The 72,089-nt window shown below is 36.5% G+C and overlaps 4 protein-coding genes across 5 annotated transcripts; 3 read left to right on the plus strand and 1 right to left on the minus strand.

Annotated features, from left to right (window-relative positions):
* Nucleotides 1–8,243: 8,243 nt before the first annotated feature.
* Nucleotides 8,244–16,052, plus strand: LOC103428939 (WAT1-related protein At1g25270-like). The gene is made up of 7 exons (XM_029106420.2): nt 8,244–8,449; nt 8,877–8,939; nt 9,835–9,951; nt 10,361–10,625; nt 14,796–14,954; nt 15,119–15,270; nt 15,581–16,052. Exons 1-7 carry the CDS (start codon nt 8,244–8,246, stop codon nt 15,819–15,821), a joined length of 1,203 nt encoding a protein of 400 aa, XP_028962253.2. The 3' UTR covers nt 15,822–16,052.
* Nucleotides 16,053–42,133: 26,081 nt separating this feature from the next.
* Nucleotides 42,134–42,493, minus strand: LOC139198157 (uncharacterized mitochondrial protein AtMg00810-like). Its single transcript, XM_070826425.1, has one exon. It carries the CDS (start codon nt 42,491–42,493, stop codon nt 42,134–42,136), a length of 360 nt encoding a protein of 119 aa, XP_070682526.1.
* Nucleotides 42,494–52,232: 9,739 nt separating this feature from the next.
* Nucleotides 52,233–55,039, plus strand: LOC103441873 (WAT1-related protein At1g25270-like). Its single transcript, XM_008380583.3, has 7 exons — nt 52,233–52,647; nt 52,779–52,841; nt 53,315–53,431; nt 53,567–53,828; nt 53,953–54,111; nt 54,297–54,448; nt 54,708–55,039. The coding sequence occupies exons 1-7, from the start codon at nt 52,454–52,456 to the stop codon at nt 54,937–54,939; spliced, it is 1,179 nt and encodes a 392-aa protein (XP_008378805.1). The 5' UTR covers nt 52,233–52,453; the 3' UTR covers nt 54,940–55,039.
* Nucleotides 55,040–62,357: 7,318 nt separating this feature from the next.
* On the plus strand, nt 62,358–68,027 carry LOC103428919 (tubby-like F-box protein 8). Of its 2 annotated transcripts, none has more exons than XM_008367048.4 (6): nt 62,358–62,581; nt 62,746–62,827; nt 63,454–63,881; nt 64,090–64,177; nt 66,388–66,520; nt 67,106–68,027. In XM_008367048.4, exons 3-6 carry the CDS (start codon nt 63,534–63,536, stop codon nt 67,809–67,811), a joined length of 1,275 nt encoding a protein of 424 aa, XP_008365270.1. In that variant the 5' UTR covers nt 62,358–62,581; nt 62,746–62,827; nt 63,454–63,533; the 3' UTR covers nt 67,812–68,027. The 2 variants fall into 2 exon arrangements, with proteins under 2 accessions (XP_008365270.1, XP_008365271.1); XM_008367049.4 differs by having other exon boundaries at nt 62,371–62,581; nt 63,414–63,881.
* Nucleotides 68,028–72,089: the final 4,062 nt, after the last annotated feature.

Genomic DNA, 72,089 nt, shown 5'->3' on the forward strand with positions numbered 1-72,089 from the left:
ACACTTCTTCGTTGGGCAGGTCGTCTGCGATTTTCCAATCGGCTGGGATTGGATGGTCGGCAAGGAAGTCTGCTAGCGCTTGTCCTTTGACGGCTTTAGCTGGGACGTAGATGATCTCGTATTGATTGAGAAGTAATGCCCATTTAGCTAGTCGCCCTGTCAAAACTGGCTTAGACATGACGTATTTGACCGGGTCAGCTTTAGCAACCAAGTGGATGGTGTAAGCATGCATGTAATGTCTGAGCTTCTGGATGGCAAACATCAAGGACAGGCACATTTTTTCTATTGGGGAGTAGTTCAATTCAGCGCCGGTAAGCGTTCGGCTGAGGTAGTAGAGCGCTCCTTCTTTCTGGGCCTCGTTTTCCTGTGCCAAGAGTGCTCCAACTGAACTTTCCTGAGCAGCAATGTACAATATGAGCGGTTTCCCTGGTACAGGTGCCCCCAGGACAAGTGGACTTGATAAATACTTCTTTATGCTTTCAAAAGCGTTGTTGCATGCTTTGTCCCATACGAACGGAACATTTTTCTTCATGAGTCGACTGAACGGTTGACAACGCCCTGCAAGGTTGGAGATGAAGCGTCTGATGAAGGCTAGCCGACCTTGTAGACTTTTCAACTCGTGCAGGTTTCTTGGCTCGGGCATGCTTTGAATGGCCTTGATCTTTGATTGGTCTACTTCAATGCCCCGATGCTTGACAATGAAGCCAAGGAACTTTCCAGATGTGACGCCAAATGCACATTTTAACGGGTTCATCTTGAGGTTGTATTTTCGCAACCTTTCGAACACTACTCGTAAATCCTTCAAGTGATTGGATCTTTTCTTTGTCTTGACCACCACATCGTCCACATAACATTCTACGTTCTTGTGTAGCATGTCATTGAAGATCTTCTGCATCGCGCGTTGATATGTAGCTCCAGCATTCTTCAGACCAAAGGGCATCACCTTATAGCAGTAAATACCTTTCGGAGTGCGGAAGGCTGTTAGTTCCTCATCTTCAAGAGCCATGCGAATTTGATTGTATCCAGAAGAGCCGTCCATGAATGACAGTGCCTCATGGCCAGTGGTTGCGTCCACCATGATTTCGATGATTGGCAAGGGGAAGTCATCCTTTGGGCAAGCATTATTGAGGTCTCGGAAGTCCACGCAGACACGTATTTGTCTTGATTTTTTAAGGACTATGACGATGTTGGAGATCCACTTGGGGTATTGCACCTCTCGAATGAAGCCTGCTTCGATCAACTTGTCGATCTCGGCCTCGATTTGTGGGATGAGCTCGGATCGATAGCGTCTTTGAGTTTGCTTTATTGGTCGCGTTCCAGGCTTGACTGCAAGATGATGCACCGCAATGATAGGGTCGAGGCCGGGCATTTCCTTGTAGGTCCAAGCAAAGACGTCCTTGTACTCTAATAGCAGCTGGTAATACTTCTCTATCTCGTCCGCACCTAATAATGCACTCACGAAGATGGGCTTCGGTTCCTCACTTGTGCCTAAGTTGAGTTCTTTGAGATCGTCAACCGTGGCTTGCCCCCCATCTTCGAGTTGTGACGGTGCTGCAATGACATCTTCCTCGAGGCTTTCATCTTCTTCACCTTCTTGGATTGTGATGTGGAAGACGTCTTGGGCTTCTTCTTCGGTGTTAACCTCTCGAGCTAGTTGGCATGAAGATTGTCCAGTGTGAATGATGGTGCGCCTTTTCACTTTCAGTGATCCAACTGTGTTAACCTCCAAAATTGCTTGGCGCTTCATTCTTGAAGGAATGGAACTTCGAACGTCATCCTTTTCTGCCAGGCGATCGATCTCTTCTACTTCTGATGTCGTCTTTCTCCTTTTGGAAGGCTCTTTGGCTTCTCCAAGTCTTTCCATAACTGACTGTCGTGGAGGAAAGCTAGTCGTATTGCTTTGCTTTTTAGGTTTTGATAACCTTTTGAAAACAGAGCCTCGAGATACTGACGTGTTAAGCCTTTTAAAGACGGAAGTTTTGTTTTGACCGCCAATGAGTTTAGGTGCCGAAACTCTGGGCTTTGAACAATTCATTCTATCGAATACTGATGTCCGGGGGGCAGGTTGAGGCTCCTCTTTATCTTGTATAATGCTTACGCTGATGTGTTGAGCGCTAGCATTTTTTACCTTACTGGAGATCTTCACCGGTGCATTTGGTGTGAAGCCAAGTCCAACTTTGTTGTTGCTAACCCCATAACCATGCTTCTCCAACTTCTTCTGAGTTTTAGTGAGATCACGTTCGTTGTCTTTGACGGTGTTCAAATCATTCTTTCCCAAATTTGCAGAGGAGGTGAAGTTATACCCAGCTTTCGCCATAAGTTTGTAGGCGTTTGGATCAAAACCTTCTTCGGTCCTTTTGGTTGGGAGAAAGCTTGGTTCTATCCCCTTTGGCAGGCCTTTTATGAAGCCCTGTGATGGTTTTGCAACCTTAGTGTCGCCTAGCTGGGTCAGAGGCAAGACTGCATTTGTTTTGAGCAACTTTACATTATCTATGTGCCGCTGTGCATCGGCTTTGCTCGCTGCAGTTTCAAACGGGGATTGACCATTCTTTCTTCTCGACGTCGGGATGTACCGGAAGACGGGTATGCTTGGTCCATTTGAGGTCGTCCTACTTCCTCTGGTCGTTGCAGGTTTAGAAAGCTCATCGTCGTTTTTGCTTGAAGATGGCATAGCTTCTTCTTCTTGCTTCTTGGGCATAGCCTGCCACTCCTGTTTTTTAGGCGCTGCTTTGCTCATGGATTTAATCTCTTTTGGAAGAGTTTCGGGCACCGTGTCTTCATTTATGTAGAACTTGGCGTCTGCGAAATGTGATTCGGCTTCGGTGAATGGCTTGGTGTCGCCATAGATCACCTTCACTCGTTCTTGGTAAAATTTTAAACATTGGTGAAGGGTGGACGGTACCACTCCGTTCGCATGGATCCAAGGCCTTCCTAAGAGCAGACCGTAGGAAGTTCTTGCATCAATCACGTGGAACATCACGCTTGACTTGAGTTCACCAATGGTCATCTCCACTCGGATCATGCCCATCGCTCTTTGTCCTCCTTGGTTAAAACCTTGGATTAGTAGACGGCTTAGGGATAGTTCATCCACCTTGATGCCGATTGCGGTCATTGTTGACTTTGGCATGATATTTATGGCTGACCCGCCGTCCACAAGCATGCGGCTGACTTTATGCTCCCTTACGTACCCAGAGACGAAGAGAGGTCGGTTGTGAGGCTTGGATCCTAGCAACAAGTCTTCGTCGGCGAAGTGGATTGTGTCCTCGGTGGCACAGCATGTGGCACACTCGTGTGGCCGAGGCCTCAAGCCTTCGTCCTTGCTTTCTTGCGCTTCGTGGTCGTTTGGACTCGCTAAAACCGTTGCCAATGCCCTTCGTATCTTCTTTGGCAATTGTAGCGCTTCCTCGATGCTAAAGTGTATTGGCAAACCTTCTTCAGGTGTCGGAGTATTTTCTCCCTCAGCGGCGACAATTTTGCCCTTTGAGGGTTCTTCCATTTTTACTTCGACCACGTGACATGCGGTGATAGTGCAATGTTGGAAAGAGTCATCCGGGAAGTACTCGTGCAATGAGACGGGAATGCGTGGCTTTTGCTCCGCATGTTCCCCAGCATATATTGGCTTAGCAGCTCTTATGTTTCTCTTAGGCTTCCTATTGCCGCGACGGCAGTGCTTTCTCCCTTGTTCCCCCTTTTGCTTTATAGCTTGCGGTTTTGGTTTCCTCGTCCTCTTATAGGTCACCAATGTCCATCCTTTGTCATCGTCAGTAGGTGCGTCCTGGTTGCTTGCCCCCAGTGACGGTGGTGCAGAATGTGCAGTGTGGTTTGAGTATTGCCGAGCATGGTCAGGCATTTCTTGAAGAAACACGAGATCAAAGGATCCGAACACGACCGTAGTGGTGTGCGTCGCAGCTGTGTCTTCTAGGTCGAGCTCAATCCGTCCTTGTTGTGCCAACTTCATGATGAGTTCTTTTAGGATGAAACACTTGCCCACATGATGACCCACGATACGATGGTACTTGCAGTACTTGGGATCATTGATGCGATTCATTTCTTCAGGGCGTTTGCATTCGGGTAACTCATCACCTTCTTCTCCAGTAGGTCGTCCAGCATTGCGTCCATGTCGGAATCCGGAAAAGGGTATACCTTCTGCTCAAATTCCCTCAAGGTGTTTTTGTACCTATCTTGGGTGTGGGAAGGCTCACCTTTTTTTATCTCCCTTGCTTTATTGAAAGAGATTTTGACGGGCGCGGACGAGGTCTTGATAGGGGTGGTATTGGTGGTAAAAGCTTCCTTGGCGGGCTTTTTCCCATGATTGTCTGCTCTTGAAGTGAACACCTTATCCCTTTTGAAATTGGTGATTGGCTCCTTCTTTCCATGGTGGGCAAGGCTCAACTCCATGTCGTGGGCACGGGTGGCTAATTCTTCAAAAGTTCGTGGTTTGATACCTTGAAGGATGTATTGTAAACCCCATTGCATGCCCTGGATGCACATCTCGATTGAAGAAATCTCGGAGAGTCTGTCCTTACAGTCGAGGCTTAGATTACGCCATCGGTTGATGTAGTCCATGACTGGCTCGTCCTTCCACTGCTTTGTGCTTGTTAGCTCTAGCATGCTCACAGTGCGGCGGGTGCTGTAGAAGCGATTGAGGAATTCCCGCTCCAGTTGCTCCCAACTGTTGATGGACTCAGGCTCCAGATCCGTGTACCACTCAAAGGCGTTTCCTTTCAGCGAGCGCACAAACTGCTTGGCGAGGTAGTCCCCTTCGGTTCCTGCGTTGTTGCAAGTTTCAACGAAGTGGGCGACGTGCTGTTTCGGGTTTCCCTTTCCATCAAATTGCATGAACTTTGGTGGTTGATAACCCCTCGGCATCCTTAAGGCGTCGATCTTCTTTGAATAGGGCTTTGAATACAACCCGGAGGTATATGAGCTCCCTTCGTACTGTGCCTTGATGGTGTTGGTGATCATCTCTTGCAGCTGCTGGATAGAAAGGGATCCCATGAGTACCGTTGCTTGGTCTGGTTTCGGCTTCCCATCGATTTTCTTCACCGGGGGTTCTTCGTCTCCGCCAGCTCCTCCCTTTAGCGGATCATCCTCTGGGTCGGGTTTCTCACTGTCCTGCGCCTCCAGTCGGTTGACTAATGCCGCGATTTGCAAGTCTTTTTCTTCCACAGTTCGAGTTAGTCTTGCGATTGCTTCATTCATTTGAGCAAGTTGTTCCTCGACTGAAGTTGCTCCAGCGGTCATGACTTGCATGGCTGAACTGCCGCTTGAATCGTCATCGGAGAGCATGGATTCGGAGTATTCCCTTGGTCTTTCCTCCCTTGGTGCCCTTAGTGAGGCTAAAGTGATCACAGGCTCATGCCTAGGGTACTCTCGTTCCCCTGGCAGAGTTGATGCAGAGGTGAAAGAGGTGGCAGAAGTAGCTTTTGCTTTGCTTCGAGTCGTGACACCCAACGTGACACCACTTACGACGAAGGCGCCTTTGTTCTTTACGCCGGTTATGGGAACAGCTTGAGCCTTTCTTGACGTCATTGATTTTGGAAGTGTGCTTATATTCCTTGAACGGAGGAAGAGATGAGAGGTAGAGATGTCCCACTGGGCGTGCCAATTTGTGAACACGGAAAATTCCTGAAACGAAAGAGACAAGAACAACGTGCACAAACAAAATATTTGTATTTGATGATTTTGGGTTACAATCTCTCTCTATTTTGATCCTCTGATTCGATCTCCGTAAGGTGTGTATTTGTGGATATGTGATTGATCCAAGGGCCGTTGAGGCTTGATCTTGGATGAACTGTTGGAAGTTTCTTCAAGGGGCCGTGGGCTTGATCTTTGAAGGTGGATTTGAGCGGATCTTCAAGGGCTTTTGGGCTTGATCTTGAAGAACAGTGATGAACGGATCTTCAAGGGCTTTTGGGCTTGATCTTGAAGGACGGTTGGATGTGTGGATTTGTCGACGTTTGTTGATCCAAAGGGCCGTTGGGGCTTGATCTTGGAAGAACGATGAATGAAGAACGAAGAACGAAGAACACTTTCTTCAAGGGCCGTCGGGGCTTGATCTTGAAGGTGGATGATTGTTGATCCAAAGGGCCGTTGGGGCTTGATCTTGGATGAACGGATGATGAACGATGTTGCTTTCTTCAAGGGCCGTCGGGGCTTGATCTTGGAAGAACGATGAACGAAGAACGAAGAAGGCTTTCTTGATTCTTCGGGAAACTGGATGCTTGAGAGCTTCGGAGTTTCAGAGCTTCAGAGCTTCAAAGTGTCATATGAATTCCCTCCCCAAATGAATGAAATGGGCTTGTATTTATAGAATTTTCCAAGGCCTAATTTTGAATATAATATCCCAGATGAAATAAGTCGTTTCTGCCAGGTGTTGACACGTGTCCTATTTGATGACTTTTCCAACTCATTTCAATTTTCGTTTAGTCACACGCTACGTGTAAAATTTATGTAATACATGAGCGTTGACACTTTGATTTATCGGTCAACATTTATTTACCGAAATTTCGATGTCTACAGAAACTATTCAGATTTGGAATTTTCAAATTTGAATTCGAAAGTTTTATTGTTAGAATCGGAAACACCATTCAACTTGCACTTCTAGCTGGAACGTTTATTTGTCAGTTTAATATAAAGTAAGCAGTAGTTACTTTTCATATTTATGAAAACATGAGAGAACTTTAAAAACAATGTCTAGTTAACTTTAATTTTGGATTGAGGAAACTTTTAAGACTGTTATTAACGCTTTAAAAAATATATTTTGCAGAATATTTAGTCTTCATATTTATGAAAACATGAGAGAAAATATATATGGAGGAGTCTAGACTCTAGAATGACAATTTTAAAGTAACAATGACATCTCCCAATGTAACATCCCACATCGCCCAGGGCAGCGATCCTTAAATGTATATTCTCATCCCTACCTAGCACGAGGCCTTTTGGGAGCTCACTGGCTTTGGGTTCCGTAGGAACTCTGAAGTTAAGCGAGAAGGAGGCCAGAGCACTCCCAGGATGGGTGACCCACTGGGAAGTTGCTCGTGAGTTCCCAGAAACAAAACCGTGAAGGAATGGTAAGCCCAAAGCGGACAATATCGTTCTACGGTGGTGGAGCGGGCCCGGGAAGTGATCCACCCTGGGCCGGGATGTGACACCCAAACCTTGATTTTGGAACCTATCAATATTGTTAGTTGTTTGCCTATTATCAATTGATAATTTTTTAGTTTGAGTTCATTCCACTCGGACACATTTATTTTGGCCAATAAATTGCCAAGTAACGTGTATCATTTTTATTCAAATATTTACTAACAACAAATGAATGAAAAAATAAATAAATCCCTTTACGAATTTGTTTATCTCATAATCATTCTCTCATATCCTTATACCAAGCAATTAGGTAAACACAAACTATAAATACTAGCTTTCCACCTAGCTGTAACGGCCACCTCTCTCTCTCTCTCTCTCTCTCTCTCTCTCTCTCTCTCTCTCTCTCTCTCTCTCTCTCTCTCTCTCTCTCTCTCTCTCTCTCTCTCTCTCTCTCTCTCTCTGCGCATTGATCACATTATACTTTTTGAATTACTTTCAAGATAATGCTATGGAGGCTAAAATTTTAAACTAAATTTGCAAACCAAATGATGGGTCACCAATAAAAAACAAGCACGTCAATCCAAAACCATTTGCCTATTTAATTATCAAGATCAAGTTTCATTATTTCTTATATAACAAAGTATTCATTCATTTCTTTGAACCCAATTAGATGTCTTAAATATTTTCAATTTGGCTAATATTTTGCAAAGATGATCTATGATGTACAACTTGAAAAATAGACAGTTCGGATTGTTAAAATTCGATGTGGTGTGGACTCCACAACTAATCCCCATTTTTATAAAAATATAAGGATCCCTTCCCTTAAAGGTTTCCTCTCTCTCTCTCTCTCTCTCTCTCTCTCTCTATATATATATATATATATATATATACATACATACATACATACACACTATTGACAGTTGTAACAAATCCTAACCTTCTAACTGACTATTGACAGTTGTAACAAATATAACAGATTACAATACAAGCTAAGTTTTATCTGTTACATTTTGATCCTTAATAAGAAGCACCGAGAGCTCTAAAATATCTCAATTTCAATCAATTCCATAATTTATTTCTTTTACCACTCAAACCCTCTCTCTCTCTCTCTCTCTCTCTCTCTCTCTCTCTCTAAGTGTGTGTCATATTGGTGATCGATGGCGATGGGTACTGGTAGGATATGTAATGCTCTGCATGGGTTGAAGCCAGTGTTGTTAATGGTGGTGGTTCAGTTTGCATTTGCAGGAGTTAATATTCTCTACAAACTGGCCGCTAACGATGGAATGAACTTAAGGATTCTTGTTGCATATCGCTTCATTTTTGGAACCGCCTTCCTTCTTCCTATTGCTCTTTTCATTGAAAGGTGATCATTTGCAATTTTGCACCTCTCTCCTTTCTTCTTATACATAACATAACTTATTATTTTTTGTTTTTCCATAGAAATATTCAGTGCCATATAATACCTATGTTTTGTTATTTTGTGAATCTTTTTTCTCCTTACAGAAAAAATAAAAATCATATTATTGTCTAGTTATTAGTTCTCTCTCTATTCGTGTTCTCTCTCTCTCTCTCTCTCTCTCTGTGTGTAAAGTAGCTGCATAATCTTCTGATGTATTTACAGTAATGTTTGAGAACATTCAATAAGTTCATCATATATGCACGTACAAGAAGTTTCATTGACTTTAAACCCTGTGCAAATTCCAAAACAAAAAGGAGAAAAGAGAGATAGCAAGCAAACCCTATCCGCTACTTCTTGAAAACAGTTCATTGGTGTTTATTTTTGCATGCAGGAAGAACAGGCCAAAACTCACATGGATGGTACTCCTGCAAGGATTTTTGTCTGGCTTGTTCGGGTAAGAACCGTATCCATGTGCAATTGTCTTTCTTCCAAATCATGATATTCTCCTACGTTATAATTGGAAATAATATTTGTTTGGGGAGAAAGTAATTGTAATCGTACGTATAAGCTATATTTATATTTATTGGTACGTATATATTGGTTGTGCATGTTGTAGATATTAGTGCTTACAGGGGTGGTCCACTATAAATGGAAGGGGTGTGATATCTACACACCCCATTTTACTTCTCACAAACTCTTCTAATTTTCGATCGTCGGATCGGATGAATTGAAGAAGATCAATAGACAGAAATTAACAAGGGGTGTGTGGATAGCACACCCCTAAATGGAATTGCCAACTGTGTATCTCTGTAAATACGCATGTCCACAAAACTTATCTGGTATGTACATACACTACAGCATTGCCGTTCCATGCTAATAAAATAAAAATATGCGTTAATTGTTTATTTATGTCCTTATTTCAATGAAATGAGATGCCATGCGTGTTCTCCAAATAAATAGAAGAAAAAAAAGGCAAGTAATGTTATTCATACCATATTTTTATATCATATTTCTATACCACCTTACGTGGCATTTGATGTGGACTGCCACATCATTTGAAAATTTTGCAAAACCCAAGGAAAAGAAGGAGAAAGACTCATCGTATACCACAATCATCATTTAATTAACTAGTTTTTCTTAATTATTAGTTTATTAAGTAATGAACTAATTTAAAAAATCTGATTAATTCAAATGATATGGCTGTCCACATCAAATGTCACCTAAGATTGCATGAAAATATGTTACAAAAACATGGTATGATTAGCAAATATGCTAAAATCGTCTTTAATGACTATATATTTTTTCCATGTATTTAAATGACTATTAATTAATTAACATTAATATTGCAGTGGATCGTTATCACAAAATTTGTACATTGAAAGCTTAGCCTTAACATCGGCCACATTTGCTTCTGCCATATCCCAACTCATCCCAGCTATTACCTTCATCTTGGCCATCACCTTCAGGTAAATACATATATATTTTCCAGCTTTATTATTATTTTGAAAAAACATTATAGTATTAGTCTTTGAAGTTAAGTCTAATTGAAGCTTTGGCCTTCAATTTAAAAGTTTGTGGGTATTGTTATTATAATCGTCTGAATGTGGAGGTAACATATTAGGACATTTGTCTCAGTTAACAATTTTTAAAAGATAAATAAGGGATGAAGTTCTGACGAAGTTATCTAAAACAATCACCAAATACATTGACCTAAATGAATCGAGGAGAATGAGTAATGAAACTAAGAAAAGTAATATGAAAAGTCAAAAGTACAATCAAGGAGAATTGAAGGCAAAATTAAGCATGACTAGATGTAGATAATTGATGAAATTTAACATTTTTATTATTAACATTAATCATGATCATTTTTCTTAGGCTGGAGAAATTGAATTTGAGAAGCCTAACAGGGAAGGCGAAGGTGTTGGGAACATTAATGGGAATAGGTGGAGCAATGCTTCTGGCCTTTTATGAGGGTGTGGAAATCAAAATATGGTCCACGCATGTTGACCTTTTACATACAAGTCAGCAACAACACAGCCACTTGGCATCATTACCGCATAGAGATTCTGGTGATCGACTATTGGGTTGTCTACTGGCCTTCGGAAGCTGTATTTGTAACGCTATATGGCTCATTATCCTGGTGATTCTCTTACCAAAGTTTTTTTTTCTTGACGGCATCTTACTAAAGCTTCTAACCCACCATTTAATTTTGGCTATATTTTTAGGTAACCTTTAACTAATGAAGGCTTTTTTTTTTTTTTCTAAAACTTTTGAATTTTCCCTTTGAAACTAATATTTTATCACCTTTAATTAATCTATCTCACTGCCTAGTGATATTCCTCTTCACTTGTAAGTAAGAGATCTTAGGTTCGATTCCTGCCAAAGGCGAATTTGAACCATATTATTTCTAGTCAATTGTGAGGCTAATCTCACCCCGTCCCCTTAATATAGATAATATCGTTTATTCAAAATACTAATAATAATAATCCGTCTCATTTCTTTTTCTAGAGTTAAACCCAATGACTAGAATACAACTAAGCAAATTTTTATTTATGGCTTAGTGACTGATCATATTCTATAAATTTTTCATCCTAAAATGCCCCTCATTATTTTAAAACAAATTTGGTGGAATATATTGCAAATCTGGTAACGATTTCATAAATGGTGTTTAAATTTTTTTAATTGATTGGTATGTATAATCTCATCCTGTGGGATGATAGGTCCAGTTTTTTCCCTTTTTCTTCTATCAAATTTCAAATTTTATAATTGATTTTTTTTAAGACAATACTCCACGTTGCTGCTCTTTTTAACATGTTCTTGCTCTTTACATATGTTTGTGTTTGAAAATTAATTTACTTGTATTTTCTTACAGCTAGGTAAATTATTGTATAAGCAAATATAGATAATTTAATATACATTTAAAGGTAGGTGATTAGTATAAATATAATCGTAGGTAAATCAATTATATCAAAAGAATGTAGGTAAATTATTGAATTTTTAAAATATAGGTAAATTAATCTATATGTGGATATATTATATAGTATAATATATTAGTAGTTATAGATATTATTTATATTTGTAATACGTGGTTTTAAAACAGGAGCTCATTGCTCATGAGTGCTACTAAACTCACCTCATTGTCTTATTTTCTCACCCACTTTATAATTCTATTCACTATAAGAAGTTTAAAAATTAAAATGTTATTTCTTCACCCATTATTATTCCTAAAATATCCTCTATTTTTTTAACAAATGATATTATCTACACTAAGAGGGATGAGGTGAGCTAAGCCTTACAATGTGCTAGCAATAATGTGGTTCAAATTCGCATTTGACAAGAATCGAACATAGATCTCTCACTTACAAGTGAAGAGGAATACCACTAGACCGTAATACTAAGTGGTTCCTCTAATATATATCTTAACTAATTCTATTTTAGTTTTTCAGAATGTCACTACCCTAGCCATACCAATCCCCTCAAACCATCACCCACCACTGTCAGCAACCAAAACCTTTAAGACTTGATTGGCGGCATCTCCTTTGGGAAGAGAGAAAAACGGGAGAGGGAAGTAGAGAGAGAAACATGAGTGGGAGAAGAGAGAGAGGATGAAGCATGGGTGGGGAGCAGTCGGGTGGGGGTTATGGAGTGGTGGTGCGTGATGAGAAGGGAGATTTTATTGCGATGGTGACTGGGAAAAATGAAGGGATCGGTGTCCATTTTGAGCGGAGTTTGTGGCCATGAGGGAATTAGTTAAATTGGTAAGAAGTTGGGATAGCTCTCTTTGTTGGCATTGGTGGCTCAAGTAATTGTCCTATTTCAGGTTTTCCAATTTCTACAGAGAAAGAGATGGAGAGACGATTGGGGGGGAAAGGAACAAGGTGGGTGTAGGGGAAAGGTAGCTGGGTTTTTTCTAGGTTTTTTTATTTGTTTTTTTAGCCATAACAACATGAATTATAATGAAATAAATAAGGGTTTAAAAGTCATTTTCAAAAGGATAAATATGCCATTAATATTTTTATTAAAATGTGGGTGAAAAAATAGGACAATAGGATAAGTTTATCAACACTCTTGCTCATTGATCATAATTAAGGGTGAGTAATAATAATATTTATTAACATATTTAGGGCGTTATGGCATGAGTTGTAAATATTTTATAATAATAGGTCATTTAGGTGATTAAAATAAATATAATCGTAGGTAAATCATTTATATCAAAAGAATGTAGGTAAATTATTGAATTTTTAAAATATAGGTAAATTAGTCTATATGTAGATATATTACATAGTATAATATATTAGTAGTTATAGATATTATTTATATTTGTAATACCTGGTTTTAAAATAGGAGCTCATTGCTCATTTATCATAATTAAGGGTAAGTAATAATAACACTTATTGTTCGACCAAAAAAAAAAACACTTAATGACATATTTAGGGTATTGTGGCATGAGTTGTAAATATTTTATAATAGGGGCTTTTAGATCCAGGTCCAAAAACATAGAGTGTTTTTAGGAGTGACTTCGGTTATTTAATTATATGTTTTTATTTCTTTTATACTCCTTTTATATTTTCTAAAAATATTAAAAATCAATTAAAATCTTTTAATATTATGCATTTTTCAACTCCAAAATATCTAATTAATATCTTATAAACAAAAAAAATTAATATACTAACATAAATCTATCTGCAAAACATTCTACCCTAACTCAAGTAGCAAATATATGAATGTATATTATACCTATAAGTGAGATATGAAACCTAACTAAAAGGTAGAAAAAAATATAATATACCTACAAGTAAGACACATTAATATGTGACATGTTAACTATGAAAAAGAATCTGTCATATAGGTAGATAAATACAATTAACCTATGATATAGGTTGATTATAAAAATTAAAAAAAAATCTATAAATGGGTTAAAGCAGGAGGAAGAACAAGAAATAACAAAAAAATAAATAAAAAAAAGAGATAATTAGGAAGAAATTTGATTTTTACAATAAGTTTTTCTTTTAAGAGATAATTATTGATAATTAAATAATTAAATTTAAAGAATTGGATTTATTTTAATAAATTGGACTATTCCTACTATTGGCTCAAAAAATTGGAGTTATATCAAGTTTCCCCTTTATAATAATATGTCATTTATTTGCCTACATAGCCACATAGTAGACTATTTGAATTTTGAATTTTATTTGGATGTTTAACTCTAGGTGGATTTTTATCTACAAAAAAAAAAGAGTTACAAGGGTCTATCTTTTTGCCAATGAGAGTTGACTCAGTTGGTAAGGTGCTTACCTTGTGTGTCACCACACCAAGGTTCAAGTCTCACTGCTAGCAGTCCTTATTGGTGCATGATCTGTAAATTCCTATGTAAATTTATACTAGTGGCAATTACAGTTAGGTGTCACGCGTAAGTCCTTTCGGCTCGAGGTTGTGAGTATGTCTTGGCACTGGTGAACACAATATTATTAGGAGTCTGTTTGATATGCATGCGACGCACGCCAATCACGTTATTATACAAAGTTCCTAGATATTCAAGATACATTACTAATTGGGATTCAATTATATTTTCATTTTTTTCAAGAACAAGTTTGTTTGTCTCGATGAGATGGATCTCGCCTTCCAGTTTGGGAGAAATTTTTAGTTGTGACGAGAACACGGATGGTACACCACTTGTTTTTGTGTAAGTGGTGGAAAATTTTATTTTTTAAGTTACTAACTTTTTAACACACATATCACATCATTTATATAACGACACGTGGTGTATCACCATGTGTGACGATCACACTGAAAAATCTCTCCCAATTCAGAGATATCAGAATCACTTGTTTTGATTCCATGGTTTGAGGGGTCCAATCTAAGGAGCCTGATCTGCTCTAAGCCACACACTCCAAGCTTGTTGGCCATTTCGGCCACTCTGAGCACCATGTGGAGTCCCAAAAATCCTTGTCCCACAATGTTAGTCTCGTATGTACTAAAAATCATTATTAAATCTGTCAGTTCAATGAAAAGGAGAATTTATAAAGTCAAAGCTAATGTCTATGCAAGAGATTTGCAATTCAAGTAATTAAGAGCACTCATATTGTATCTTTTCTTCCATCAAATTTCTCCTCCTTCAACATCTCCTGTGAAAAAAAAAACAAAAAACAAAACTCATCTTCCTATAAATAAATTAATTAAGAAGAAGCTTTTCATTTATAAATACATTAGCATTTGTCTTCCTATTAATTTCCGTTTCATCTTTCCACAAGATGATAGTATTTACATTTTGGATTTATTTAGCTAATTATTTGTTTTGTGCAATTCATAGACTAAAATGAGTGTGACATACCCTTGCTATTATTCAAGCACTGCTTTAATGTCAGCAATGGGGTCAATCCAGGCCGTTGGTTTTGCCCTCTGCATGGAGAGGGGGTGGAGCCAATGGATGCTAGGGTGGAACATTAGGCTTCTAACAGCGGCATACTCGGTACGTCACACCCTTCTTTTACTAGCTATTTATTGTTTTAACATTTTCTTCATCTTTATCTAGAGTACTTGAATTTATAGTCAATTATTAATTAATTGAATCTATCTATATCTATCTATTAATAATTGGATCTATCTATATATGTTGGTGACTTTATGCTGTAGGGAATTATGGTCACTGGGCTATGTGCTACATTTATTTCTTTGTGCATAAGCATGAGAGGCCCTTTGTTTGTATCTGTTTTCAACCCTCTTATGTTGGTGCTCATTGCCATCGTTGGGTCTTTGGTATTAGATGAGAAGTTGCATCTTGGAAGGTATGTATGTACTCTTGACTGAAAAACTTGATTTTCGCATTCTAACATGGTCATCTTGCATTTTCTCGAATAATAACGGTTTTGTTAATTGATATAGCTCTAATTTATCATTGATTATTCTCTAAAATGTATATTGTTGAGAATGAATTATACATTAATGGAAAAAGGGACCTTGCATGATTTGGTCCCTCACCATTAATGTGGAACTTTGTCGTCGCATTCTCACTTATATTCTTAAATATACATGTCCTTGCTTGTCTTTGATTTTAATTATTTACGTGATGTTTGTTTAACTGGAAAATTATAACAGCGTTTTGGGAGCAGTGTTGATAGTGTGTGGCTTATATGCGGTGCTGTGGGGTAAGGGCAAAGAAATAGAGAAGATGAGTCATTTAGTACCGTCAACAAGCTTTCATCATCAGGATTCTGGCTCAATTGATATTGTGATAATGCCTCCAGATAACAATAAGGGCAACAGCAACAACATCGAGAGCCTTACAAATAACAATGCTTCAAAGGCTACTAGTTCTGCGGTCAGCATGATTCATTGATTCAAGGAGACGGGAAGAATAAAAGAGACATTTAAAAATCGAACTAGCAAAAACAAGTGATAAAGGCATTTATAATTTAGATTATCTTTGGACGACATTGTATATAAATATTCATATACATGTATGCAGTCCAACATTCTAGCGGATAGGATGTTGAGTTTCTACTCAAGCGTCCCGTGTTTGAAACTCTCCCATTCCTTAAATTAATGTAATAATTTCAGATTCTCCCCACTCTCCATTAAGTATCTTCAAATTAAAAGGCATAATTTGTATATTTTTTATTTATAGAAAACTTCATTTTAGTACTTAGAAAAGATCATGTTTTCAATAATACTGTATATAAGATGAAAAACTAAAAATAGTCTTTTGACTCGTGTCCACGTCACCTTATATATTACCTTTTTTTTTGTATGAATTTATTGTATTTTTAGTTTGTCTATATTTATTACCCTTAGGTAGAATTGATTTAGGGAATCAAACATAAAAAAAATTGAAAAGCATTAGCTTTGCAAATCATAACTAACGTATGAGGCGAGGCTTAATGAGTAATAATGCAAAAAGTATCGGACCTAATAAACTAAAATATAAAAATACAAACCGTACAAATTGACCCTACCTAATGAACTTAAACATTAAACATACAAACCGTACCGATCAATGTACCTAATTAATGAACTAAAACATAAAAATACAAACTATACCAAATTGATCATATTAAATCTATTGGACCTAATGACCTAAACGTTAGAAAATACAAACCGTATCGATTTGATTGTACTTAATCGATCGGACCTAAACTATAAAATGTACCTACTTGAAATCACAAATTGATTATATCGAAACTATCTAACGTAAACTAGTACAAAGTACCTCATTGTTATTTACAACACATAACCAAACGTATCGAACCAACCGACTGAACCAAACAATGCAAATCCCCACAAAGGCCTTTCAACAAACACATGGTATGCATTGTAAAGTAATCAAGTCTTTGGCAAGATAATTTTTGGACCTAAATTAGTGCATTTTCCACACAATATCATTATGAGAGCTTTCAAAAGTATGACAATGAAACTGGTTATACAATATTCCAAAGTTGAATACGTATCAAAACAAAATAAAAAAATAGGTACATGATGTCATTCTTTTAGACAATGATGATGGATGTTACGTTGATTGTTGATAATGAATTTACGGTTACATTTTTAAAACTTTGATGGTGGAGGTTACATTGTAGACAATAAATATGGCATTATTGTAAATAGTAATAAAATATATGATTTTGTTATAAGTGATATGTTATGGTGCATTATAATAAAGATCTATTTAGATATATAGAAAACCTTTCATGTTATATTTTAAAAATCATCTTATTTAAGCCCTTATCTTTAAAAGCTCATTTTTTATTATAAGCGATATTTTTACTTAAGCTACATTAGGGGGACGAGAGATGTTCGAACTCAGGACACAATGAGGTTTTTTTTTTTATTTTTTTTTTAACCAATGGGACACAATGAGCTAAAGAAGAAGACTTTGTCCACCATCACACTCCACCACTTGTTGTATCATTTCTCACAATGATCACAACCTTATTTATGAATAGTAAAAATTCACCAAGTATCATTTTCAAATAAAATAATCTAATTCAAATTGTAATAAAATTTTCAACACCGGATGAATGGAGTGTTGTATGGTACCATACATTAGAGATCTTAATTATCAGTTCCAGATACTTTCCTGATATGAGTTATGGGAATCCGTTTATTGAAATTTACAGAGGTTAACCTGTGTGGTGAGGTGAGAAAAACTTGTGTGGGGCTTAGCTTATCATTGGATTTTACTGAGTGGCACTACAATCCTCTCAAAACTCGTCACGTGGCAAGTCTTAAATATAATATTTTTTTATTCTCTTATATTTAACATTCTAATAATTATATTTTTTACCAATTAATATACACTATAAGATCAAATCTAATGGTTCATTTTTTTTCTTCTTTTTCTCTCTCATTTTTCTTCCCATTTTTTCTCTGCCGTCTTCTTCCCACAAATTCTCTGCCATCTTCTTCCCTCTCCTTTCTCTAAATACAAATGTGCAAACTATTATCGAGTTGATTTTTTTTTTTTTGCAATCTATTTGTATACTTAACTCTTTGAGTGGATTTCAGATTTTTACAGAGAACCTCTAAACTAAAAGAAGGACATCACTTACTACAAAGGTTATTTAGCTTATTATGCCATATAATAAGCTTAGAAAACTACTCAGCAGAAACCTATCATTTGAAAAAAAAAAATATCAAAGATTAAACTAATATATTAATAAAATACTCATAATAGATGTGTCAGGATACCCTAATTTTTATATAAAATATAAAGAAACCAAATACCGTCACTTGAACCCATAACCCCCAATTATAAGAAAGAATGAAAGAATTAACTCTAATATGCGATCAAATAAACTATTGATAAAGAATTAAAAAAAAACCTTAGAGATTTTTGGTTGCTTCCCATGATCTAAGAGTGGGATAAGGTTTTTTTTGGGGTGCATAATTTTTTTTTAATTTTTTTTTAACAAAAGCAAGAAGCAAAAGTGGGAAAGAGAAGAAAGTGAAGAGTCCTACGGCAAAAATATATAAGGGAAAATTTGGGAAGAAAAAAAATGCACCATTAGATTGATCTATGTATATTAATTAGTAGAAAAATAATTATGAGAATGTTAAATATAAAAGAATGGTAAAATATTGTATCTAAGACTTTCCACGTTGTGAGTTTTGAGTGGATTGTAGTGCCATTCAGCAAAATCTAGTGGCAAGCCAAGCCCCACACAAGTTTTTCTCGTGGTGAGGGCACAAAGTGATAGGTATGAGTATGTTAAATTCAAAATTCGAAACTTGTATATATAAACAAAAAGAGTAATGCTAGGTAGTAGGTAGACTAAATTTGCAAATTAAATGATATGTTACTAATAAGAAATAAGCACGCATCAACACTTAAGTAATAATCCAATCATCAACTTTCATGTCATTTAGTTTACAAAATTTAGTCTACACAAGTAGTCTCTCTAGCATTACCCAAGCAAAAAATTATTAAAAACTTCACCTCTTAATCATGGTTTATTATGAGAAATTTTATTTGAATCCAATAAACTTTCCGCCACTTAGTAGTGATATTCTTCTTCACTTGTAAATGAAAAGTCGTAGGGTTAATTCTTACCAAAGACAAATTTGAACCACATTATTGCTAGTTCATTAGTGTAGATAATTTTTTTTTTTTGTTGAAAAAAAATTAACATCTTTCCATGTCCAACTTCAAAAAAAAAAAAAAAAATCTATTTCACCTATGAATAAAACTGAAGAAAGGAAAAACAAAAATAAAATTTCTTTCTACATCCAATGGAATTCTCTTCATCCTAAAACCCAATGGCAATTTCAAATCAAACCCCTTTAGCATAAAGATCCACCTTTCACGGCAGCCGCGTTTGTCCTCCACATCACAATCTTTGACTTCGAACAATGTTCATACAACATGAAGGCTCCCTCTTCATCTCAATACCTTCCCTTCCGCCACCTCTGAAACCCATTGGTGTTAACTTTCGTAAAAATTGAATTCGATAAAACTGGAAAAATGGTTGAAAGAATTTGATGAAGCAGGCAAAAGGAATTTTTAGAAATCTTGCAGAGAGAGTTCGTTGCTCTCTCAGTGCATTGGATTCACACAAGTCTATGAGCTAACAAACCCCATGTGAGCAGCACATGCTTCACTTAAACCTTCTAACAAAAAAGACAGGTGGCACAATACAAGCCATTAAGATGTTTTAATCTTAGTTGTGCATGGCAGCCAAGTGTTCAAGCTATAACTAAGAGTTTTACAGAAATCTTGAAATCCAAGCAATCTTCATCAACAAGCTTATTCTCCAACAATTGGATGAAGTCATCAAATGCCAATTCATGACTAAATGGAAATTTATGAAGTAGAAACGCCTGTACCTTTTTCAATCATCTGAATTTGACTCCACCATATCCTATATTCAACTTTGCAACTAATTTCAGTGGCTTGAAGTAGGGTTGACAATTTCTTTTTGGAAATTTCGATATGTATGCTCTCCATGTCCCTTAAGAATTGATCAGTCCTCCACCCTTGCATTTAACTTAATTATAAATACTAAACTTCTAATGGAAAACAAAAAGAACTATCTAAAAGGTGGAGGAGGAGATGGAGAGGAGATGACGGCAACAAAAGACCCGGGCGGTGAATAAGCCGTTGGAAAGTAGGGGAGAAAAATCGATAAATGGAACGGAGTTATGACCATTCATGGTCCTACACATGTAATTAAGGGTAGGTTTGAAAAACCAAAAAAAAAAAAAAAAAAAAAAACCAAACAAAATAACGAATCAAAGTCGAAAACTAAAAACAATTGAATCGAATTAAAAAAACCAAACTAAACTACTTCCATTGGTTCAGTTTTGGTTTCAAGGGTTTGGAAACCGAACTAAACCTAACCGAACCGAAGTTTATAAAACGGCGTCGTTTTGCAATTCTACTCAGCCTCATGTATACAATTGTTTACGACGTGCATAATTTTCATGTAAGTATAAACGGTGTGATACCAATAATTCTACTCAACCCCTTGTGTACACGGTGGTGATACCAATAAATTTCATGTAAGTATTACTTTTTACTGAGATCTTAATATATCTATGATTTTTTATTACCCACGGCAAGTACTTGCATAAAATTTATGTATTTTGTTAATTGAAAGTTCCCGGTATGTGAATTCCTCACTTGATTAGTTATTAATTTTAGGGTTCTTTAGAGAAAGGCCCTTGAAATTCTTATTTTTCAAACAAAAACCTAATTAATATTAAACATTCAAATAAAATTCAAATTTTAAATAGACTACAATGTAGATAAATATATAACTAATTATTACAACATATTTACAACTTATGCCACAAAACCCTAATTATGTTAATAAATATTTGTGTGTATGAACACATTTTTTTAGAAAATAAGGGAGAGAGAGGGAGAGAGAGAACGTGGGGGGGGAGCGGGAGGTTTTTGTTTTTGGTTTTTTTTTTTTTATAAATATTGGAGGTATTTTAACATCACATGTAGGTGAAGCTTCAATAAAAAAAAGTAAAATTTGGACCTGTAAAATTACATTATTGTCCATCATTTTTTTTGTGATAGAAGACTAATTTGTCTTTTTACCCTCTTTTGGTTGACAAAGATGATTTTATTAATTAGTAGAGATTATTACAGACCCTAATTATGATTAGCAATTAACCCCATATCAAAATTTTACCTTTTTTCTTTCATAAATATTATTAACATATATATATATATATATTAATTTACCCATATTCATAAACAATTACAAGCATATTTTTCGTATGAAAAAAGAATCCTTTGTATAATCAGTTATTTTGCATCAAATAATATTGTTTGATAAAAAAAAAATAAGAATCAATTAATATTCTTTTATTTTGTAGGTAAATTATTTTACACAAATTATTACATACATTAGCCATTTTGATTTGTAATTATATATGTGTGTCAAAAATAATTTATCTATATTTATATGTAAAGTATAAGTAAATTAAATTTTTATAAGAATCAAACAATAGGTAAATTATATTGTAGGTACATTATGTTTTTAAAAAAAAAATTGAAATTTATAAACAAAAAGTAGTAGATATATTATCTTTTCAATCAAATTACATTCCTTTATTTTGTAGATAATTTTTTTTTAAAGCATTATTACATATACCGGGCACATTTTACTACTAATATATATATATATATATATGTGTGTGTGAAAATTTATATTAGTTTTAGTAGGAATTATATATTGTAGGTGACACACCCCGTCCCGAAGGAGGGCATGCTGGCCGTCACGTGAGAGTGACGTAACCATTTGCACAGTACGGAAGCTTTTAAATACAATTTATAAGTTGATACACCCGAAGGTGAGTCCTAATTTTGTCCAATCTGTCAGAACCCCGTGAATTCCTCGTAGCCACCACACCTCTGTAATCTTGAACCTGGAGGGGCGCAAAACCAAAATTGAGTGGGTCAGCAAAAACAATTCTTTTCAAATCCAACTTTTCTCAAAACATTGTAACCCCTCTCCGTAAAACTTGTATACTTTCCATAAAATGTAAAATATAATATATATACATATATATTCTCAAGACTTCAAGTCATTAACTCAACATTTTCATAACAATTATGCCATGCCACATCATCTCAACAGTAATAAGGTATGAATGCATCAACATAATCATATCAGGTGCAAGAAAGTAATCAACCGTAGGCCCTCTAATAGCCCTGTACGGTTGAACCTAGAGCTCAAAATCTATCACTCTCACACTCTGCCGGAGTCACTCCGCGTGACCTGTACGGCCTTCTGCACATAAGTTACGCTCTAGTGCTTCTCATAAATCATCTGTGCACATAATCTAAGGTCACCCACCAGTCGGAATCTCACTAACACTCTCGCGACTGGCCTGTCGTACCCACTCCGCATGGACTGTACGACTAGCATCTACTTGGATCCAAGACGAGCGTGCGATGCGGTGAATACTATAAGCACTAAACTATGGTGCAGGATTTGAGCTCAATATACATCAACATCATAATAACAGAAATAAATACTCACCTGTGCGTCCACCGCACCAATTCATACATATGCATCATAAATCAATTCTTACCTGTGCGTCCACCGCACCAATTCATAAATATGCATCATAAATCAATTCTTACCTGTGCGTCCACCGCACCAATTCATACATATGCATCATATATTAATTCATGCATGGCATTTCAACTCACATTTCTATATACTTTTCATATCAATTCTATGCATGGTATTTCACTTCCCGTTTTTCCACATAACTCATATGTATTTCATTTTAAACATATTTTCATTTCAATTCAATTTCTGGGAAACGTCAAGTATATATATATACGGAAAACAAAACTGCCCACTCACAGAATACATCGACGTGTCGTAGGTCCCTGAGCCTCCCTTAGTCATGCCCAACGTCCGTACAAGCCTCGCCTATACGAGAAATAACCGAATTAACGTTATTTAACGCATAACCTAATTCTTAGCTAATAACTCCTCAAATATTCCTCAAATTGGGTATATGAATATACCACCGTGACCTAGACAACCTCAGGATCATCACCATATTTTTAAAATAATTTTTGGACCCTTCACGCGCCCCCACGCGCCTGAAATGGCACGGACCTACGCGCCCCCACGCGCGGCCACGTGCCATGCACACTGACGGCACAGTAACGGCAGTTAGGGAATATTCCGTTCAATCCTAGCATATTCCGTTAAATAATTAACGGCGTCAGTCACGCCGTTAGCATATTCCGTCAAAACTGACGGAATATTCCCTGTCTTCTCCGGCGAGTCGCCGGTCGCCGGCGACTGTTCGCCGGTTTCTGGAAAAATTTCAAACTTGCTATTCTCCTTCGTTTTTCATCCATTTTTCACGTAATTTATACCAAATTGAAGTCCTAAACATCTACTATCGCGTTGGACTAGTTTTAAGGCCTAAAAACAACGAGATCATACCTTTCCAATAATTCCAAAATCCGGCCAAACTCGAACCAAGTGATCCCGACGTCCATTTTGTTCAAACGAGGCACTCCGAGCCTCCTCGTGACCTCCTTCAGCTCACTGTGAGCTTGTTTTAGCCTAAAACAAAGCCAATTCGAAGTTCATGAACAGTGCAATATCACGGGGTCCTTGAAAACTAGGGTTTTTGAAATGAAACTCACCTGAATTTAGTACCCACGTGATCGTGAAGTCCTCAGGATTCCAATGGTGGTCTCAAACTTGACGTTGGTGGAAGTTTTAGGGTGTTTTTGAAGTTGGTCCGTGAGTTCGAAGGAGAGAGAGACAGAGAGAGTGAGAAATCGTGAAGGAGGAGAGAGAGAGAGTGACAAGGTACGGGAATTGGGGAAGGTTTTGAGGGATGTGGGGATCCCACGTGTCCAACTCAATCCCAATTGTTAAATTTTCGCCCCTTAGTCCCGTTTAAGGGCATTTTCGTCTTTTCACGTCCTCGGAATTAAAATTCCGGGACGGGCTGTGACAGTAGGTACATTACGTTTGTACAAAAAAAAAAATAGGTAAATTAAAATTCATAAACAAAAAGTAGTAGATATATTGTTATTTTTTTAATCAACTTACATCCCTTTATTTTGTAGGTAAATAATTTTACATGCATTATTACATATATTGGGCACATTTGAGTAATATGTATGTGCAATTATACTTTATTATATCAAATGTAGATAAATTAATATTGAATCAAATAACATTTTTTTTATTTTGTAGATAAATTATTTTGCATGTATTATTACATATACTAGGAATATTTTATTACTAACACATATGTCCAAATAATTTACCTATGTTTTTATGTAAATTACTCCATAGTTCCCTTTCAGTTTCCATTTGGTAAGAAAATGACAAGATTAAATTAAAATTGTCTAATTTTATGCAAATTTAGAAAACAATTACGAAATCTAAAGGAAAGTATAACATTAATGTTTATTTATTATTTATTATTTTTTTTTCAGAAGCATTAACATACAATTTGTTATGATATATTAATATACAATGAATTTAAACATTAATACATTTTTTTTTCATTAATCCCTCCCTTCAAATCTGCATAGAATTAAATGTATACATTAAAATTGTAATTAGGGGTATTTTAGGCATCTGAAAAATGCAAAATGTGTAAAGTCAAATAGAATTAATGAATTTGCTTATGTGGAGCCTAGTCATTGGGTTTTATTCAAGTAAAAAAACTATGTCGGATTTTATGTAAAGAAACTTGAGTTTCAAGAGCTAAAATCATATTTTGCAATTAATTTTATAGCAAATTAAGATCCTTGTAGATGCTGTCCAATGAATAGCTTTGCTTTTTGAGTGATTAGAATTGCTGTAAGCTTCCATGGCAGATTCACCGCCAGTGTTATGTCCATAGGGTTTTCTCAACTTTTTCTGCCCTTGTCAAATTGTCCTCGACTACTGTTGGAGCGAGATTTCCCACAAGGAGAAATACCTCCACAGAGTTGTTGACTGCAATCCTCACGTTCGCCGAATCCTTCTTCGAAGTGTCCCAAAATAATCTTCCTCCGCAGCTTTGGCCTGGCGGGGTACCTGCAGAAGATACTCCGACACTCAAGTCAGTCGATTAGTTCCTATTCTCTGGATTCTTTCGGGTGTTCTTTTCGCACCTGGTTATTTGGATCCTCTCCTTATTTATAGGACCGCATGCTTGAGGATCAAGTCCCACCACCAGTCCTCATTCCCACTTCCTTAATGGTAATCCGTTATGTAACTGCATGCCCTGGGAACAAATACCAAGTCCCGTCTCCCTCTCCCACTTCTCCTCCGTAGTGGGGAATTATCTAGGCACGTTCCTTGCGTATACTTCTTGTGGGCTTTTGTCTTGCACACCTCTTTCTCCTAAGATGATTGGTATTGGCCCATGAGTCGAAGCCAGATTTTATTCTCCCACAATGTTCATAGGGTTTTCTCAACTTTTTCTGCCCTTGTCAAATTGTCCTCGACTACTGTTAGCCTTCAGTTCAATTCTCAAACAAACAAAAAGATAGTGATGGTAGGGGTTTCTTTGAGATGGGAACTTAAGGATTAGTACTGTTAGCACTCTAAGAAGTTAGAACAACAGAAATAAATAGAATTATACTATGAGGTTTAATTTGTTTGATCTTCGAACAAATTAATCAATACTATTGTTAATTTGTTAATAGTTAATTTGTTCTTTGATCGATATTATTGTTCTATTTTCATTTATGAATTAGTGAAGTGGACATCTTTCCACTGCTATAGAAATAAAGCTTATGTTTGCAAAACTATGTATATACTGATTACTCAGTTTATATATATATATATATATATATCTCTCTCTCTCTCTCTCTACACACACACACACATATACTGATTACTCAGTTTATATCTCTCTCTCTCTCTCTCTCTCTCTCTCTCTCTCTCTCTCTCTCTCTCTACACACACACACACACACATATGTAGTATGATAAATTCGAACCAAAAAGAAGAAGAAAAAAAAAAACCAAATCGAACAGTAAATTTGGTTCGGTTTTCAGTTTCAGCCAAAAACTAAACGGAACCCACCCCTACGTGTAATTTAAGAGAAGAAGATTAGTGCATGGTTTTGGTCCCAAGCGTACTAGTGGGCCGACAGTCGACAAAACAACACCATCAGGTGTTGAGGAAGCGCTACATTCTAGTTTCACATCCTAAAAGGAGCTCTCACAACTGAAAAATAATCAAACCAAATCCACAGATTCTCTCTTCCCCCCCCCCCCCCCCAACCCAAAAAAAAGCGCAGATTGCATGAAGTAGGTCACTTATATTTTATTCTCCCAAGTTTGTGAAAATCAACTAGTTGAAGGAAATTATTAGCTAATTTTAGTATTTGACCAATGTTCCAAAGCAGCATTAAGAGGGAAAATTGAAAGTGAAATACATTTTATCCAGTATTAAAGTAAAGTATTGTCCATGTTTTTGTGTCATGCGATGCAGGAAATTGTGGAAACTGGGCTCATAGTGACTCTGACGACATGGTTTGTACATTTACGTGGGTCATCGTTTGTATCAACTTTTAACCTATTGTCGCTTTTGCTAGTTGTACTTGTGTCTTTGTTGCAAGATGAGAAATTATATGTGGGAAGGTATATATGGTTTTTTATTAAATTTTGGAAATTGTTATTGGCACTTTAAAAATCTTATTTTGCACTCTAAATTTTCTATAATTAGAAAGAAAAATATACGTGTGAGAAGTGTAAAATGAGATTTTTAGAATGTTAATAACAATTCCCTAAATTTTTTGTTTTGTTTTGTAATCTCTTTTCTTTATTTTTTCCAGTCACATTTCCGGTCCGTGTAGTTGTTTTGTTACATTTCAATTTGTAGTTTCATTCCATTAGCTCTGTTGGTTCAATCCCTCAAATAAGGCAAAATATCTTTCTCTAATTTTGGTTTTTAGAATGAGAATATGAGCACGAATATGGATGGATCACGTTGGTTAACAAATTGGACAAAAGTTCAGGCGGTGAACTGCTCTAGCTAAGAGTAAAATTGGATGATGAAGAGTAGATTTTTTTTTTTTGGTAAATGCTAAATAATACCATCTGCTTGTGGCACGATAAAAAACAACTTATGCTGGGCTTAGAAAACTAATACCATGTAAAACTATAGGGTTATAATTGGATGATTTATAGGGTACAAAGAAGATTCCTTAGCCTATAATAAGAAAGCGAAGTAATTAATTAGGGGATATGCTATCCACACACCACTTTTTACTTCTTACATACCCTTTGTTAATTTCTGTCCATTAATCTTCTTCAATTCATCTGATCCGACGGCCGAAAATTAAAGGTGTGTGAAAAGTAAAAAATGGTGTGTGGATATCACACTCCTTAATTAGTTGATGGTGAGCCTTGGAACAACAGAAAGGTTGCTCCATTGTGACTGAAAGGTCACGAGTTCAAGTTGTGAAAATGGTCTCCTTGCAAAGAAAGGGTAAAGTGTGTACGATAAACGTTCTCCCCCTTCCCCCACCCCTTTTCAAAGTGGAAAACCTTGTTGGCTTGCAATGCCTATCTTGATTATATCTCTCTTGTCCCATCCATCCTTATTAGTAGGCAAAATTCGGTGGCTTTATACATGCCACCTCTTTTTTTGGTTCTTATGAAAAAGGTTTTTGTTAAGGGCGGGGTTGTTTTTGTGTCCATATTTTATGCCAAATAATTTGACAAAATAAGATACTTATATTAATTAACTTCCAATATCCACAAGCTATGAATCAATTTTATCGTTGGTCCATGGTAATATAGAATCTTTACGTCGCCAACTAACTACAACATTGACTTCACTTACATGTATAATTATATTTTCTAGAATTGTGATTTGCATGTATTTTATGGTTCTCTTATTAATTATATTTCATGGGTAACATAATATGTTCCGACTTTTTAGTGACTAATGGAATATTATTGCTGGTGTAAAACATTGGTCTACACTAAACAGTTTGATTCAAATCTGTTTTGGGAATTTTCTTATTTAAACTTTCAAGGGGACAAGGTGCAAGAGTCGCCTAGCTATCAAAACTTTTTCCCTCAAAGTTGTATTGTATTAGCAAGAACTAGGATCTTGATTTGTAGTAGCTTTTGTTGGAGCAATATTAGAAAATATGAAAAATAACACAAGAACTTCAATGATAATAATCATAAAGAAATTTCACAACATCAATTATATATGAGATTAATATAAACAACTAGAGATAAAGTTAGAAAAACTGACAAACTTGAAGATTGAGGCTTGCATAAATGCAATGTCCTAAAGATAGAATTCCGTCCTTTCAATAACCTTATTCCAGTCATCACGTTCCTCATAGCATTATGTTTTAGGTACGTACTTGTACAGAAGTAATTACTTAATTAATTAAACATACTTGTATATAAGTAATTACTTAATTAATTAAACAGCGGTTTCAGATTTGAATATGTAGATTTAGACTAATATGAAAATTCGGGTTAAAATTAATTCTCAGAATGAAGTTAGCCATTGGGACACGCACGGGAAGGGCAAAAGTTGTGGGTACATTAGTTTGTGTAGGAGGCACAATGATCTTCACTTTCTACAAAGGCCACGAGATTGTCATTTGGTTGACGGACGTAAACCTTTTACGTAAATATTCCCACCAAAACAGCCACGTCTTGCACAGAAACACTCGCACTCAGTTGCTGGGCTCCGTCTTAGCACTCTGCAGTAGCATCTCTTTTGCAATGTGGCTGATATTTCAGGTTATTAATATATTAATATATATAATAGTAACCAGCCATTCATTCATAAATTAATCCGTATGATTTGTTTAATATTGTGTTGTAATATTAACTTGGTGTATATACAATACAGAAGAAAATGACTAGGGATTACCCTTGCCAGTACTCAAGTACGGCCCTGATGTCTATCATGGCATCAATCCAGTCCACTGCTTTTGGCCTCTGCAAGGAGAGGGACTGGAGTGAGTGGAAGTTGGGCCGGGACATCAAACTTTTCACGGCAGTGTATTCGGTAATATGACTGACTAAGCTCTTTGCACCATCTGTATTTAACTTAGCATGCCTGATAGAATTTGTTTGTTTTGTGTTTTTGATTGAGTGTTTGAATCGGTTTCTTGGGAGAATTGAAAAACAAGAAAAGGAAAAATTGGAGATTGATTTCTGCTGTGTAATTATGCAGCAGACTTGATTGAATAAGTAGAGTGAACATTACACAAGAGTATGGTGCATTTCCATCACCCATACTTATCTAAAAAGGTGATTGACAAGAGGCTTTAACAACCATTAAGCCTTACTACTCCAGATTACATCCTAACCCTTCATTTGGGGTTAAGTGATTTAATCTGGAGTGTACACTTGTCACTCACACACTTACACAAACATTTAAAAAACAAAACTAGCCGTTGGAGACTAGAGCCCCTTCATTTTCTTTCTTCTTCTTCGATGCAGATGACATCCTTTTGCTCGGGAGTATCTTGCTGCCTTCGACTCCCCGACTCCAGGAGCTGGTTAGCTTCCAACACTCCCTTCTAAACTGCTTCTGGAAGTCAATCCGAGCAAACCCCTCAGGTAATTGAATCTCTCCTTCGGTAGTGCTTTTGTGAATATGTCTGCGATCTGATCTTCTGTGCTGCAATAGATTAGCTTGATTGTGTTGTCCTGCAATGTTTCTCTGATGAAATGATATCTTCTCTTGATGTGTTTTGTTCTCTGATGAAATACTGGGTTTTTAGTCATGGCAATTGCAGAGGTGTTGTCACACAGAAGTGGTGTGGCTTCAACTTGCAATTCGCCAAAATCTTTAAGTATGAACCTTAGCCAAATAGCTTGAGCTGTAGCTTCTGATGCACTCACATACTCTGCCTCGGCTGTGGACAGTGCAACACTTTGTTGCTTCACAGAGGCCCATGAAAATACCCCTGATCCGAAAGTGAAAGCATAGCCCGATGTGCTTCTACTATCATCCTCACTGCCACCCCAGTCACTGTCACAGAATCCAATTAGAATAGATGACTTTCCCATCTCATATTTGATACCATAATCAAGAGTTCCTTGTACATATCTTAGCACTCTTAGCTGTGCCCATATGTATCTTGCTAGGATTCTGCATAAACCTAGAAAGTAGGCTTGCTGAGAACATCAGATCCGGCCTTGTTGCAGTTAGATACAATAGACTGCCAACAATGCTTTTATATAGACTAGCATCTGCAGGTTCACTTCCATCCTCCTTCTTGAGCTTCTCATTTGCAATTAAGGGTGTAGAAATTGGTTTGCAGCCCTTCAAACCAAACTTCTCAAGCAAAGTTTCAGCATACTTCTTTTGATGAATAAAGATGCTACTTGTTTTTTGAATTACCCCAATGCCAAGAAAATGATGCAAGAGGCCTAGGTCAGTCATCTCATACCTCTTCATCATTTCTTCCTTGAACTCTTCCATCATTGCAGCATCATTTCCAGTGTAGACAACATCATCTACATAGATTGAGACAATGAGTGTCTTGTTGTTGCTTTCTGTCTTGGTGTAGAGTGTAGCTTCACTAGGACTTTTCTGAAATCCTTTCTCAATGAAATAGGAATTAATCTCACTGTACCAAGCTCTTGGAGCTTGTTTTAGGCCATAAAGAGCCTTCCTTAACTTGTACACTTTTTCTGGAAACTCTTGACTTGTGAACCCTTGAGGTTGTTCCACAAACACCTCCTCCTCTAGCACTCCATTTAGAAATGCAGATTTAACATCCAATTGATGCAGCTTCCAACCCTTCTTGGCTGCTAGTGCTATCAAAGTCCTTATGGTGTCTAACCTTGCTACTGGAGCAAAGGTTTCATTGAAGTCTACACCAGGTTTCTGTGAGTACCCTTTGGCCACTAACCTGGCCTTGTTCTTTTGCACAGAACCATCTAGATTTAGCTTCACTTTGTACACCCATTTTACTCCAATCACAGGCTTCTCACTTGGTCGATTTACAAGTTCCCAAGTGTCATTCTTTTCTATCATTTCAAGCTCTTCCTTCATTGCTTTCTTCCAAGCTTTATCTTTCTCAGCTTCTTCATACGTTTCTGGTTCTACTACACAGTAATTACATGTAGCATAAATCTCATCCAGATTTCTCAATCTTACTGGAGTTGAACTAGGAGTTGTTGTCTGTGATTGACTTGATTGTGGACTCATAGTAGCTTGCTGTGGAGTTCCTTGTATGTCACCATTATCTGTGACTTCTTCTTGAACTGAGGTCTCTATAGGCTCCCTTGTTTGCCTTTTGTTTAGGTCAATTTGTAGAGAGACACTGTCCTTTTCCTCTACCATTGTATCCCAGTTCCACATTGAGTCTTCATCAAAGATAACATCCCTTGATAGGATTATCTTTTGAGTCAACACATTATAAACTCTGTATCCTTTCTCACTAGTACCATAGCCTACAAAAACACCCTTGTTACTTGATTTCTCCAACTTGTGCCTTAGTTGATGAGGGATGAGATTGTAGCACACTGAGCCAAACACTCTCAGATGCTTCACAGAAGGCTTCCTTCCACTGAACACTTCAAATGGAGTCTTCTTCTCCAATGCCTTAGTAGGACACCTATTCAATAGATACACTGAGGTGTTCACAGCTTCACCCCAAAATTTATAAGGCATGTTCTTCTCATGCATCATAGACTTAGCCATTTCGACTATAGTCCTATTCTTCCTTTCTGCAATCCCATTCTGTTGTGGTGAATATGCCACAGTGAGTTGCTTCTCCAACCCTACATCTTCACAGAATACATTGAACTCATGTGAGGTGTACTCACCTCCCCTATCACTTCTTAGTCTTTTGATTTGGTATCCACTTTGTAATTCCACCAATGCCTTAAACTTCTTGAATATTGTGAATACCTCAGACTTGAACCTCATGAAATACACCCAACACATCCGTGAATAATCATCAATGAAGGTTAGGAAATACCTGTTTCCACTGATTGTTGTTGTTCTCATTGGTCCACACACATCTGAGTGAATCAATTCGAGTGGCTTTGTTGCCCTCCAAGCCTTTCCAGCTTCAAATGAATCTCTGTGATGCTTGCCAAACACACACCCTTCACAGATTTCATTGCATTGATCCATTTTTGGTATACCTTGCACCATTTCATCCTTTTGCAGATTTTGTAAGCTTGTCATGTTTAAATGACCAAGTCTCTTGTGCCATAGTTTCATAGAACTTGTCACACTTGCTTTCTTTGCCACTTCTTCTAAGTACTTCAGTACAAGTGGAAAGCTTCTGTTTTTCACTTCCACTTTGGTCACCAAGTTTGATAGGGATCTGTCATCATAGATTTCAACCACAGTTCCCCCAAAGAGTAGGAAATAGCCATGCTCCATCATTTGACCCACACTAAGTAGATTCTCATCCAATCCAGGCACTAGCATCACCTCCCTTATACATCTTCTTCCTTTCTTGGTGTTGATAACCAGAGTTCTTCTTCCAGTGGCTTTGACAATGTTTCCATCTCCCATTTTCACTTTTCCAGTGAAGTTGGTGTCGATGTCAATAAGTAAAGACTCATGTGCAGTCATGTGGTTGCTGCAGCCACTGTCAATGTACCACACTTCATTGTTTCTCTCCATTTTTGCATTGAAAGCACAAAACACATTTGCTTCTTCTTCCACCTGATTTGCACAGTTTACTTGTTGCACATTCTTTGATCTGCAATCCTTCATAATGTGCCCAAACCTGTTGCATTTGTGGCATCTAGGCTTGTCCTTGAACCAACACTCTCCAAGGTGGAATTTATCACAGTGCTTGCATTGTTGCTTGGTTCTTGGACCTACATTTGTATTGCTGCCTTGGTTAGGTTTTGAGTTGTGATACCCTTTTCCTTCCCATTTCTTGCTTTTGCCCTTCCACTGTGGTTTCTGATTGCTTGCACTGGCTTGACTACTAGATCCAACATTGAGTGTTTGAAAGGCTTTCTCAGGTGTAGAGTCAGCATGCCTCTCGAGCCTTTGATCAAAAGCTCTTAAGGATGCCATCACTTCTTGTACACTGAGAGTTTCAGTGTCTTTGGTTTCTTCTATAACACTCACTATTGAATCATAGGGTTTAGTCAAACTAATCAACAGTTTTTGGACAATTCTTTCATTAGGCAGTTCCTCACCATATGTTTTCATCTTGTTTACAACATCAAACAGCCTAGTGAAGTAGTCTTTTAGCAGCTCATTTTCCCTCATTCTTGTATACTCAAAATCTCTTCTAAGGGACTGAAGTTTTACCTTTCTAACTTTGGTGTCTCCTCTGTATTCTTGCTGTAAAACTTCCCAAGCTCCCTTTGCAGTCTCTTCATTTGCTATCCTCGGAAAAATGGTGTCTGAGACAGCACCTTGAATGATTCCAAGTGCTCTAGCATCCTCCATCCGATTCTGCTTCAGTGTTTTGAGTTGTGTTTCTGTGAGATCCTCCTCTAGAGCATCGATCTCCATCTCAGGTAGTTCATACCCATGTTGAACCATATCCCATAGATCATAGGATTTGAAAATGGTTGTCATTCTTATTCTCCAAAAATCATAATTTTCCCCATCAAAGACTGGAGCTTTTAGCTCACTGCTACTGCTGGATCCTTTCATTTCCAGAATTGTTTGTTGATTGTTGTTATAGAAGACACTACGTTGGTGCTCCCAAAGATCTTATCTTGCACAGATTACGCCCCAAAAGTTGTAAGATCAGTAACAAAGCTCTGAGGCCATGATAGAATTTGTTTGTTTTGTGTTTTTGATTGAGTGTTTGAATCGGTTTCTTGGGAGAATTGAAAAACAAGAAAAGGAAAAATTGGAGATTGATTTCTGCTGTGTAATTATGCAGCAGACTTGATTGAATAAGTAGAGTGAACATTACACAAGAGTATGGTGCATTTCCATCACCCATACTTATCTAAAAAGGTGATTGACAAGAGGCTTTAACAACCATTAAGCCTTACTACTCCATATTACATCCTAACCCTTCATTTGGGGTTAAGTGATTTAATCTGGAGTGTACACTTGTCACTCACACACTTACACAAACATTTAAAAAACAAAACTAGCCGTTGGAGACTAGAGCCCCTTCATTTTCTTTCTTCTTCTTCGATGCAGATGACATCCTTTTGCTCGGAAGTATCTTGCTGCCTTCGACTCCCCGACTCCAGGAGCTGGTTAGCTTCCAACAATGCCCTGCCTTATCTGTATTTAGCCATAAGCAATTTTCTGCTGCGAATCCTTGTGAGCTACAGTTTCTCCATATCCTGCCTTATCTCTGTATTTAGCTTAGCATCCTCAGTTTGTCAAGACTATAGGTTGAGCTGTTCCAAACCTGTGTTTTATATGATGTAGGGAGTCATTACTTCGGGATTGGTCCTTACTCTGACCGCATGGTGTGTGCGCATGCGAGGGCCTTTGTTTGTGGCTATTTTCAACCCTCTTGGCCTTCTGCTGGTGGGCTTAGCTGCGACGTTGTTGTTAGATGAGAAGTTACACTTAGGAAAGTAATTTACTTTGTTCTTTTTTCTGGTTAAATTGTAAGGGAGAAAAAAAAAACAGAAAACTGCATGAGAAATATTTCTAATATCTCTATATTTTGTTATGCCCTGCAGCATATTAGGAGAGTTTTTAATCATCTGTGGGTTATATATGGTTTTGTGGAGTAAAAGAGAGGAACTGAAGACGATGACAGAACAGCCACCATCACTACTTGAAGAGTCCCATTCAGAGAGGTTCTGTTAAGAGAGGTTATGTTAGTTTTCTGTTAAGAGAGATTCTGTGGCAACTCTTGGACAAAAGTTTGTAATGCTCATTCAGTTGAGCTTAACGCGGATGATAAACAACTCTTTCTCCTCTACAATCCTTCATTTCTTTTCTTCTGTTGTTCATCTGCTTTTCTAAAGCTTCCACCTCTACTCCTCCTATTCAATTCAAGACACGTGTTCTCTAAAGCTTCCACCTCTAGTCCTCCTAAACCCTTGGTGGCCGAACCGAAAAGTATAAAACGAATACCGAACAGATTCCTTTTCGGGACTGCATTTCTAAAACCAAACTGAATTAAAATTTGGTATTCCCGATTCCAGTATTCTCGAATTTGTTTTGAATTTTTCAGTACGATTTTGTAAACTGCGGTGGTAGCGATGGCTGATTCATCGGTGGCTAATTCGTCGCGGTGGTGATGATGGCGGAAAGGAGGGTCGAGAGGGAGGTGAGTTAAAGGAGAGGAGATAAAAGGGTAAGTCGAGCCGGTGGCGGTGAAATGGTATAAGGTTGGCGGCTTGGGTTTAATAGTTCTTAATTACGACAAATAAGGATGTTGCATTATAGTATCTCATTGGTTGAGACCATTGATTTCTTGGAATGAGATTTGGGGTTCGAGTCTCTCCAGCCTAATTTTTTAGGTAAGTTATGTTGCATTATATTTAATATAATAAATTTATCGGTTTGGTTCGATTAAATCTTTTTTTTTAACAAACAAATAAATTTATCGATTTGGTTCGTATTAAATTTTTTTTTTTGAACAAACAATATTATTATATTAAGTAGAGTGTAGCCTTAGACTCATACTGAGTTAGCAATAATGTAATTCAAATTCGTCTTTGACGAGAATCGAACTAAGATTTCTCACTTACAAATGACGAGAATCGTATTAAATCTTAAACTCACAAATTCTTTACCGAATTCGAAATCGAACTGGTCGGTTCAGGATTTTCGGAACTTTTTTTCTAGCCCCTAGTCCTTTGACATCGATATGGGTTTATTAATTGTTCAATAAGATTTTCTAGTATGGTTGAAGCAAATTTTGTAAACTTCATCAGTTTCATGTTAATCAAAAGACAACTTTATTTACTTGGAGAAGTCAACATGATGAATTGTTGGATGAACAAGCTCCAATGACTCAGTCTTCCTATAAATGAGTTTATACTCCCTGATCCGTTATAAATATCTCATTACTCTTTTTCATGCTAACCTATGTGCAAATCTATATAGGGTTGGATTGGAATCTTCTTAGTAAACTGCAACAGAATGAAATGTTTGATCTTGTACAAGTTTGTGCATTAATGAAATGGTAATGCACAAGGCTTGTCTTGCATCTCATTATTTCTATGCCAATTTGAGGTCATTGCTTCTTGCTTAACTTTTCTTCTTTTTCTCTTTTTTTTTCCTTTCCTTTTTTTTTTTTGTCAAAGTTTTTTTCCTTTCCTTTTAATTTATTATTATTTATGGGAGGAGGAGAATTCAAAACTATTATAATAATTTAGAGGAGCGGGGAGTTTCGAACCCGAGACGTATGGGTGGAAACTCAACACTATATCCACTAGGATATTCAACCACATGCAAACAAATTTATTATTGCTAAAGGAAGGGAGAAAGTTCGAAACTATTACAATAATTTAAAGAGGAGGGTTTCGAACCAGAAATACATAGGTGAAAATCCAACACTTTATTTACTACGATATTGGGTCACATACAAAAAAATTGGTAATTCTTTTTCTCTTTATTTTCTTTCTAACTAGCCATGAATGCCACGCCCAATGCCGCGGGATCAAAAACCGTACTTGATGTGTATTACATACAAAAGGTAATACTTGATATGTATTACATACTATTCACATTCAAAGGTTAATACTTGATGTGTATTTCATACTACTTACATACAAAAGATTTGCTAGATAGTCTTATTAAAAATCGTATGAAATCTACAAACAATCAGATTGAGATACATAAGCTTAATCTATGCCTTTACAAAAATTACAGATTAAATTAAATAAAACAAAATTTAATCACAAATTTCATCTGGGTAATTATCAAAATCTAAACAAAAGCTAACCACGTTGATTGGTTATATCATTTGGTATTAATAACTACGTACAATGACAACATAACAATCTTTTGCTTATAAGTTTTAATTTCAAAACACAAACAATTCTGAATTGTCCAAGACCAAGTATAAGCTCAAAATTGTCACAATTTGCCCTACATAAGACCCCAATGCTTTCCCTATTTATGGGTCGCGGGGATGCTGATTAGTATACATGTGATATAGGATTTTAATGATGGTTGTATATATTTGTGTAACTAGAGTTGTAAACACAATCTGCATAAACACAAGTTTACGTACAAATTAAACAATAGCTAGTAACAATGTTTGTAAAAGATATCAGAGTTGGATCAGCAACTAATTACTAATCAACACTGATATCGCCTTCAATGTGCCGTTAAGTTTAACAACCTACTTGTGCTGTGAACTATTTGAAGAAAATGTCAATAATTCCTGCAAAAACCCCAATTTACCCATAAATAAATTTTCAATTTACATTTCTAATTAAACCCCAGATATGTAATTAATTAGCATGTGAAAGATGATGGCTTTACCTTGACCTAGCAGAGATAGAGGCTTGGTGTTTTGATTTGAGGAGGAAAAGGGATTTCATCCACCCAACTTCAATGCCCACTACAAAACGAAAAGATAAAAAATTTAGTCATAAAAAATCCACCAAAAAATATAAAATTAAATGAGATAGTAAACATTACCCATAAAAAATTGAACTTCAAACTGAATTTCAAAATCAACGTTGATGAAAAAAGATCAAAAAAACAAAACAAAAAAAAAATTCAATTGAGAAAGAAGTATGCAAATATCAAGAAAAGAATTGCAAAAAAGGGTATTCGCTGGAAAACATAGACTTCGATTAGAAGCTAATCTAATTTGAGGGTGTAGAGTAATCACCTTCGCGGAAATGCCAGAAATTGGCCCCAAAAAAACTCTGATTTTTGTCTTAAAAAACCACCACAAGCTAGGCTTATGGAACTCTTCGATTGATGGGTACGTTCGAGCATGCAAAGCTTGAATGTTGTTGTTGGGACTATCCTGAGTTGAATAGTTGTGGTTACGGGCCAGCCGCCATTGGAACACATCATAAAATGTTGAATTTTGGGTTTTTCATTCGAAGGTGAGTCGAAGATGAGAAGAACAGTGAGAGGGAAGAGAGAAGGAAGAAAGAAAAAAAAAACAAATATATATTTTCTAAGACAGTGGCAGGAGAAGTAATAACACAAATTTGGTAGGGGCAAAACAAGAAGCACACTATGATTATGAACAGTGACATGGTTTGTTTTGGGTTTTAGTATATATTGAATTTGTGATTTCCATATGTTATCATGATGATATATGTATATTCCTACTGGAGTCACTTAATACTATAGTCTAATGTTATTCCTCTTCATTTGTAAGTAAGAGATTTTAGGTTCAATTCTCGCCAAAGACGAGTTTGAACCACATTATTTCTAGCCCATTGTAAGACTAAGCTCACCTCCTCCCCCCTTAATGCAGATGATATTGTTTGTTAAAAAAATGTATATTCCTATTAGATGATTTTTTTTTTAATCAAACCTATTAGATGATGTTATGTACTAAATTAGCTATCATGATGTTATTATTTCTCTTTCTATTGAGGGCCCTCATGCGAATTTATTTGTGGAACACATTAACGGCCTAGTATCCTAATGGTTACTTCAATAATCCAAACTTTTTATGTCCGCCATTTAATGATTAGCCTTCATGCACGCGCTCACGTGCGTGCAAAATGCAGTTTTTGAATCGCAGCATGCTACGCGCAATTTACACATTTTAAATGTATTTATATGCGTAAATTGACAAAAGGAAAGTCAAATATTTGAAGTAAATGAAGAATCTTAGATTATACTAGAAGAAACCCCTCATAAACTAATTAAAGCAGCTGAATCCACATAATAAAATCGATCTCTATATAATTTACATTAAAAATAGAGAAAATAATATTTAATAAACAACTGATTGAATCACATTATTACTAGCTCATTGTGAGGCTAAGCTCACCTCCCTCCCCCCTTAGTGTGGATAATATCGTTTGTTAAAAAAAACAAAAACAATCATTTGACAACTAATTTAATGACCAAAAGAAATTTTTTATAACCAGCATTACACGCCTCTTAAGATGTTCTGAATGTGTTTAAACATAGAGAAAATAATATTTAATAAACAACTAATTCAATCACATTATTGCTAGTTTATTGTGAGATATTAATTACAAAAAATTGTACAAAAAATTAATTATTAAAAATACTATTAAAATGACGAAAATACCATTGCCACATTTGATGCATTATTTTGGGTTGCTTTTGAAGTTTTTTGTTTGAGGGGTTTTTCTATCCGATTATTTTTTTATGAAGCTTGGGATACCAAAAAAAACTATTCATTAGGCTTGTTGACTTTATATATATAAGATAAGATTCTTGCAAAACACTAGACAAGTCCAAATTTAGAGACCAAGTTGTAGCCAAAAAGTTAACACAATATATTTCCTAAAAAGTGAAAATAGAATAAAATCCCAAACAATTGAGTTGTACACTTCTTTTGGTAGGTTCCTGGTTCGAACCTTCACGCTGATATGTAAGATGCTTTCTTATTATTTCACACAAATAATACAAACTTCAATAACTGATGACTTTATTTGCACAAAGAGAAAATTTTATTGGAACCCATTTTATTGGAACCCATATAACATGAGAATTTTTATTTGAATCCATATAACATTTTTATGCATTCAACTTACTCTTTACACTCATATTACTCCTAATTAAATTAGTAATATCTCTTTAAATCCAAATTTATTACCTAAACTACCTTCACCAACCCAATTTTACTTATACATTTATCTATATACTCATTTTGAAAATAAAAACCCAAAATTTGCAAATAGAAATCCATTACAAGTTAGGACTACGAAAATGTTGACAAATTCTTAGTCCAGGCAATATGATCGTCCTTGCAATCATATTGTGATAGGGTTTCAATCAATAATATTTCAACTTCTATTTCACTAAAATAAATTGTGAAACTATAAGAACCATGCACTCTAGATTTATTAACCTTTGTCATGTGTATAATCTTTCTAGTAAAACAAAGGTCTCAATTTTCATGGGATGACAACTTATTCATGAAAAGTCAATGATATCACGGCAACTAATACCTGCTTAATATGTCAGGAAAAATTGTAAGGCCAAATAAACAGTTTTGTTTTCTAATGCCAAACAAATTATTAATACTTCTACTTCTCATAGAAAGGGCTTCGTATCTTTTATAGCATATGCACTATTTTTCATAAAAAGTTTAATGGCATTATGCGAAGCCTAGGATTGACAAAAAAAGTTGAAACCCAAATACCCATTTTCTAAACTCTAAAAAAAATCTAAATTAAACAAAAAATAATTCATAAATCAATTCGTATGTTAGTCGGACGATTCAAAACCACCATCCATCGATAAAAATAACTAAAAAAAACTTGTTTTTCTCCTTAAGAGCTATTAGAGTTTTAGGCGAAATGAACATGGGATAAAGAAGGAGTGAATGTAGGCTTTAATTATAGGGTGTGGGGTTCATGGTATATGGATACATTTAAGTTTATTGTTAATTTCATCTTGTACTTGATGGTGATATGCAATAGTGTAAAAAAAACAATTAACATTTAAAGTTTAAATTGGGTATAGAAAGTATTTATAGGGATTCAAATAAAATTTCGATTTGCACAATTGGTCATCTAAATACATGACTTGCAAGCTAAGCCGTTCTCAACCAATGTGTAACGCACTCATAATTTCCAGGTAACCAAAAGCAAACAATTTGATCTTTCTCACATGCAGCTTCCAATTAGTGACTTTTTTTTTTGGGAAAGACCACAACTTCATTAAACCAACAAAACAAATTTACAACAAAGTGGTCAAATTACAATTACACATGATATAGATAGGAGTAATGCTAGGGAGACTATTTGTAGATAAAATTTTGTAAACTAAATGACATGGAAGTTGATAATTGAATTATTACTTAAGCGTTAATAAACGTACTCATTTCTTATTGGTGACACATCATCTAGTTTGCAAATTTAGTCTCCCTAACATTACTCGATAGATATGAACCCGCAAATTACAGCCCAACAGAAAGTTGTGAGCCAAGTAAAAGAAAAACCGAAAAACCCTAAAAACTTGCATCCTCCACTGCCGCTATCGAAAATTAAGATTCCAATTAGTGACATTGGTAGCTTATTAAGCACTCGAGCCAGTTATATAATCACTTAGAACAATTTTAGTATATGCCATCATTACTCTTATATGCAAATGAACAAGTTTCTCCAAAACTTCAAATGGAACTATAAGAAATATGGGCAAACGTGGCTACATCCCATAGTAACGATGCAGTTACTAAGTCTTAACATTCATGAATCTTCATATGAATTTAGTAGAAGGAAATCAAAACTTGCAGAAGAGCAGCAAAGAGAGAAATGAAGAGAAAGATAGAAAGAAAGAAAGAAAGAAAGATATAGAGGAAGAAATTGAATGATCTTTATGACTTGTAACGGTAATGAGCTATTACACATAGGTTGCTATATATAGCAGCTTGCAATTGATGACTCAACACCCTTTCACTTAACCAACTAACTAATTTGTAACTAATTATAGCTGACATGGCATGAAGGTGTATGCTAAGCTATTATACATCCTCAATCATTATCCCCCCTCAATCTCAGCTAGGGTAACCTAGTCTGAGATTGTAGCAGTGACGAATAAATGCAGGACCATGCAACCCTTTTGTCAAGATATCTGCAGTATGGTGCTCAGTTGGCACATACTGAACTTGTAAATCCTTCATTTGAACCTTTTCACGAACAAAATGAAAGTCTGTGTCCAAATGTTTAATCCGTGTATGAAATACAAGATTTGAACATAATGCTAGAGCAGATAAGTTGTCACATTGTAACAATGGTGGCTTGGAAATGAACAAATGCAGATCCTTTAACAACAACCTTATCCAGACAATGTCAGCTGCACAATGTACTAATGCTTTATATTCTGTCTCCGCATAACTCCTTGACATTAAAGCTAGCTTCTTAGACTGCCACGATATAGGATTCTAACCCATGAAAACAACAAATCTAATTACAGATCTCTCCTTTTATTGGAACCCATATAAGTAGGATTCTAACCCATATAAGTAGGATTAGTTATACCAAAGAACATACCTTAAGATCCTTTTAACTATACCAAAATGTATATTAGTAGGATTAGTTATATATGGACAAGTCACATTCACAGCATATGACAAATCTAGTCTAGTAAAGGTTAGGTATTGCAGAGCACCAACTAGACTTCAATATGCACTTGGATCATCCAAAGCCTTACCCTCAGTAGCTAGAAGTTTAGTATGAGGCTTGCATAGAGTTGTAGTAAGTTTACAACCATCCATTCCAGCTTTGTGAATCAAATCTCTTGCATACTTTGACTGGTTTATGAAAATATCCCCATTTTCCTTATACTCAACCTGGAATCCCAGAAAATAGGACAATTTTCCCTTATCTTTCAATTCAAACATATCTCCAAGCTCCTGAATTATGGCCTGAACTTTAACTTTGTTGGATCCAGTGAGAATGATGTCATCCACATATAATAATATGACAACAATATCAGTTCCATCATGTTTAACAAACAAACTTGTATCAGATTGAGACATTTAGAATCCTATTGCAAGCAAATATCCTGTGAATTTGGCATTCCAGGATCTTGGGGCCTGTTTCAATCCATACAAATATTTCACCAACTTGCATACATATTCAAGATGTGTAGAGTCCATAAAGCCTTGTGGTTGTTTCATATAAACCTCTTCCTCCAGTTCACCATGCAAGAATGCATTCTTGACATCTAAATGTCTTAATTCCCATTTAAACTAAGCTGCAAGGGAAATGATTAACCTGACTGTGGTATATCTCATAACAGGACTGAATGTCTCAAAATAATCTAAACCATGTTCTTGATTATACCCTTGAGCCACTAATCTAGCTTATACCTTGAAATGGAGCCATCAAGATTCTTTTTCAACTTGTAAACCCATTTACTACCAATGATAGCTTTGTGTGTAGGTGGAGGGACTAGCTGCCATGTGCCTTGACCTTTCAATGCATCAAACTCTTCTTGCATTGCTTGTTGCCAATTGACATTCGTTGTTGCACTTTGAAATGTTGTTCATTATGCTAAATCACTTATTTGAGCCATAAAATGAGAACCCTCCGGTACAATATTTGTCTTGTTCGTCAATCTATAAAGTTGATATTTGAGGGAGGCTAGCTATAAAGGCTGAATAGTCTTTTCTTGGAATAGCTCCTGTTTGAAACCTAGTTTGCATCCTTGAAATAGAATTATCAGATTGAATATGCTCAGGTACATCAGATGAGATTAGAGGAAGAATTACCACTAATTGTGTAGGATTGTGGACAGGTAACATTAAAGCTGTGTGTGGAGGAGATGAGTGAGTTGTTTCAATTTACTGTGATGGTGTTGTTGTTGAAATGTTGTTACTTGTCCCAATTGTACTTGTATTAGTCTCATTAGCACAAGTACTTGCTAAATGTGTAGAACTCACACTTACTGATTCATGTTCCACATTTCTGCTATCTAAATTACCATAACTAGATTGCACTGGAAGTGTAATAATAATTGAAGCATTCAAAGAACGGTCTCTTTGAGAGTCACCTGAAGGCTGAAGCTTGGTATCACCACCTGTAAATTTGTAAAAAAATACATTCTCATCATGTATAACATGCCTATATATAACCAGTTTATGAGATTGCATATGAAAACATAACACTTCCTGATAACCTTCTGCATAACCAAGAAACACACATTGAACAAGCCTTAGTTGCAATTTGTTCTCATTGTAGGGCCTGATTTATGGATACACTCTTATCCCAAATATCTTAATATCTTGCAATTGGGGGTTTGTACCAAACAACAACTGATAAGGTGATTTCGTTTGTAATATTTTACTTGGCATTCTATTTATGAGAAACACAGAGTGTGCACAAGCATGAAACCATAAATTTTGAGGTAAATGAGCAATGGTCATCAAAGTAATTGCAGTCTCTATGATATGTATGTACTTCCTCTTAGCCATCCCATTCAGTTGAGGAGTGTATGGACATGAAATCTTATGAACTACACCTTTATGTTTCAAGAAATCATCAAATTGTTTACTCATGAACTCTCCACCTCCATCAGTTTGCAAACATTTGATTATGACATTAAACTGATTAACAACAAAGTTGAAAAAAAATCTGAAATACACCAAAACTAACATAGTATCTGTCTCCTTCTATAGACCAAGTTGGTGAAGGACCCTAGAGATCTAAGTGAACCTTTTGAAATGGAAAAGTACATGTATTTATCCTATCTAGAAACACCTATCTTGACATTTTTCCAGAAATACAAAATGAACATACATGCTTATTGATATTCATTGTATGAACTATATTTGACTGCTTCATCATCTCTGAAATCACTTCTTTGCTAGGATGTCCAAGCCTTTGGTGCAAACTGTAGACTTCACTTTATATCCAAGTAATGCTACTAACTTTTGAATTGATGGAGACAACAACCTTGGAAACAACTTTAAAGGAATCCGAAACAACTTACCATCCTCACTCCTTCCTTGGTATATGACAGCTTTAGTTAACTTGTCCTACATATAGAAATTCACATCATCACATATGAACCAACAAAAGTTGTCTTTGCACAATTGTTTGACAGAAAGTAAATTCACAACTATAGTTAGCACATGTAAGACATTTCTCAAGATCAAAGAGTAAGGCAATGTGTTTAAATGTGTAGAACCAATGTGTTTGATTGACAAACCTTCATCATTGCCAATTGTAATCTTGTCATTTCTTGCATATAGAGTGACTTGTTGCAGAGAATCAATATCTGCAGTCATGTGATGTGAAGCTCCAGTATCTATAATCCAAGAATCATTGGGCAATACTATTGGTGGAGCTTGAGCTTGCATTTTTGTGAGAGTATGAGCATGTGGTGTCCTTTGATAAGCAAAATTATTTTTGTGATAGCAATCTAGTGCACTATGCCCTTTCTTGCCACAAATCTGACATTCCATGACTTGTCCCACTGAACTTGGTTGAGTAGACCTTTTCCAGCAATTAGGTGATGTATGCCTTCTTTTGAAACAAATCTAACACTCAAGCACTATGTTAGACTTTGTCTCAGTATTACCAAACCAAGACTGCCAGCTTCCTCCATTTGATTTGCCTCTAGAATTGCCACCTCTATTGTTTCCATAGTGTGGAGGTCTATAAGTGCCATTCCCAGTAGTCTTAGAGCTATAGTTAGGTCGAGGACCATTATTATTGAATTGTCATGGAGTATTAGTTGTCCCAACAAAGCCATAGGCATTTGCACCCTTATGATACACTGGACCTTAAGACTGTGGAAAATGATAAGCCGAGGAAAACATCATTGTAGCTTGAGATTGTGAAAAAGGTATATGTATTGGACCAGGAATAGGATATGGCATCTGTGCAGAATTTGAAGATGATGCTCCTGGACTATAATGTCCTCCAAAATTGGAACTTGCATTTGGTATTTGTATTAGAGTGCCTCCAATGGTAAAAGGTACATTATTAGAGTTACTAGATGATCCTTAAGGCACTAAAGAATAAAAGCTTGAACCAGTATTCCCTTGCATATACAAACCAGCAATATTTGGAGACAGATTGTGAATAACAGAATCAGCTTCTCTTTCTACACTCAATAGTTGTTCTCTAAACTCTCTTAGTGTCATATGTGTATCTCGTGTAAAAATGACAGTTCTTATAACATAATATTCTCTTGGTAAACCATACAATGTTGCAACAATAAAATCATTATCACTAACCATTTCCCCAACTGCTATTAATTGATCTTTGATATTCCTAAGATGAGACAAGTAGTGATCAATTGAACTTGCTCCTTTTTGCATGGTCTGAAATTATGTCTTAAGGGTATTAATTCGAGCTTTAGATGCAGATGTATATCGATCTTGTAAATTGATCCAAACTTCATTTGCAGTTCTAGAGCCTAAAACATACTCAATTGACTCATCAGACAAAGTGGCAATTAACAAACTTAGAAGAGGAAGATCCACAAACTCCCACTCCAAGAATGCATCAGAAATTGTATTGGTGACTCCTTGATCCGCACTGACTACATATTTTGGTGGACATGGAATAGATCCATCAAAATGACCAAACAATTTATACCCTTTGAGAACAGAAGTAAACTGAAATACCCACTTTACAAAATTCTTATCATTCAATTTTATTGTCAACATGCCTATAAGGCTCTCTACTTGCACATATGATGATGACATTATGTGTACACTGAACAACTACCAATTTCAAGAATCTTTATCACAAAACTTCAAGAATCTTCAACCAAGAAAATAAATTCCAAATTCAACACCTCCAATCGCAGTAAGAATTCAACACAGATATCAAACTACAGAACTCAAGAAATGGCTTCATGCCGATACTAGAAGAAGAGCTAGAGCAGATAAAAATGAAAGTCCAAAGTTACAATTGACTAACAACCCATCTACAAAAAATGGACATAAAGCAAAATGAAGCTTAAGTGTATTTTATTGTTGTAGTGTGTTTAAATGAGTTGATTAGGCAGTTGTGGCTGTTTAATATAAAAATAATGAACAAAATGTATTTAGAGCTAACAATAAAATAAAAAGTTGATTACAAATATATACTTTGAGTAAATAACTATAAAATTGGAATTTTAAATTTCGGAATTCTCGGAATCTCTACATGCATTCCAACTTTCATTCCAATGTTTTGGAAACTATTCAGATTTGGAATTTTCAAATTTGAATTCGAAAGTTTTATTGTTGGAATCGAAAACACCATTCAACTTCCACTTCTAGCTGGAACGTTTATTTGTCAGTTTAAATAATATAAAGTAAGCAGCAGTTACTTTTTATATTTATGAAAACATGAGAGAACTTTAAAAACAATGTCTAGTTAACTTTAATTTTGGACTGAGGAAACTTTTAAGACTGTTATTAACGTTTTAAAAAATATATATTTTGCAGAATATTTACCCTTCGTATTTATGAAAACATGAGAGAAAATACATATGGAGGAGTCTAGACTCTAGAATGACAATTTTAAAGTAACAATGACATCTCCCAAACCTTGATTCTGGAACCTGTCAATATTGTTAGTTGTTTGCCTATTGTCAATTGATCATTTTTGAGTTTGAGTTCATTCCACTCGGACACATTTATTTCGGCCAATAAATTGCCAAGTATTGTGTATCATTTTTATTCAAGTATTTACTAACAACAAATGAATGAAAAAAATAAATAAATCCCTTTACGAATTTGTTTATCTCATAATCATTCTCTCATATCCTTATACCAAGCAATTAGGTAAACACAAACTATAAATACTAGCTTTCCACCTAGCTGTAACGGCCACTTCTCTCTCTCTATGCATTGATCGCATTATACTTTCTGAATTACTTTTAGGATAATGCTAAGGAGGTTAAAATTTTAAACCAAATCATGGGTCACCAATAAGAAACAAGCACGTTAATTGACACGTAATTAATAGTCTAATCATCTAAAACCACATCACTTGGTTTACAAATTTGATTTAAAAAATTTAGTCTCCCTAACATTACCCTTTCTTTCATAAGACATTAGACAACAAGTAGGGATGACAATTCAAATCGTTAAACCCGATAACCATGAATAACCGCCTAAATGGAATGGATTTGGGGATGAAAATTTGGTTATATTTCGGATATGGTGAAAAACCGAAAATATTATTCGCTTATTGACACACCTCGACCTGGAATGTCCACCTGGACTCCGAATTGAACTGTGATGGCCGTCACCATGAGGGTCACGAAGCCAGAAAGTGTAGTGATGTGGAAAAGTGAATAAATTTAAACCAAATTGTGCCTACATGTGAGAGTGCACTTGCGAGCGGGAATGAACCCAATTCACACATGATGTCAGAGCATAAGTAAAGTACAATAGAGGGAATTGAGAATTATACCATCGTAGGTAATCTCTAGTACTAAGATTGGCCAAGAATTCTCGTCAATACGAAAGCTTGGCTGCACTTGGAAGGGCGATAAACAAGGGTGAGTGGGCCTGAAAATAAAGTTTAGTCAAACCTTTTGAAAACATAATAACCCATCACTGTAAAACAAGTATAGTTTCCAAAATATACATACTATGTATGGTAAGAAAATACTTACCGTAATCTGAAATATCTCAAGAATTCAATACGGTACCATATCTCGTAAGTAGCACATGACATCCAAAATCACATAATCTCGCATAAGCAAATATAACATATCGAGTGCTCATCAATCTATTCTAGCACACAAGTCAGAGACGCCTAATACGACATGTACAACTGAACTGATGTTTATCAACCTATGCTAGCACACGAGTCGAAGTTGCCTAATGCGATCTGTATGACAGGACTGGGTGTAATCATAATATACGCTCTAGTGCTACAATCACGTGAAAACCGGTGCTATACATGGTCACATACGAGTCGGAGTTGCCTAATACAACATGTACGACAGGACTGGCATCTACTTGGATCCAAGGCGAACGTGCGGTGCAGATGTGAACATACACATGAAAGACTGGCTCTGGCCATGGGCGAGCACTAACACCAAGTGCAGCAATGATGAACAGACTACATAAATATAATATTGCCATAATGATTCACTAATTCTAGTCCACATAATAATATTCATAACCGTAAACTTAATTAAGGCATCAATAATAATACGCATACATGTGCATTTGTAGCATAATGTCATAATTTCTATCAATGTGCTAAGTCTTATAAACGTCACGCTATTCTAGGCGTATTGTAGAAAACTCTTTATGAAATGTATAAATGGAAACTAACAAGTATATTTATATACTATATAAAAGAAAAGACTCACTCACAGATATTTGCGATGTCACAACAAGCGCTTCCGATAGTAATTGCACCTAAGCATAATATTGGGACTCGTTAGCAAAACTCAACTTAAACGATTGAATTTAGGAAAATGGAGTGCGAATTTAGAATCAGTGCATCGAAATATGCTAAGAAGGGATCTAGGAAATTTTTGTAAAAAGTCAATGAAAAGTTAACAGTCAACCCTAAAAGTCAACCGAGATGTTCCGATGGTCAATTATGTTAAAACTTTGGTATTTCACTAAATGGATGTGAAAAACGGTCTCAGGGCGTCGAAATTAGCCTAGGAGGGTTTTCGAGGAAAATTCGAAAAAGCCAACACAAGGAATATTCCAGAGAATATTCCACCTATTTAAAACTAGGCCGAGCCAGATCCTGGGTTTGGATCCGAATTTGGGTCGAGGGTCTGGGTTTCCTCTTTTTTTTTCTACTTCTTCTTCTCCGGCCAGTTGCCACTGCAATCGTCGGAAATCTGGGAATAGAGTGGTCTCAGACTACAACTAACCAAAACTTCACACAAGGATTCGGAAGTCTGGGTTTCCTCGGTCGTTGCCGGATTCCTCGCCGAAAAATGGAAATTTAAGGACAAACATGAGCAAGGTTAAAACCCTCAATTTTCAACTCAAAAACCACTCAAATATCAAGATAATGTCATTAGAAACCCAGAAAATTCCCAAATCAAGTCAAGCTCACCTCAGTCTTAACAGGTTCCGAGTTAACTTACCTGGGAAAATGGTGGTGGTTAGGCTCGGCCTAGCTGTTGCCGTGCAATGAGGAAGACAAGGTCCAGAGGTGGTCTCAACTCCTAATGTTTTTGTAGAGGGGAGGTGAAGGTGGTGGTTATCCGTGGTTTGCCGAGGAGATATGCGAGTGGTGATGGTGGTCACGGTTTGCAGAGGTGACTCACCTGGGTTAATGGTAGGTTGTGATGGCCTGTGTTGCTGCACCTTCTGTGCAGTGCACATGGATTAGAGTATGAGAGTTATTTGGTTTACAGGGAAGAAAGAGTCTGGAATAAAGAGAGAAAGAAGTGAGGGAGGGATTTCATGGCAGTATGCGGTGGTTGTTCTATGATAGGGGATCTCGCCGGAGTGGGCGAGTGGTTGTGTTTCATTATCTCTGCCAAAACTGAGAAATGGGGGAAAAGCAGAAGAAGAGAGTGTTAGGCCATCTCCAACCAAAAGGTCCAAAGGGCCAAAGGACCGAAAATAGCCCGAAAACCATCTCTAACATAGGGCTAGGCCAGAGGGCTCGTGGACCCAACGAAATCTGAAAGGGCCAAAAGGCTGGCCCCTTCCAACCAGCTAGCCAGCCCCGGGCTAGCCAGAATTTTGTGTAAAAGTGCCAGATTTCCTATCTAATATAACTGACAAGAATAGTAATTTAAATATAAATGGCATCGCAGGAATCAGTTTAACTCGGCGGAATCGTGTCGGTTATAACCGACATGAATAGTAATTTGAATTGTAATCGTGTCGGTTAATAGTTTAAAATTTTGAATACAGCGGCTAGCTGACTGCAGCTAGCCGTTGCCTTACATTTATTTATTTATTTTTGTTATGAATTGAAACCTTTTTTTTTCTATAAATACCTAAGTCATTCCTACACCATTTCTCACATAATTTTCACCCTTGCATACTATCTCACTTCATTCTATTTCAAATTTAAGTTGTAGTTTTTAAATTTAAGTTGTTGTTTTTAAATTTAAGTTGTAGTTTTTAAATTTAAGTTGTTGTTTTTAAATTTAAGTTGTAGTTTTTAAATTTAAGTTGTTGTTGTTTTTAAATTTAAGTTGTTGTTTTGAAATTTAAATAATAAATTATGTTTGGCCCTCGGTTGGAGACGATTTTTTGTGACAAGGCTAAAACGAGCCATATGACCTTTTGGCCCTTGGTTGGAGACAGAGGCAAATATGGCCATGTACTGTTCATTAAAATATTAATATCTTGGAGAGACAGAGGGCTAAAACGAGCCCTCTGACCAGCCCTCGATTGGAGATGGCCTTAGGTGAGAGAGATGAAAGTCTAAGAGAGTTTGAGAGAGAGAGAGAGAGAGAGAGAGGAATGAGAGTGACAGAGAGAGAAGGTTAATCCCATAAAAATGGGGGACACGGGAGTGAGGGAGGAGTGGTGTGTGGGCCCCACGTGGCTCACAAAACAAGACACAAAAATATCTCCTCAATTGAAATTACCAAATTGCCCTTCATGTTCGTAAATCCGTAAAATCTTCGTCATAGCTCCAAATTTGATTCCGCTTGCTCCTACGCGTTTGTATCGTCGAGTACCTCGAGAATACGGTAAAATAGTAGCTCGTACGAATCCCAAAATAATGGTCAATTGAACTAATTAATACATTTTTGGTATTGACGAAGACGGATATAACCGTTAATCATTAATGGGGAATCTGGTACCTAGTGGTATGGTTATGGATAATCCTCGATGGTTAATTTACGGTTATAGATATGATTAATTGTCATAGTTATCGGGATGGATATAGCATTTTCGTCCCCAAACCGAACCATTGTCATCCATAATAACAAGATTAAGGAAACCATTGAGCACGATACACAATATACCTGATTATGCACGTCTCCCAGATCAAACTCCAAGAGCTATCTTTATATGCGCACTAGAGACAATGTGAAAAAGAAAGAAAAACCCCAATTTCCATTTATTATCATTTTTTTTTTGTCAAACGATAGATTTTGTTAGATTAGATGTTAGATTAGTCATTGATAAGGTTCAAACCCACGCCATCATGCAAGGACGCAACACCTTTCCACATTGTGATAAAGGGTCACTTGCTTCCATTTATTATCGTTCACTAGTTTAAATTGAATCCTATAGATGGAACTTTGAGTGCAGTATACATCCTTCCAAATTTGAACAAAGGGTGTTGAAATTATTACTTGTCTGGAAAGGTTTTCTCAAACTAAATAAACACAATTTAAAGAAACCTTTTCAAATGCCTTGCAAATCATGGTTCCTCTTTTACTGGTTTTGTTCAGTGGGAGTCTCCTCCTGATTTCATTTTTCTATATTATCATCGTCATTATGTAGGGTTTCCACACTACCACTTTAGATAGGTTATCTTTTGTTGGGCTTCTTATATTTTGTATTGGTTATTGGAGGTTTTGTTTTTATATATATGGTGGTTAGGTTTTATGTCTCTCTTAACAGATTGTATTTTCTTTCCTTTTTAATAAAGCTACATCATTATCACTTCCTATTATAGCAATGTTGGAGTGAAATTGGCTTTGTGGTTTTACCAGAAAAAAAAAAGAAAATAAAAAAGAAAAACCTTTTCAAATGTTAAGATCGGAAAATGGACAAATTGAGAATTCGTCCATCACATGAACCTACGGAAGGCTTTAACATGCAACTACTAAAAACTAGAGAGTTGTCACCCAACGGTACAATACACGCGTAATCTTTGAGAAGGAGTTCACCTTGCATGGTTCTCTCAGCCGTACAAGTGGGTTCGACAGAGGCATCTGCCAGCTAATTCACACTTATAACAGAGCGTTAGCAAGCTTGTTCTCACGACTCTAATTACTCTCTTTTCGGAAACGTAGCCAGGATTTGAAACTCTGGTGGGTTAGCTGGACATCTTAGATAGAGAGATCATACGACAGGCCGCAGAAACAGATGTGTTGTAGTACTAGTGCAGTGCAAGGGTTGAAGCCAGTGATGATGATGCTGGTGGTTCAGACGGCATATGTAGTGATGAATATATTTTACAAACTAGTAGCAGAGGTTGGAACGAATTTCACCATCCTTATTGCCTACCGTAACCTGTTTTCTGCAGCACTAATGCTTCCTCTTGCTCTTACATTTGAAAGGTTCATCAACGATCATGATCTCTTCCAAATTGATATATGATAACGCTGTCTCTCTCTCTCTGTCTCTCTCATTTCTTTCTCTCTCGTTTATTTAGCTAACGATCATGCTTATTTAACTCATAAACTAACAGGAAGAGCAGACCTAAACTTACATTAGATATCCTTGTTCATGGTTTTATCTCCGGATTATTGGGGTAAGAATGCTAAAACACATTCAAAAGTTATTGATTTTCCTTTATGTTTCTTTATTAATCAGATATCTCAATCGTTTTATTGGATTTATTTCCTAGTATGTTTTTTTTTTTTTTTGCTCTTGTATATATAAGTACCTCCGAGATAAACAATAATTTCTAGCATTAAAGTTAAGTTTTGACGTGTTTTAATTAACTAATGTATTTAAAAAAAGATGCATTTTTAATCCAATTTTATAAAATCTTAGCTTTTAAGTTTTTTTACAAACACCCACAATCGTAACTTCTCATCTGATCATGCTTGCACTAACCAAAACATTCAAAGAAAAAATAGGTCAATGATTTTCGCACTCTGGTTTTCATCTTCTGTTGCAATTATCTACTTTTTTTTATTGTCCCTTGAGTTTTTATTTTTATTTTGTTATTTTAAACAAATGTACAAATTAACGCCTTTATATATGTTGAATTATTTGCAGGGCAACATTGACACAAAACTTTTACATAGAGAGCTTAGCCTTAACATCAGCAACGTATGTTGTAGCCTGCAGCAATCTTGTTCCAGTCATCACCTTCATTATAGCACTATGTTTTAGGTACTTGTACACAGAAGTAATTAAGTAATTAAACCGCAACTTTAGATTTTCGAATGTGGCTCAATCATTAATTATTTCTGAAAAAACTCATTTAACTTGACTAAAATGAAAATTTTGGTAAAAATTAAATCTCAGAATTGAGAGGTTAGCACTTGGGACACATACAGGTAGGGCAAAAGTTGTGGGGACACTCTTTTGTATAGGAGGGACAATGCTCTTCACCTTCTACAAAGGCAAACATATTGGCATCTGGTCAACACACGTTAATCTTTTACGCAACTATTCACATGAAAACAGTCGCGTTGCTTCATTGCATAGACACACTCGCACTCAATCGTTGGGCTCGTTCTTGGCACTTTGCAGTAGCACCTCCTTTGCATCCTGGTTGATATTTCAGGTTCAAATTTATTAATTAATTAGTATATATTATGTATATCTATATAATAGTAGCCGTGCATGCATAAATAAATGCATGTGATTTGTTTAATTTTGTGTTTTAATAAAACTTGGTATATATACAGACGAAAATGACTAAGAAATACCCTTGCCAATACTCAAGTACGGCTCTGATGTCTGTCATGGCATCAATCCAGTCTGTGGCTTTTGCCCTTTGCAAGGAGAGGGATTGGAGTCAGTGGAAGTTGGGCTGGGATATCAAACTTTTTACTGCTGTGTATTCGGTAAATATGACTAATCTCCCATTACAATATTCCTTGCTATCTTTTAATAAGTGAAAAGCCACGTTAACTTTGTCAGCTATAAGCGCTTATTTCTTCGCACCATGCATGCATGCATGTACCAGTTTGTCAAGGCTAGGTTGAGCCGACAACTAAATTGTATTCCACACCTGTGTTTTGTGATGCAGGGAGTCGTTACTACTGGATTGGTACTGACTCTAACCGCATGGTGTGTACGAATGCGAGGGCCACTGTTTGTGTCAATTTTCAACCCACTTGGCCTTTTGCTGATAGCCCTAGCAGCGACTTTCTTGTTAAATGAAAAGTTATATTTAGGAAGGTACGTGGCTATACCCCCAATTGTGGAAGTTTCTTCAATATGCTCACTAATCCTTATTGATGAGTGCATAGAACTTCTATGTCAATATATATACGACACATAAGTGAGGGTTCACAAAACTGACACGCATATATTTATATGATTATTGATTATTTTATTATCCTTGTGCTGGTTAAATTATAAAAGGAAAATAATACAAAACTGCATGAGAAGTTATATTTTTAATGTCTATATGTATGTATTTTGTTATGCACTGCAGCATATTAGGAGGGACTCTAATTGTGTGTGGATTATACATGGTGCTGTGGGGTAAAAGCAAGGAGATGAAGATGATGACTCAACAGACACAACAGCCACCGCTTGAAGATCAGTCCCATTCCATTGACATTGCATTAACATCTCCAGTTAACAGTGCTGCTACTTGCGATATCGATGATCTATCAATCTCAACTCCTCCGATAAATGGACTCAAAGAAAACGTTGAGCATTAAGTTAAAACTTAATAAGAGGATCGGAAGAATACTGGCTCCAATTGTGTACTATTTTACCTATCGATTAATAAACAACAAAAACAAAAGTGCTATTCTGCTATCCTTATGAATCCAACCTAGCTATTAACTCCTTATAAATTGCCTTAGTTTTATAAACAGGCCATATACTGCACGAGCGTGCCAACACAACTATAATTTTTGTTTACAATTTTACAAACAAAACTAGAAAATTTTGATAGGACAAAATATAAGATTGATACGTGAACCAAGAAAAGCTTGATGGAATGATAAAATCGAATAGTGATATGCCCATCAAGGAATTCCGACCTGTAAGCGGTTGCACACCATCATGCTTTAACAGGCCGTCATACAAGATGGTACACCACATGTCCCTATATAAATAGTGGGTTAAGTGTTTAAAAGGTTAATAACTTCCACTTGCATAAAAACATGTGATATATCATCCGTGTTCCCGTCACAACTAAAAATTTCTCTAAGCCCTCCTATTCAGTTCAAGACACGTGTTATAAAGCTTCCACCTCTACTTCCTTTGAATTCGATATTGGTCTATTAATTGTTCAAGAAGATTTTCTAGTACGGTTGTAGCAAATTATGTAAACTACATCAGTTCCATGTTAATTAAAACACATAACTTTACTTATATGGAGAAGTTGGCATGACGAACTATTTGACACATTTCGACCCTGATAGACATCAAACTAGGAGTAGAAATCACTAACTTGATAACGTAACATCACCAAAACGAAGACAAAGTCATAGGTAATAAATTAAAGAAGTGAAAAAATTTGAACTGAAAAGCTCATACTTCTTGAATATGAAAAATTATCCTGGAAGTCACTAAAACAACCTCCTCACTTGGGATCACACGAGGGTTCAACCTCCTTATTATCACATCAATTCAGAGCATAATTAGTGCATACAATAAAATAGGTGCAACTTTTTCATCTTCAATTATGCTTTGTTGTGTTTATCACTTAATTGTATTTTACGTGTATATACATTACAATTAGAGAATTTATCAAAAATTCATCACTTATATTTTTTTTTAGTCATGGTTGGACAATGATATTTAGACCGAATAATTAATCGGTCGATCGCTAAAAAATCTAATCGAATTGTCTCGAGAAAAAGTGGGTTGGTCAAAAAATGTGGCATGACTAAAGTCATCTCCAACCAAAGGGTCTAGAGGGCCAGAGGGCCAAAAATAGTCTGAAAACCGTCTCCAACCAAGGGCTAGGCCAGAGGGCTCATGGGCCCCACGAAATTTGAAAGGGCCAAAGGGCCAACTGGCTGCCCAATCTAGTCGGGATGGATTTTCATTATAATAGTATTTCTAAAAGGCTTATTATATTATGTCATATCCCAGCCCGGGGCGGATCACTTCCCGGGCCCGCTCCACCACCGTAGCACGATATTGTCCGCTTTGGGCTTACCATTCCCTCACGGTTTTGTTTTTGGGAACTCACGAGCAACTTCCCAATGGGTCACCCATCATGGGAGTGCTCTGGCCTCCATCTCGCTTAACTTCGGAGTTCCTACGGAACCCAAAGTCAGTGAGCTCCCAAAAGGCCTCGTGCTAGGCAGAGATGGGATTAGAGGATCTACTTCCCTGGGTGATGTGGGATGTTACAATCCACCCCCTTTAGGGGCCCGACGTCCTCGTCGGCACACACGCGGCCAGGGTTAGGCTCTGATACCATTTTGTCACATCTCGACCCAGGGCGGACCACTTCCCAGGCCCGCTCCACCACCGTAGCACGATATTGTCCGCTTTGGGCTTACCATTCTCTCACGGTTTTATTTTTGGGAACTCACGAGCAACTTCCCAATGGGTCACCCATCATGGGAGTGCTCTGGCCTCCATCTCGCTTAACTTCGGAGTTCCTACGGAACCCGAAGTCAGTGAGCTCCCAAAAGGCCTCGTACTAGGCAGAGATGGGATTAGAGGATCTACTTCCCTGGGTGATGTGGGATGTTACAATCCACCCCCTTTAGGGGCCCAACGTCCTCGTCGGCACACACGCGACCAGGGTTAGGCTCTGATACCATTTTGTCACATCTCGACCCAGGGCAGACCACTTCCCAGGCCCGCTCCACCACCGTAGCACGATATTGTCCGCTTTGGGCTTACCATTCCCTCACGATTTTGTTTTTGGGAACTCACGAGCAACTTCCCAATGGGTCACCCATCATGGGAGTGCTCTGGCCTCCTTCTCGCTTAACTTCGGAGTTCCTACAGAACCCGAAGTCAGTGAGCTCCCAAAAGGCCTCGTGCTAGGTAGAGATGGGATTAGAGGATCCACTTCCCTGGGTGATGTGGGATGTTACATATTAGCACCCCATAAATTGTTGAATAAACCCCACATATTTAATACACTCCACATTTACTTTTTCAATTAAAAATTATCTTAATACACCCCACTTCCTTCCCCATAATACCTTCACACCCAACATTCTTAATATACACCTTACATTTTCTACACACACCCCACATTTTTTATACACCCCACATTTCGCAAATCTTATAAGACTCATTTTTAATTTTGCCAAATGATTTCAAACCGTTTGAACGTTAGTTTGCCGAATGATTTCAAATTGAATGATTTGAAAAAATGTTTAGGTTCATTTGAACGTTTTTCAAAAACAATAATAATGATTTCAAAGCTTTCGAAACACCGATTTCGTGTTCCATTCATCAAAAATCATTTTTCTCAATCCACATGTTTGTAGTTTCATTACTTAGGGTTTTATTCAACAATGGAGGGTGAGAGGGTTTTGATAGTTGAAGGAGATAAATAATACTTTAAAAGTGATTTTGGGTGTATTTATAAATTTTTTATTATTTTTTAAACCTAATAAGGTCAAAATTGTCATTGCATAATAGAGTAAATAAGTCATTAATATTAAATTTTAATGTGGGGTGCATTCAACATTTTGTGGGATGCTAATATAAAAAGCCAAAAATTGTTTTGGTTGATTTTTTTATTGACACCTAAACTAAAAATTTTCTTAGAATTCGTATATAAACCACAACATCCCTTTTATATATCACTTGATATATCGGTTTTACCTTCTCATTGTCAGTTTTACAAGAAAAACATCACTCTTAGATCTTCGTAGATCTGGTATTTTCCCATTATATATATATTTCATGGTGTGTGTGTGTATATATATATATTTCATGTAGTGTGTGTGTGTGTATATATATATATTTCATATAGTATATTTATATAACTATCTGCAGTTTTAGTTTTTGGTTTTCTTCGTTTGCAGGAATGTTTAGTTGTTGGACTTTCAGGCATGAATACAAAATTAAACTTTAAACCTAAAATGCTGCGTATGAAAATTCGAGGAAGGCTGTAGATATTTCCTACATCTCATCTCATGTCACGAACGAACAAAAGTGACATGAAGAAAGGAAATAAAAGTGTAAACAAGATCAAAAAAAGGAAATAGAGAAGTCGACTTTTCGAACCACGTACTTTGTAACCGAAATATACAAGAAAATAGTTTACTATTTTCCTAAAAAAAAAAAAGAAAATTCTATATGTACTCTTGAAATAAATGGTGATGATTCGTTTTTTTTTTTTTTTCTTTTTCTAATTAGTGATTTTCATATTTTATCTTGATAATTAAATAATTTTATTGGACAAATAATTAAAATAGTTATCAACCTGTCATGATGCTATCACACACGTGTAGGGTTCCAACAATTCATGATAGTAAAAAATGGCCTACTGCCCTAGTGGCTTTTTCGCAGTTCTATTGCAAGGTCATGGCAGTTTGTAACCACTGGTGTCTTGTTTTAAATTAGGAAACCGACCACCGACCACCGACCAGAAGTCAAGACCTATCGCTGCAAGCAAAGAAGAATCTGCTGATGTTGGCTGCTATGCGTCTTGCAGCACTGGCTGTGTCCAAAGCGACAGTATGTTTTCTAGCTACTTAGTTACTTTTTAATGTATAAAATTATGATTAATTAGTTTGGACTTATACTTCCTGATTTAAATTATCTGTGTGTTTAACGAGTTTAGATTTCATATTAGCAAATTGTGGCATTTAGTTAGTGAATTGGAGGATTAGTGCGAAGTAGCCACGGAAATTGGATTGGTTTTCATGTTAGATTTATCGTTTAATTTAATTTCGACTGGATTGAGGAAACATAAAATAATTTCTTTTGTCAATGCATGCAATAATCTAAATTACTCTATTTTAAGGAAAGGGAGACGAAAACGAATTTCATGAAAACACTTCAACTGACATAACAAATATCTACGACAACAATCCATTATTGTCACGCTCAATTGCTCATTATTATTTGTAATTTGTACGTAGTAATTCATTTGTTAATTTGGTGATTCTTTTGTGTTCGTGCAGCGAAACTTATGCAACGCTATAATTCATGTATTTGGACTTTCTTTAATGAATCTTCTCCCCCATTGATAAAAATAAATAAATAAATAAAAAATATTCAACGTTGTGATCTCAAGTTCCCGGTCTAGGTAAACCCCACCACCCTACACAATTACTCATTACAAGCAAGAAATTTTTGTGTATTCAAAATACAGATTTGTTCACGTATTATGAATAACTAAATGACATGGTTTATATATGTTTCTAATGGCCCTTCACTTCTAGTGTACCGTTTTTTGTTCTGAGTATATTGAAATATATCTCCATTACACACCTCCTCCATATCACATTGGAATGGATTATGGAACCAGTCGTGTTCAATGGGCCGGTTCTTGACTCCAGCATAGGCGTATATTAATTTAATATTGTTATTCACATATCCATTTTATCTTTCACACATCCTTATTAGATTTTGTCCATTGATCTTCTTCAATTCATACGATCTGACAGTCGAAAACTAAGATATGTGTTTCAGAAGTAAAAAAGAGTGTGTGGATAGCACTACCCTACTAATTTTGTTTTCCATTTATGTGCAGAATCTCAAGTTGAGCAGAATTTTCATTTCACTTCTCACACAACCTTATTAACTTTTGTCCATTCATCTTCTTCAATTCATTGAGGGTCAGATATTGAGAGGGATGTATGCGAGGTAAAAAATGAGTATGTAAATAGCACCGTCCCACGCTATTCAGTACTACGGTTTAGTGGTATTCCTCTTCACTTGGAAGTGAGGGGTCTTAGGTTCGAATCTCATTAATGGCAAATTCGATACCAAATTAGGCTGCCCATTATATGGCTTAGTTGAACTCCTCCATCCCTTACTATAAAAATATCGATGTACTCAAAAAAAAAAAAAAAAAAAAAAACACCGTCCCACTAATTTTGTTTTCCATGTATGTGCAGATTCTCAAATTGAGCAGCAATTTCCATTAAAAATGGTGAAGAAAATTGACGACCACATGAAGAAATAATATGTAACTTATGGTACTGGATATACCTAAGCCAGTAAATGAAAACAACTTAACTTTGGAAACCATGCGAATTATTGTTTGAAGACCGAAATTACTTCAGTCTGAATCATGCTCATATTTTCTTCATTCCCTCTTCTTTGATATTTTCTCAATAGATTTTTAATCAAAATGGTTATTGAGATTGACATAAGTTCTCACTTTGATTCCTGAGATTTAAAATTGATAGAAGTGGTCCTTGAGTTTGTTCACCGTCTCTGATAATGTAAAATGACAAAAATACCCTCATTTTTGTCTAACCATTTTGGCTCATTGTTTATTAAAAGTAGGGATATTTTTATCATTTTGGTTCTTATTTAACAGATATTTTTTTACAGAATGACCAAAATGATTGATAGTGGACAAACTCAAGGGCCACTTTCTCAAATCGAATTGTATCGCATTTGAAGGAGTTTGTTGCAATATATGCACAATTTTTTTTATCACCACCACCAATACTAGGGCATATCCACAACCTCAAGCTGGAATAACTTACGCGTGACACATAACAACTAATATAAGTTTACGTAGAAATTTACATATTGCGCAACTACGAAGATTATTGGCAGCAAAACTCAAACCCTAGTGTGGTGACACACAAGATAAAAACCTTTCCAACTGAACCAAACCTCGTTGACAGAACTCTTTGCTTTTATTGCCTCATTGAATTCGATTTTTTTTTTCTTTTTCTATACAATCTTGTGGACACATTTGTTGTGTTTTTGGAATCTTGTAGTCAAATTTGTTAAAAAATGATTTTCGCACATTATTTTTATTTTTTTACAAATCGTTTTCTTCATGGTATTGGTACACCGTTATGTGAAATAAATAAAAGAGAAAAAAGAAAGAAAAGATATAGGCCACATAACGTTTCTTTGTGATGCACCATTTTTCTTTTTCTGCAAATCGTTTTCTTTTTCCCCAAGCATTGCAGAACTTGGGAAAAGGATCCCTCTAGATCTGTGGGGATTCTAGAGATTCTTACATCTTATCCGTTTATTATGTATCGTGCGATCATTTTATCTGGTATTATTTGTGTTTAATTTAAAATAATAAAAATTAAATTATTTCTGACTGCACAATACACAAAGATATTCCCACGTAATGGATCCGGAGACGATCATTTTTCCAGAACTTGTTTCCCTCCTCTGTCAGTCGTCAGTGAGTAGGGAGAGAAAAAGAGAAAATCAAACACCCCATTTCGGCGAGTGGGAATACAAAATTCCACTCCAAAAGTATACAGATTTCAGGAAAATTCCATTTAATATAAAATTAAATACCCAACAAAAAAAAAAAAGAGTGCTACTAAACCCATCCCAATGTCCTATTTTTCCACCCACATGTTAATCTCACCCACCATAAAAAATTAAAAGAGTAAAATGTTATTTCCCCACCCACCATTATTCCCAAAATAACCATAATATTTTTTTTCAATAACTCTAATATATCTTTAAATAATATTATAATTAAATAAATAAAAATAGAAAAAATGAAAGAAAATGCAAGACCTAAGACCTAGACATTTATCATCTCCTTCACACTTATCGCCGCCCTACAGAGACCCCGGACCCCCAAACCACTATTCTTCTTCATTTTTTGTCAAAACCGCAGATTTCACACTCAGTTCTCTTTTTTCTCCATTCAAGTTTCTCGCCTTCGTCCAACACACGCTCGTTCCTTCCACCAACCTTTCCGTCGATTCTAACCCCAATCTTTCCCAACCTCTTTCCCCCAAAGATATCACACCCCACCCACAATTATTTATTTATTATTTTAAATTATTTTTTGTCTTTTCCAAAATTTTAGTATTGAATTAAATATGTGTTTAAGAGTCTTCTTTTAAAAGGATAAATATGTTATTAATATTTTCATTAAATGGTGGGTGGGGAAATAAGACACCGGGTGGAAATATCACCACTCAAAAAAAAAAAAAGATAAAAAGATAAAAGAAAAAGAAAACTGTCTCTCCCTTTTCTTACTTCTGGTTCGTGAACTCAATTTAATGTGGGCTTTGGAGCCCAAAAGTTAGAGAGAGAGTAACAATGGTTTTTCTGCTTTTCTGACCTGACTTCCTTTTTCTTCCTCTTCTTCTGCTCTGCTTCCTCTCTCTGTGTTCTGCAGACCAACCCAGAAAAACAAAAACAGAGGAGAAGGTTGTCTAATTGTTGTTTGAGGTTGTCTTTGGTCAGCTGATGTTTGAGGTACAGATCTGTTATTTGTTTGGTTTTTCTGTTAACATTTGTAACAATTTATGGTTTTTTTTCACCTGGGTTAAATGCCCAGGAAAATCACAGGGTTTAACTTTAAGTGTAAGCTGTTCAAGTTTTGTGCTTTTGTAATTCTGATGTGTTCTTGTTGCTTGCAGATCTTTGACTTTTTGTGATTAAGCCATGGAGCAGCTTTGACCAGCTTAAACTCTCGGATAATTTGGGGGTTTTGGTCAACTGGTAAGTACCATGATGATGTTTTTGTTGTAACAAAGTTGTATTGAACAAATTATGACAAAGTAATTGTTGTCAAAGGTTGAGTCTAAATTTTGAGCCTGCACTTGTTTACTCTCGAAGTCGATGATGTAGAAATGATTTAGTAGTTTTGTAGTTCATGGTTTGTTTATGATCAATTGCTGTAAGAATCCGTTTTCCGGTTATGCTGTTTTTCAAAATATGATCTTTTGCAACCTTGCATTTCTTTCTCCACTGTGAACTTGTGATTGAATTTCGATTGTATGAAGTCAACCGGTTCTTCTAACGCCGGTATTTGTTTCTAAACTTACATGTTTACAGTCAATTATATCATTTTTTGTAGTCTTTGTTGATGGTTGATATGCACATTCTTAGCTTGTATGGCTTATGGATCGTTACGAGCTTTTTTGGGTTCAAATTAGGGTTTGCAGTTCCAAAAACTTTTGTTACTAAAGTTTGGTTCTTTATGCTACTTTATAGCCCATATGAATATGCCTTTCCTACTTTCCTTTTTCTTTTCGATTTTAGTTACCTTTTCTGTATCATGTTATGTTTATTCTCTGTTAAGAAGATTGTAGGTGGCAATTGATTCACTTTCCGTTTGTGGGCAGCCATATGCACAAGCTAAGTGGAAATCAGAAGATTTGAATAAGATACGCAATTGTTTTTGGTACGCTTTACCACCACAAGAATGTCGTTCCGTAGCATAGTTCGTGATGTTAGGGATGGCTTTGGGAGCTTATCTAGACGGGGTTTTGAAGTCCGGCTGACGAGCCATCATAGAGGAAAATCTCATGGCTCGTTAAATGATTTACATGACCAGCCTCTCATTGTTCAGAACAGTCGTTGGGCTAGCCTCCCCGCAGAACTATTATATGATGTAATCAGGAGGCTGGAGGAGAGTGAGAGCACATGGCCTTCTCGAAAGCATGTTGTTGCATGTGCCTCAGTTTGCCGTTCTTGGAGGATTATGTGCAAAGAAATCGTTAAGAAGCCTGAGATCTGCGGGAAGCTTACTTTTCCTGTGTCGCTGAAGCAGGTTTTTCCTTTTAATTCATGTAGTGTGATGTGCACCATGATTTTGCGTGGAAACAATTTTTGCTTCCTGAAGTTTATAATGAAATCAAAGTTACAGAGTTTTTGTGTATGGTGCATGGAGCTTGTAATGATAATTTTTCTTAAAGCAGCTACAGCATAGTATCTTGAGAGCAACACTTAACAAATAATTATTTTGTTTGGTTTTTCAGCCAGGTTCACGGGATGGACTCGTTCAATGCTTCATTAAAAGGGATAAATCCAATTTAACATATCATCTATTTCTGTGTCTTAGCCCTGGTGAGCGTCTTTTCCAACCATTTGATTGTGTTTGATTGTTCCCTCTAGTAGCCTGTCAACCCATTTCTTCGATAAAATATTTCTCAATATGAGTCACATTTTATTTATTGCTATCACTGAATCCGTGTTTGTTTATCAATGAATATCACATTTTTCAGACTAAACAAAAATATCTCATTTAATGTTTGTCAATTATTGAATTTCCGTTGGTCTGCTAGTCTGTTTTAGTTAAACTGCTTCATCTTGCATATATGTGAATGTTTACGAAGTTTTTAGCTTCAAGCAGTCTTGTTATGAAATGTAGGAGTCCTTAATTAATTCTGTTTGACTTGCAATACCTTGTGGTTGTGAAAGAACCATGCTGAAATGTTAAAACTAATATATCTAGTCTATATCCTTTGGCTAGTTTTCTAGCTTCATATTGATTGAGATAGCCTTTCCTTCCTTCAGTGGAGGATGAATCTAATTGGATAGGCATTTGGTGTAGATGAATACGGAATATTCATGAAGAGTCTTCGCATTCCAAATGAACCTATATTAAGTAAAGGACGATCATAGTCAGAATGAGTGTTCACGATGATCCAAACGTCTTCTCAAAACCTATATTATAACACCCATTTCCTTCCTCATTTCACATTCCTATTATTCACCAGTTAGTTTGAAAGAGAACCCACACTTAGAGTGAGAAGAAAGAGTTAAAATTTAATAAACCGTCTTGAGATAATCCAAGAGAGGACTTGGTATAGGAACTTTATTGGAATTGTATATTGTTGTACAATTATCGTGCACAGTGAAATATTTTGGTTCTGCTGCCCGTCAACATAGGTTTAAAAGCTGAACTGTTTATATTCTTATGTCTCTAAATCACTTGCATACTTGCTACTGCTTACCTATTTAAATCACACAAGGGTGGGAAAAGTTCGGTCCAGGGAATACCAAATCATTTACTGACTCACACTAGGCGTCATCTTTACCAACAGCCTTTTGGGCAACGAAGGCAGTATACAGCTGACTGACCAGCTGGTATTGATGCTGAGCATGTCAAGCTCTATCTGGAATTTTATCGTCCAACTCTCAGATTTTGTAGATCTTGAGAATGTCAATTGAACTTTCCTACTATTTGTTTTGTATTCTTTTCGTATGATACTAATGTTATTCATTAGCAAAAGTTTATGGGTTTCCTGGTAGTAATGTAGCTAAGAGAATATCTAATGATTCTCTTCCCGTTTCATGTGTTCAATATAATAGTTTGCATCCCGATTTCATCAGCGAAAAGAAGTTAATAGTGATGATAGCATTAATACATGAATGTAAAGTTGATTTAAAGGTGGCTTGAGTAATGGTGTGGTGTGGTGTGGAAAAGCTTTAGCTTGCCAAGGTTTTACATGGTTAGAAACTTATGGTTTGTAAAAATGTTACTTTAGGTATTACATTTTTTGTAATGTTTTCTTTTATTTCATTATAACATAATAATGGCGAACCCTAAAGGTATGTTTGGGCGAGGGCCTTCCAAGTCCCAAGGGATTTAGGCCAAGTGAGGAAGAAATACACTACAAACATTATATAAGAGGGATTCAAAATGCACTACATGACCAATACAAAGGTATGTAGAAGGGATTTGTAAATGACTCTGTCCAAGTAGTCATCTGCAAATCCCTGTAACATGCCTTTGTGATGCTCTAGTGGTGCATTTTTAATTCCGCTTATCTAACATTTTGTAATCCATTCTTTACTAGCTTGGCCTCAATCCCTCTGGTTTTGTAAGTCCCTCACGTAAACATAGAGTAGTGTCAACAACAGCAAACTTCTAGATCAGGAATAGAGTTGGACGTTTATAATGCATCTCGATGCATGTTTTGGTCTTTTTAGAATGAAAAATTACAATAGGTAGGTACTACACCAGTATGAAACATGCAACAACTTAAGGGTCTGCAAAATTAATAGATAAGTTAAATACTGGCATACAAATGCACCATCTTTGTCAGACATTGATTCCACTATAAGTGTCCGAGAAATCTTGGGTCATATGCTATTTCAACATATTTTAGAGGTGCTTTCAAGATTCTTAGATTATGTTTACTATTTTTTAGTAATGAATAGTTATGCTGGCTTTCTCGAGATTAGGCCCATAAATGGTTCCCCATTATGTAAAGTTTACCTTTTGGCTTCATAGTTTAATTCTTTGTTTTATTATGTCTCCAATTCTGCAGCTTTGCTAGTTGAGAATGGGAAATTCCTTCTTTCTGCAAAGAGGACTCGAAGAACTACTTGTACAGAATATGTTATCTCTATGGATGCTGACAACATCTCTAGATCAAGCAGCAGTTACATTGGAAAGTTAAGGTAAGAACTTGACGCAAAGACACCAGAAGCCTATTTTCAATTCACAAGCATACATGATTAAAGTAATATATAGTTTTTCTCATTTCTCAAACGAACAGTTGGTATGATATCTATTTATTCTAATCCTCTTATTATTAGTTAGTTTTTCTTTTCTTTCAAAGAGCTCGTTTTGCTTACTATGGAACTCCATTGACATTCTTCCTTCAGAGGAAGCTTTGCCAGAGAGAATGAATAGATTTGGTATAACCTCTCTTAGTAATGCAAACAATTTTTTCTATTCAGAAGACAAATATTGCACTCTGTGTAGGGGAATGGATGCATGCATATGGAAGTGAGGCCTTAACATTGTATATTTGTTGTTATGAAATTCCATTGTGATGTGCCCCTTCTCGGTAGTTCCGTAGCAGGTTTTTTCGGACGTTTTCTAGGATCAGAAGGAACCGCTATAATGACCACTACGTGCGTTTCATTGCAAGACAAGAATAGTTGATCTCGTAGTGTGATTAATCATTTATTATTTTACTGGCGTATACGACGGATAGAAAATCTTGTTTTGAAGTATTCAAGTTTTGTTTCTTTTCCCAGGTCAAACTTTCTTGGCACAAAATTCATTGTATACGATACGCAGCCTGCATACACTTCTGAACATGTTCCCCCACCAGGGCGGTCAAGCCGTAGATTTAATTCCAAAAAAGTCTCACCAAAAGTCCCGACTGGCAGCTATAACATTGCTCAGATAACATATGAGCTAAATGTGCTGGGCACTCGCGGTCCTAGAAGGATGCATTGCATCATGCATTCTATTCCGGTCTCATCTCTTGATGCAGGAGGTACTGTCCCTGGCCAACCAGAACTCCTTACCCGAGCCCTGGAAGACTCATTCCGAAGTATCTCTTTCTCAAAGTCTCTTGACCACTCAGTAGAATTCAGCAGTACACGATTTTCTGAAATTGATGTACCCCGAGATGATGAGGATGGCAAGACAAGACCCTTGGTTTTGAAAAACAAGCCCCCACGATGGCATGAACAATTACAGTGTTGGTGCCTGAACTTCCGAGGCAGGGTAACTGTTGCTTCTGTTAAGAACTTTCAGTTGATTGCTGCTACTCAGCCTGCTGCTGGTGCACCTACTCCATCACAGCCAGCGCCGCCAGAGCTCGACAAGATACTCTTGCAGTTTGGCAAGGTTGGTAAAGATATGTTCACGATGGATTATCGCTATCCCTTATCTGCATTTCAGGCTTTTGCTATCTGCTTGAGCAGCTTCGACACGAAATTGGCTTGTGAATAGAAGAGAGTAAGTGGACGGTGGTAAGCAGAAAACACCGTCGACAATCACTCTCTTTCTCGCCTTTATCTTCACTTTTTTCCTGCTCTTGTTTGCGTTTGAGTTACTTAGGGTAGGAAATTGTCTGTTTTGTTCTACAACTCAATTGCTACCCTAATAACAAAAGGTGTAACAGCATTTTAATCTCTGATCTTTAATGTTGCCTTGAGTTTCTGCCAATTAGTTCATAAATTGTCACCCGCCTTCTGGTCTGTTGTTTCGTGTTTTCTTCGCTGTCAAACGTTTAGTTATACTTTGATTTTGCCAACCTGATTGCTTGTGAGAATGTGAAGATAAAAAGTTATATATCGGTGAAGGGAGAAACCTTGTGAGGGCTTATAAGAGATTGGTCGTCCTCATATTGCTATTTAGTTTTATGGTGGAATCTTAACTTTCTTCATGGTATCAGAGCAGGTTGTCCTGCGTGTAAAGCCTAACAGCCACACGTTTGGCTTGAACTTTTGTCACACATGAGGGGTGCTTGAGAATGTAAAAAGTAATAAGTCTTACATTGGTCTCCTTATAATCTTTTGGGTGTGGCTTTGCTCGCGTTATTATGTGGTGGCGAAAGGCGACGGGTGGTCACTGGTCGCTCATGACCCCTTTGAAGGTGGTGGATGTCACAACAATCATGTCGTTGGGAGGGATGGCATTCTGGTAGTGATGATATGAAGGTGTAGTTTTGGTAGGCTGTCAACTGCATTGCATTTGTTGGCATATAATTTTCACAATTAAATGCCAATTTCCTTTTAAATTTTGTCAAACAATCAATTTTTCACAGCTCTGCGATGCATGCATGATTTGGCAAATAATTTTAGTGGATGTCCAACTCATTTCGACCAGATTAAAAACGTACTATTATCATCTGTTTTAATTAATTAATTGTTGTAAGTCTATTTGATTAAACGATCTTAGGGTTTAGAGAGAGGATTGGTGGCAATTAGAGAGAGGAGAGAGTGATTTAATTGTGAGGTGTGTTTGTATCATCTCATTGTGCTTTTATTTATAGTAGTAAAATAGGCAAAACTTTTCCCTTTAGGATTACAACATTTAATAGGTAATCAACTCCTAATAGGAATATAAGATACATTCACATATCTACTAGGATTTACACAATCACATTCATATTCTAAATATGGTTGCAATACTCCCCCGTGACTGTGTAAATACTCAATAAACCATCGGATCAGATCTTCAGCAGATAAAGTTGAATAGTTGATGAAGACATCGGCACAACGGATGAACACGAGTCTCAAATTTAAGAATGTATGCATTGTAGTAAAACTCACAAACTTCGCTATGGTAAAACCCAAGGCATGAGAAAACCCATAGACTAAGGAGAAAAGTGAGAAGTACGCATAATGTCTAAAACAAACGTCAAACAGGACGAAAGTAGTGAACTCAACGAGTATGATCATCCCAAGATGGGTGCCTCGTTAAAACCTCGTTAGGTAGCAAAAATCCAGTGGGAAAAATGCTCATAATCGTAGAAAAAAGAGTACATTAAGGTCATGTGTGTATGCTTCTAGATACTCCCTTTGAGTTAGACATAACTTCTAAATAAGAGAGCTACAAGCGATTCAACTCAGATAATTTACGTGTGAAATCCCGACCCCAGAATTTCACTATTCCTTACGTATTTCGTCATTTAAATCCGTATTTCACGATTACGTTATTTTTATTAGTTAATTTTAATTCTGTTAATTTTGGGAATTAAATCGAATAGTTTCGGGTTTGAACTTTCGTAATTAGTCTTTAAATTCGTTGACATTTCGAGGTCACAAGTAACGTTTTCAAATAGGTCTTGAAGTCACGAGCGCATAGGTGAAAGCCGTTTGCGAGTCCGGTTTATAACAGTATAGTGACGGAGTTTGAAGTTGTGATACTATAGATTTTAGGAATTATTTAAACTCCCACTTTGTGGGAAAGAGGCCCAATCAGATATTTGGGTTAAGGGACCAATCAGGGACCAATCAGATTTTAGAGAGGTTAGGCAGCAGCCAATCAAAGGGAAGGAAAAAAAAAAGGACGAAGAAAAAAAAAGGGTAAATTACGAAGTAGCCCCTCAGGTTTGAGGTCTATTACAATCTCATACAACATCTTTAAAACATTTCACTTTCATACCTCACGTACTATTTTATTTCAAAATAATACGTCCGTTACATTTTCCATCCATTGATCCGTTAAGTGCTGACGTGACTACCACATTTGTGTCACGTGACAAAAAAAAAATTTAATTTTTTTAAAAAAACCTAAATCTTCTAAATATAAAAATATAGAAAAATAAAAATAAAAAACCAAAATAAAAGTTGAAACCCGCAACCCAGCAAACCCACTTTCCCCCCTTCCGAGCGCCACCCTTCCTCACCCCCACCTTTCCCAGCACCTCTCTTCCCCACACCCTCCCCACATCTCACCAGAACCATTTCCCCCTTCCCCCCCCTGGACGGCAGACCCACACCCACGACTCTATTACGCTCCCCCGCCATCCAAAACCTAATGTTCTCGCCTCTCCTCTCCTACTCTCCACCAAATCTCTCATTCCCTTTCCGATTGCAGCAGCCCGATCGGGGATGCATCATCGGCCTTCCAAATGTTCCTCCTCGCAGCCTCAAGATCCTCTCCATTCTCGAATCCAAAGGTGCTTTTTGATCTCCCTCCTCTGTTAGATCTAATCCATTTTTCTTTTGCTTGTCACTTCTTGTTTGCCATTGATTGATTGATTGATTTGTGTATTTGAAAGTTAATATTATGGATGCAAAATGTTTTGCTTTTGTGGGAATAACAAGCTTATGGAATGTCCCACAATTTCACCACCCTCGCACCCGCACCCACCTTCTTCCCTCATCTGCACACCCCTCCTTAAATCCACACACATTCCTCCCATTTTCACCTCACGAACCCGACAATGGCAGCATACGAGATATGGGTTTTTTTTTTTTTTTTCTGGGTTGCAGGTACGAGGGTCGGGGGAAGAATATGAAGATGGGGGAGATGAGAGGGGAGGATGAGGGGGAGAAGACGAACATATGGGTTTTTTTTTTCTGGGTTGCAAGGGGAAGAAGATGAAGATGGAGGAGGAGGAGATGAAGATTTAAGTTTTTTTTTTAAATTAAAAAAAAAATTTTGCCATGTGCCACACATTTGGCAACCACGTGTCACAAATGTGGTAGCCACATCAGCGTTTAACGGATCAATAGATGGAAAATGTAACAGATGTATTATTTTGAAATAAAATAGTACGTGAGGTATGAAAGTGAAATTTTTAAAGATGTTGTATAGGGTTGTAATAGACCTCGAACCTGAGGGGCTACTATGTAATTTACCCAAAACAAATTGGGATTTTCCCCTCCATTCCCGTGGACCCATTTACTGGCGCCAACCCGGAATGGTTTCCGGCCACTTCCACCATTTTTTTCAGGTGAAATTCAACTATCCATCACCTGCAACCTCTTCCACCATCTCCCATCTTCCATTTCCACCCAAAGTTGAGGGTGTTTAGGTTCAAAACCGTGTAAAACAATGCAGGTGACCCATGGAGTTTTGACAGCGATTTCGCCGTTCCGGCAAGTCTCACCACCCACCACCACCCTTAATAAACTCCCCTTGGACCTAGGAACAAGACCCAATTAGTTTTAGGGGCGTTGGAAGATCGAGGAAGTTGAATCGAAGAACACCCATCTTAAGGTTTTCGGCAGGTTTGAGTGAAATTGAAGCTTTTTCCGGCCAAATTGGACTTGGCCACAGGTATGAAACTTGCTCCACTCACTGAGATCTACTTGCCTGTAAAATTTGGTAATTTTTGGAAATAGTTGAATTTTTCGGCGAGTCGAAGCGGCCAACCGCCACTCACGGTGCATGGCCAGTGGGCCGACGATGTCTTTCTAAGTCCAATTAGATGCCCTGAATTCATAATTGAAATCCATATGAAGTGGTTTGATTGTTTGAACTTAGTTTCATTATGATACATCACTTGATCAAAATTTGAATCGACGATTCGACCGTTGGATCGTCACCAAACTTTAATGCGTTATAGAACATAATAGTTGAGGATAGCTAGAACTGACGGATCAGGAATCCAATATACGGATCTTCCCGAATTGGATTTCTAAGTTAGTAAAATTAATTGTTGACCGCCTCTTGATTTGGCAATTTTAGTATGTCGTTCATGATGAAATTTTAGTATGTGGTTCTAGAAGTGTAATGTGTATTTTGGGAAGTTACGGATTAGAAATATGACAG

Source organism: Malus domestica, chromosome 08 (genome assembly GCF_042453785.1).
Source record: "Malus domestica chromosome 08, GDT2T_hap1".
Lineage (NCBI taxonomy): Eukaryota > Viridiplantae > Streptophyta > Magnoliopsida > Rosales > Rosaceae > Malus > Malus domestica.

Coding starts and splice junctions, on each gene's coding strand:
- LOC139198157 (XM_070826425.1), bottom strand. CDS start 42,493: ATGTCTCAATCTGATACAAGTTTGTTTGTTAAACATGATGGAACTGAT.
- LOC103428939 (XM_029106420.2), top strand. CDS start 8,244: ATGGCGATGGGTACTGGTAGGATATGTAATGCTCTGCATGGGTTGAAG. Junction 9,952..10,360: donor ATCTTGGCCATCACCTTCAG/GTAAATACATAT, acceptor CATTTTTCTTAG/GCTGGAGAAATTGAATTTGA. Junction 10,626..14,795: donor CTATATGGCTCATTATCCTG/GTGATTCTCTTA, acceptor TGCAATTCATAG/ACTAAAATGAGTGTGACATA.
- LOC103428919 (XM_008367048.4), top strand. CDS start 63,534: ATGTCGTTCCGTAGCATAGTTCGTGATGTTAGGGATGGCTTTGGGAGC. Junction 63,882..64,089: donor TTCCTGTGTCGCTGAAGCAG/GTTTTTCCTTTT, acceptor TTGGTTTTTCAG/CCAGGTTCACGGGATGGACT. Junction 64,178..66,387: donor ATTTCTGTGTCTTAGCCCTG/GTGAGCGTCTTT, acceptor CCAATTCTGCAG/CTTTGCTAGTTGAGAATGGG.
- LOC103441873 (XM_008380583.3), top strand. CDS start 52,454: ATGTGTTGTAGTACTAGTGCAGTGCAAGGGTTGAAGCCAGTGATGATG. Junction 52,648..52,778: donor CTTGCTCTTACATTTGAAAG/GTTCATCAACGA, acceptor ATAAACTAACAG/GAAGAGCAGACCTAAACTTA. Junction 54,112..54,296: donor TTTTTACTGCTGTGTATTCG/GTAAATATGACT, acceptor TTTGTGATGCAG/GGAGTCGTTACTACTGGATT.